Source organism: Rutidosis leptorrhynchoides, chromosome 5 (genome assembly GCF_046630445.1).
Source record: "Rutidosis leptorrhynchoides isolate AG116_Rl617_1_P2 chromosome 5, CSIRO_AGI_Rlap_v1, whole genome shotgun sequence".
In the NCBI taxonomy this organism is placed as follows: Eukaryota; Viridiplantae; Streptophyta; class Magnoliopsida; order Asterales; family Asteraceae; genus Rutidosis; species Rutidosis leptorrhynchoides.
This window is the reverse complement of record NC_092337.1, coordinates 353,683,426-353,755,514: the sequence shown is the minus strand read 5'-3', so window position 1 is coordinate 353,755,514 and position 72,089 is coordinate 353,683,426. Positions and strand designations below refer to the sequence as shown.

The 72,089-nt window shown below is 35.8% G+C and overlaps 4 protein-coding genes across 5 annotated transcripts in view; all 4 read left to right on the top strand.

The window, feature by feature from the left end:
* Nucleotides 1-20,754: 20,754 nt before the first annotated feature.
* LOC139850463 (uncharacterized) lies at nt 20,755-23,031 on the top strand. The gene is made up of 5 exons (XM_071840034.1): nt 20,755-20,824; nt 21,416-21,520; nt 21,809-21,931; nt 22,037-22,139; nt 22,518-23,031. The coding sequence occupies exons 2-5, from the start codon at nt 21,426-21,428 to the stop codon at nt 22,761-22,763; spliced, it is 567 nt and encodes a 188-aa protein (XP_071696135.1). The 5' UTR covers nt 20,755-20,824; nt 21,416-21,425; the 3' UTR covers nt 22,764-23,031.
* Nucleotides 23,032-24,340: 1,309 nt separating this feature from the next.
* Nucleotides 24,341-26,104, top strand: LOC139847572 (uncharacterized). Its single transcript, XM_071837262.1, has one exon. The coding sequence runs from the start codon at nt 24,448-24,450 to the stop codon at nt 25,885-25,887; it is 1,440 nt and encodes a 479-aa protein (XP_071693363.1). The 5' UTR covers nt 24,341-24,447; the 3' UTR covers nt 25,888-26,104.
* A 9,026-nt stretch (nt 26,105-35,130) lies between these two features.
* Nucleotides 35,131-37,759, top strand: LOC139848215 (uncharacterized). Its single transcript, XM_071837945.1, has 7 exons — nt 35,131-35,225; nt 35,821-35,988; nt 36,165-36,227; nt 36,317-36,364; nt 36,474-36,524; nt 37,163-37,226; nt 37,359-37,759. The coding sequence occupies exons 2-7, from the start codon at nt 35,839-35,841 to the stop codon at nt 37,457-37,459; spliced, it is 477 nt and encodes a 158-aa protein (XP_071694046.1). The 5' UTR covers nt 35,131-35,225; nt 35,821-35,838; the 3' UTR covers nt 37,460-37,759.
* Nucleotides 37,760-69,822: 32,063 nt separating this feature from the next.
* Nucleotides 69,823-72,089, top strand: part of LOC139847695 (uncharacterized) — a 9,411-nt gene continuing 7,144 nt past the window's right edge. For both annotated transcript variants that reach the window (XM_071837420.1, XM_071837419.1), the window contains exon 1: nt 69,823-70,202. In XM_071837420.1, coding sequence (XP_071693521.1) covers nt 69,888-70,202 — 315 coding nt within the window. In that variant the 5' untranslated portion in view covers nt 69,823-69,887. The remainder of the gene's footprint in view (nt 70,203-72,089) is intronic.

The following is a 72,089-nucleotide window of genomic DNA, read 5'->3' as shown; positions in this document are numbered from 1 at the left end:
AGTCTTCAAAGGAAGACTGATATGGACGGTAATGTAAACACTTTTAAAGCTCGATTGGTGACAAAATGTTATGATGAAAGTTTTTCACCAGTCGCGAGCCTTAAAACAATTAGGATACTTATTGCCATTTGCCATGGTTACTTTTCATGATAATAAAATATGACTAATGGATGTCAAAACCGCTTTCCTAAATGGCGACCTAAGCGAGGACGTATATATGGTTCAGTGTAACAACCCAAACCAAACCACGAACAACCCGCGATTAAATATCAAAATAAAAAAAAAATTCTGTGTTCAGCTGGTTGCGCGGCGCGCCAAGCATTTGCGCTGTGCGTAGAATGCCCTGGACAGGCTGCTGTCCCAAAAAGTCAAAAACACGAAAATGTTTGACCGTTTCCCGACACAATTAGACAAAATGCTTTTCACCACATATTCAAATATGTAACACTAACACGTTCCATTAATAAAAAGGGTTTTACGACACCGGGCCCACATATGCCCAAATTACCCCTTTAAGTACAAAATACAAGTTTTCAACCACAAGACTTTTAATACAAATAAAGCCGAGCATGGCGATTGGGGATACGCTACCCAATCCTAATCAATCCAAAAGCAAGCCTTCTAAAGCAACTACGCGAGTCACTAGTTCCCACGCTTATCCGAGCCACCTCATCCAAGCAAATCTATAAAAAATGTAAACAACGGGAAGGTATGCTAACGCTTAGTGAGTGATAACATACTACATACATATATATGTATAAAATGGACACGCCACAAAAATATCAAATACCGCATACCGAAGCATCCACGCTAAGCATACCGTACGATCTCTAAGCAACAAGCTAAAGATATCAACAAGTAAGTTCACCAACGACGATGTGAACAACGCCAATAAGCTACACCCGGAGGGTTAGCTACAACACAACAATACATTAATATATATAACAATATATATACGACCAAGGTTAACCCTTTAACCCAATACCGAGAACCAAGTACCACAATGAAGATTGACCGAACTACACGAGCCTTAGTAATCCGAAACCACACGAGATTATTATCTTCACGACATCGAGGTTGGCCGAACTACACGAGCCTTAGTAATCCGAAACCACACGAGATTACTACCTCAATAAGATGACCGAACTACACGCGTCATCATGAATTCGAACTACACGCGATTCACTTCTCCAACACCAAAACCCACGGTCACGGGATTATAAAATCCACCACATCGGGGTTATCCAAAACCACATCACAATATATGTGATAACGTACACACAAGTGTACACCTCGCCAAAAGGAGGTCAACCAAAATGCACAACCGTGCCAATTGGACCTATACACAAGTCCATCAAATCCACCTATATGTGAAGTGAGTTCTATAACCGAGAACCACTTCACCCGACCCGCACCCATCCTACACATACATATGCACATAGGATATTAACACTCACCTTGTCGCCTTGATGAACGCTTCCGAAATAATCCGCAACTCGCCGAAGGAATGTACCTATTCCATTATCATAAATACCACAACACAATTAGGATGGATTTACAAACCAACCCAATTCGACACTTAGTGCAATTTCGACCCAATTGTACTTCCAAGCACAAACCGTGCCCAAACTAACCAATAATCACTAACACAAGTGATAATGGTCCTAATATGCCAATTAAACTCGAACACAAGTGTTAAACACTTATCGTTCTCAAAATCGCCCATAAACCCTAATTTTGACCCATAAAGTCAAAATCTCACCAATTACAAGTTTTGACACCAAAACATATTTAACTCGGTTTTATACTTCAACTTAATCCATTTTAAGTTTATAAACCTCATCGAATCGACATTCGGGTCATAATCATCAACAAACCCTAACTTTGACTCTAGTCAAAATTAGTCAACCACAAGAACCCTAAAGGTCTCCAATACATCAATAATCACTAATACTATTGATTATACACCATTCTCAAGTCTTAAACATGGTTAAATCATTAACCAACCCAAAACCCACCTTTTAACACTTATAAACCCGAATCTTGGTGTTAATCTTCAATTAACAACTAAATGGGTTCCATCTATGAATCATAAAAATCAAAAGCCCCAAATTTGAAATATGAACATGAAAACGAAATTCGGAGTTAGAGCGTACCACTAGTATCACCGCGTAGCTAAGAACGATGAGAACAAACTTGTCTACTACGCCAAAGATCAAAACCCGCTTCTTCCTTTCCAAAAATCCCTTAGAATCAAATGGGTGTTTGAGTTCTTGAGAGAAATATGAAAAGAAAAAGAAAAAGAAATGAATAAGTGAAATGGGTGGAGGAGGTTAAGTCCTCAAATCTGGCTCAAACGCGAAAAGACCGAAATGCCCTTTTAAAAACTCTAAAATAACAAAAGGGGTTCGCCAGCGACATATGGCTCGGCGTGCCATGACCCCGCGCGGCACGCGACTGGGCAGAATCAGAATCTAGGTCTTACAACTCTCCCCCACTTAAAATCGATCACGTCCTCGTGATCTTCACCACTTAACCATTCCGAACCTACTCAACGGTCCTCAATCATAAGTCTCAATCCGAACTTTCCTAGACAATTCTTCCCAACAAATCGCCTCTAACAACTAAAATCGTCACCCGCGATTTATCAAACCCGTAATCCCGAGCACTAAAACCATGCTCAATCCCTCACACCCGGAAATACTCAACCAGTCTCGAACCGAGATATCAACCCCTAGCATACCATACCAAGTACATCGCTAGTAACCACTGCACATCAAAATAAAGTCAACCATCTAAACCGACGAAGACCGAAAAGAAGCGAATCCTTACGGATTACCCTTAACACTAAACATCCCTTGTAGTGCGCAATGCGACCAATACGCAACTACCGTAACATCATAATCCAACGGTTAAAACCGATAGCCCCCAAAATGATTATGGCAATGCTAGATCCCAAGGTGTACAAAATCGACTATTGTCACACCCGTAACAACATGTGAGCGAAACACGGCTATCGCATCACTAAACATACAACATGGCCCTCGCGACCCCACCATTGGCGTATCAAACGACCAATAGATCAAACATCATGGTCCTTACGACCCCACCATCGGTGTATAAAACAACCGATCGATCACACAACATGGTCCTTACGACCCCACCATTGGTGTATAAAACAACCAACAGATCAACATCATGGTCCTTACGACCCCACCATCGGTGTATAAAACAACCGATAGATTACACAACACGAAGGCTGGCCAAAAACTACACGCGCCTTAGTGAATCCGAAACCACACGCGACTCACTACCTTCACCTCAACAACAATCGGGATTGGCCGAACTACACGCGCCTTAGTGAATCCGAACTACACGAGAGTCACTATCCCAGAGGAATGACCGAACTACACGAGACTCACTCCTCAATACCATGACCGAAACCACACGATTCATTTGTGAATCCGAACTACACGAGATTCACTTCCATAATAAGATGACCGAAATCACACGCGTCATCGTGAATCCGAAACCACACGCGATCCACTACCATGATGAAGTCAGTGGACCCCGAAGGTCATGCTTCACCAATCTCAACACCGGATGAAGTCAGCGGACCCCGAAAGTCATGCTTCACCGATATAACACTACGCCTATGATGAAGTCAGCGGACCCCGAAGGTCATGCTCCACCAATCACGTACTCCCATGATGAAGTCAGCGAACCCCGAAGGTCATGCTCCACCAATCAACAATACCATGATGAAGTCAGCGGACCCCGAAGGTCATGCTCCACCAATCAACAATACCATGATGAAGTCAGCGGACCCCGAAGGTCATGCTTCACCAATCAACGCCCTTTTGGCCTCGAACAACGAGTAGCATAACATCGCGCTCTGCTACGCCATAGTGAATCCTAACGGATACCACTAACCATTCCCACAATCGAGCAAGAACCGCCTATATCAAACATAGGTACCCAACAATCGTTCTCTAAAAGAGGATTCGATACGCACATACCTTAATCGAGGGATTTCATCTTGCTCGCCCAACACGTCCATTATCTCTCAACGAGATTTACCACATTACCACTTCGGTGATAATTTAAATCAAAACAATAAGTACAATTTAACCGAAATTGTACCCTACCACAATTTTACCAAAACTAGGTCCCAACACAATTTTCGGATCTTACTAAAACGTCATCCGAAATCTCACACTAGAACTTCCTCGGGCGGGAGTGTAACTCCCCCACTTGGAACTACGTCTCATAACCGTATCTCGTACAACCGTACCATGCTACCAAAGGTAGACTTTACCAACAATTGGGTTCACACGACCCATCACCATATCTTGCTCCCACCTTGAGCATACGAAGGATTTCAACCAATCCTTAAACACTTCGAACGAAAAGTGTACCGCAAATTATACCACTCTACTCTCGCAATCATCCAATTGCTTTAGTTTGTCAAATTTCACCCGATCACTCATGTACCTAAGGGTTTCACTTCGGTACCCTATGTACAATGTAACCGCAACACAATCGAAGTTGAACACCACGCTAGTAGGTATAAAAGAGGCACCTAATGTCGCGTCACGTAGCCTCCTTTACCAACATACATCGAGATCAAACACTCGATCTTTTTCGGGTTCCAATCCACCCGACGAACTTCATGGTTCATCAACTTCCACACTATAGCGAACACGCGCTTAACAATTGAACACCAAAACCCATTTCTATGGCTTGGTAGAAACATTTCCAAATACTAAGGAATGCTTGGTTGCACCAAGTCTTACGCCCTTCGCCCATTAATCAAAACATCACCATAGGGTACTTCCATTAGGAACGTCACCCATAACAATAATATGCACAACACAAGGCATTTTACAAACTCAAATTCAACGGCACTTAATAAATAATCAAAGGACATATTTATTAAAACGAAACATACCTTAACGTCTCCTTGCCCCACCCGTCCCCGCTAACTTGGGACATTCCGACTTACGATGTCCTTCTTCTTGGCAATTGAAGCACGCCGTGCCATCACTCTTTGGTACCGAACATTTCCAAGACTTGTGACCCCTCACGCCACAATTGTAACATCTAGGCGCACTAGAATCCAATATACTCGTCCGCGTACCACCCGTGCTCACACTCGGACCCTTAGTCCTCTTACTTGGAGCACCAAACGAAACAACCCTTCTTTCACTTGAAGGTTCACTCTTCTTGGATCGTGAATACGAATCGAAACCTCTAGCCGAATAATTCCGCAAACGATTTCGCTTGACCCCGGCTAATTTTACTCTTCAAGTCATCATTCAAGGTCCGATAGAAATCTTGCATCAACAAATGATCATTCCCCAAATACTCCGGGCAAAAACGAACCTTCGCCATAAAGGTCGTCTTGAGAGTATTCAAATCCATATAACCCTGTTGCAAAATTCGCAACTCATTACGCATTTCCGACAAATCGGCTGAAGTTCGGAACTCCTCGAAGAATTCCTTCTTAAACTCGTCCCATGATAACGCCATAAACGGTTCACCACCGACAAGATCAATCTTACCATCCAACCAATCCTTTGCCCTACCCCGCAACAAACTAGTAGTGAGTCTTGTCCTCTTCTCAGGAGGGCAGTACGAAAAAACCCTTCGACATCGGAGATCCAAGTTGTGCTTATCAAAGGATCCGGTTTTCCGTCGTACATCGGGGGTTTAGTCCTCATGAAGCTCTTAAGACAACGCTCCATTCCACTACTACCTTGAAGTTCGGAATACTTCCTATCCATTTCTTCTCGAAACGCACTTATTTGCTCCACAACGGCGGCCGCAACTCTAGCGTTAAACTCCACGTCGTTCGTCTCGATCCCATTTCCCGTTGCCATTCTAAGGAATGCAAAGCGATTAGATCATAAACGTATAAAGCACACACACAATACCGCCCCCATCTTGCTAAACACTCATCGTACATCACTTGCTAGACACGATTTGCACCCGTAATAAGGTTTGCAAGTCCTTATTACGCACACACGCCGTATCAACTCGTTAGTACAACGACCGCTTCGCTCGATGATATAGACAAACACAAACAAAATTCTACGCGATTTAAACACACGCGAGAATTACACCACAACACAATAATATATTAATAATATTCGCATTACTAATATAAACGTTAGTTCACTTACAAACAAGGCACTAACTATAACTCATTCCGACCCGTACTCCTACAAGTCCCGCAACAAATAAGCACACACAAAAGTCTAAGTCTAGGCACCTATCTCAAGTCACCTAAATCCCTTAGACCATGCTCTAATACCACTTGTAACAACCCAAACCAAACCACGAACAACCCGCGATTAAATATCAAAATAAAAAAAAAATCCTGTATTCAGCTGGTGGCGCGGCGCGCCAAGCATTTGCGCGGCGCGCAGAATGCCCTGGACAGGCTTCTGTCCCAAAAAGTCAAAAACACGAAAATGTTTGACCGTTTCCCGACACAATTAGACAAAACGCTTTTCACCACATATTCAAATATGTAACACTAACACGTTCCATTAATAAAAAGGGTTTTACGACACTGGGCCCACATATGCCCAAATTACCCCTTTAAGTACAAAATACAAGTTTTCGACCACAAGACTTTTAATACAAATAAAGCCGAGCATGGCGATTGGGGATACGCTACCCAATCCTAATCAATCCAAAAGCAAGCCTTCTAAAGAAACTACGCGAGTCACTAGTTCCCACGCTTACCCGAGCCACCTCATCCAAGCAAATCTATAAAAAAAAAGTAAACAACGAGAGTGAGTGATAACATACTACATACATATATATGTATAAAATGGACACGCCACACAAATATCAAATACTACATACCGAAGCATCCATGTATAAGGCAACTACGCTAAGCATACCGTACGATCTCTAAGCAACAAGCTAAAGATATCAACAAGTAAGTTCACCAACGACGATGTGAACAACGCCAATAAGCTACACCCGGAGGGTTAGCTACAACACAACAATACATTAATATATATAACAATATATATACGACCAAGGTTAACCCTTTAACCCAATACCGAGAACCAAGTACCACAATGAAGATTGGCCGAACTACACGAGCCTTAGTAATCCAAAACCACACGAGATTACTATCTTCACGACATCGAGGTTGGCCGAACTACACGAGCCTTAGTAATCCGAAACCATACGAGATTACTACCTCAATAAGATGACTGAACTACACGCGTCATCATGAATCCAAACTACACGCGATTCACTTCTCCAACACCAAAACCCACGGTCACGGGATTATAAAATCCACCACATCGGGGTTATCCAAAACCACATCACAATATATGTGATAACGTACACACAAGTGTATACCTCGCCAAAAGGAGGTCAACCAAAACGCACAACCGTGCCAATTGGACCTATACACAAGTCCATCAAATCCACCTATATGTGAAGTGAGCTCTATAACCGAGAACCACTTCACCCGACCCGCACCCTTCCTACACATACATATGCACATAGGATATTAACACTCACCTTGTCGCCTTGATGAACGCTTCTGAAATAATCCGCAACTCGCCGAAGGAATGTACCTATTCCATTATCATAAATACCACAACACAATTAGGATGGATTTACAAACTAACCCAATTCGACACTTAGTGCAATTTCGACCCAATTGCACTTCCAAGCACAAACCGTGCCCAAACAAACCAACAATTACTAACACAAGTGATAATGGTCCTAATATGCTAATTAAACCCGAACATAAGTGTTAAACACTTATCGTTCTCAAAATCGCCCATAAACCCTAATTTTGACCCATAAAGTCAAAATCTCACCAATTACAAGTTTTGACACCAAAACATATTTAACTCGGTTTTATACTTCAACTTAATCCATTTTAAGTTTATAAACCTCATCGAATCGACATTCAGGTCATAATCATCAACAAACTCTAACTTTGACTCAAGTCAAAATTAGTCAACCACAAGAACCCTAAAGGTCTCCAATACATCAATAATCACTAATACTAGTGATTATACACCATTCTCAAGTCTTAAACATGGTTAAATCATTAACCAACCCAAAACCCGCCTTTTAACACTTATAAACCCGAATCTTGGTGTTAATCTTCAATTAACAACTAAATGGGTTCCATCTATGAATCACAAAAATCAAAAGCCCCAAATTTGAATGATGAACACGAAAATGAAATTTGGAGTTAGAGCTTACCACTAGTACACCGCGTAGCTAAGAACGAGGAGAACAAACTTGTCTACTACGCCAAAGATCAAAACTCGCTTCTTCCTTTCCAAAAATGTAGCGACCCCGACAAATCGTCAAGTGACGGCGTCGACTACGTAGGTCCCATTACATGGTCATAAGTCTTTAAGACAACGTTTGACCAAAATATGTCGCATTCATTTCAATGTAAAAGGGTGTTTCAAGTTTACAAAAGAAGTTCGACGGCTAGTTACATTACAATGTTAAACGTACAATTGAAACCTATGCGACACAATTTAAAAGTAGCCAAAAAGATGCTCCAAATATGCATGTATACTCGACATCCAAGCAAGTATCAAAAGAGTGCGGAAGCATGTATCACTTAAGCATTCAAAACCTGAGAAAAACATAGAAGAATCTGTCAACGAAAACGTTGGTGAAATCATAGGTTTAGTAAGTAAAATGTATTGAACCACAAGGTTCTTTATGAATTGCTTAACCAAAATCGTTCACATTCCAAAATAGTATTTGTATCACGAGCACCCAATTATCAAGGCTTAACTGAATCTTCCCTCTGAATTTTTGAATTTAGTGTTAGAACTTACACTATACATTGTTGAAATTATATTTCATTCACTAACGGTAGCGAACCGTCTGAATGAGGGTTTGTTAAACCCGTATGGCCACACAACATAATTACACGCTTACACTTACACCCTGCAAGTGGAACTAATGATAATTGGATTGAGGACTTTTGTTCAAACTCGTATGCATCTTTGTATTCGTATTTGTTCACAATGTAAAAGCATGAAAAGTATAAGTATGAAATGTATGTGTTTCTCAGCCCACGATGTAAAGAATAAAAGTGATTGAAAAAAAATGGGACTATGATCTCACCTTTGATTGCAAGAGTAAATAAGTACTTCAACAAGTAATGTGCGCAAAGGACAATGCTAGCCTCGACCTAAACAAATAGGTTGTATCAATAACGATAGTCACGAAGGGTCAAAGTTGCTCAATTAGTCCTATGGCTCAACACGACTCGATTATGAAGCATGTGAAGCAAATAGTCAAGTTTCATGCAAGATACATGTAAAGAAACAAGTTAGAAAGATTGCATAATCAATTGGTTAAGTTTGACAAAAAGTCAAACTTTGGTCGGTCAAAGTCAACGAAAAAGTCAACATGTTCGGGTCGGGTCCCGAACAAATTTTCTATGCTAATTATTCATATATAATTATATTAAAACAAGTTTCATGTGAATCGGAGGTCGGTAGCTAGTCAAACATTTCACGTGAAATGGGACACGGAGGTCAGAATCTGTCCAGGTTGTTCTGCGCGCCGCGCGGGGTGAGGTGCGCGCCGCGCCACCTGTTGTTCAGCTATTTTCCTATTTTTCAAAGATATGCACGAACCAAAACCAATTCTAACACAACACTTGACCCGCAAATACATATAACGCTTATCATACATCGTTGGAAAGGTGTTTTGACGAGGAATGCAACTAAACACATATCATCAATCAAACTTCCACTTATAACAACCAAAAACCGCAATTAATGTTCCTCATTCAATGCATACAAGTCATAAATGCCATTTAATGATTCGGTAACCAAATTACATGAACAATATGCCGTTTCGAAGGTAATTAAGCATACAACACAACCTAACACTTACAATTAGCATTTCGTGTCATTTAAAGCATCAAAAGTCCATTTCTAGTTCATGAAACCCTAACTCAAATTCACCAAATTTCATAATCAAGTTTAGAAGGTTTCTTTAACCAAACCATACATCATAACGAAGCTAGTAACACTAGAAATAAGATTAAAACATGAACTCTTAGCATCAAACAACATATGAACACTCAAAACTCAAGATTAAGCATGTGAACTTTCAATATGAACTAGTTACATCAAAATAGCAAGAACAAACATACAAATCACATAACCATACTAGACTTGAGCCATAGACACTAATTAACAACCTTTTAACTCAAAAATCTCAAGAACACATAAAATTAGTGATTTTAGAAAGTTACCCAAATGCAATGAGATTGGTATGGAATCGAAGAGGAGATCACGAGGAGTTCAAATATGTAATTTGTTTGGCCCGAAGCTTGATCGATTGAATATGGATGAAGATTTGCTTTTTGATGAATTTAAAGAAAATATGAAAGTAGAGAATAAAAAGAGAAAAGAAAAATGAAAAATGGAGGTGGAAGATGGTTGACTAGTCAAGTGCTAGTCACCATTTTGGGGTTTTGGCAAAACAAGTCCCTCAAGTCGTAGTCGGGTGCGTTAAATTACCTAAACGAGATAATTTGAAACGCGTATTAACGGGAGATGTTATAAACATATAACGGAGTTTAAAATAGTTAAACGGAAAAGTAAACGAAAAAAGGCGGGATGTTACATTATCCACACCTCAAAAGAAATTTCGTCCCGAAATTTAGTTGGAAGTAATAATCGACGTCTCTTACTCGAGACCTAGTGTTGTAACTCTACGAAGGAGTGAAGGCACTTTCTTGGACATTCCACGAATCCGGATAGTCGGGGTGTTACGTAGTGTTGAGGTTTGGGTTCACGATCCATGATTTCAACCAGTTTTCCCATGAAGGAGAGTTTGTCATCAATGTTTGGTGCATCTAGAAGGATTGCACATTCCTGTTCCGCAGGACACATTTCTAAGTTGTTACACGAAATGTAAGGTAAACGGAAACTTAATTGAGTCGGCAGCTCTAAACGGTAGGGAGCGGTTCCAATGCGCCCCAAGGTTTCAAAAGGATCAATATTGCGGATATAACCTTCCTCGATTTCCCAAATGGATTACACCTTTCCAAGGTGTAGTTTCTCAATATTACGCGGTCACACACTGGGACTTTGTGAGGTTTTCATCTAAGTTTGGTATAACTCTTATGGCAACTACGGGTCGTCTCGAGCCCTTCTCGGACTTGAATGATCTCAATTGTTGTTTCTTGATGAAGTTCAGATTTCAGTGTTTGCTTGCCACATGCGTTGGTCCAACGAATAGGGGTATGACATTTGTGGTCCTATAGGGTTTCGGAAGTGCGGCGTTAGTACACGAATGGTAACCGTAGTGGGAGAAATCAACTAAAAGCGACCATACAAGTTTGAAACATGTCCTTCCATGATGTAATTCGTTCGTTTGTTCAGTTCGTCGGTTTGTGGAAGATACGCGGTACATATGTCTAAGCGGGTTCCCAAGGTCTCTTGTGAAACTAGAAGCGATACGAGTATTTTGATCCGAGGTAATTGGCAATGGTACACCGTATTGGAAAAGAATTCCGTAAGATATGTTTGAACAAGTTAGTTAGGGTTCGAAAATGTTCGTTAGGACTATTCACCCTCGTGGCGAATACTAATGTAATATGAAGAGTTTCTCTATCCATTGAGAAATGTTACAAGGAGTTTCCTCATACGGGGGTGCGAGCGATGAAGATAGAAGTGAAATGAGAACTTAGAGTAGAGTGAGTTTACATCTCGAGGTTGCCATATCGTGCATCTAGTTGTCAAAATTTGAGGTTTGAAAAAGAAACAAGATAGTACACGTAGTTTTATAGTTCGGGGTTGAATAGTAGTTGACCGATTATCCGAAACACAAGGACGTTAAGTCAAAGAAGAGTGAAGTATCCTTGGATCATGGGTTGTCTTAAATTCCAGTAATATCAGATGGTAACGGTGAAATAACAGAGGTATGTAATGTGGTACGTGATGACGAGAAAATTGATCGGATCCAATATTAAGTATTCAAATTTTTCGTGCTAAATAACGATTTTCAGTTTTCCTTTATTTCGAGTCGAGAAAGTATGCCTTTCAGGCGTTCAAGTAGAATTATTTCCATATTTGAGTTCCATCTGGTGCTATACGAATTAAGCTAGCAAGGTTGGTGTGAATAATCACGTTCAAGATTCGGGCACGTAGAGGTTTAGATTTCTACCTTAATGAGTTATCGAGGGTAAAGAACAAGCATCACGAGGAAAATTCGAAATTGAATCTTTGGTAACAACCGGTGAGATCTAAGATTTTACGAGTATAAGTCTGAGTTGGGAGAGTTCCCTGATTACGTGTGGCTTGATTTCGAGATTGGTTGTAATGCCTCGACCATTAGCATCATGGTCTAGAAAATTGGACTTTGTTCAACAAAAATTCCCACTCGGAGAATTTGGTATAGAGTTGCTCTTTTCTCAACAGTTCGAGCGTAAGACGGTAAAGTTGTTCGTTTTCCTTCTTCACTTGAATAGGTTAAGATATCATCAATAAATACGATAACGGATTTGTCTAGATAAGTTTGCATATGCGGTTTAGGAGGTTCATGAATACGGACGGAGTCCTAGAATGGTACTAAGATAGATTTACAACTAACGTTGCGAGTTCGAAAATGGCTTAGGAGACATCGTCACCGGAACGGATGTCGTTTTAGGACGCACCCGGGATTCATGCAAAAATCATGAGGTCATGGATACAAGGAAGAGGGTATCGGTTTCCAACCGAAAATTACTTAGTTAGCAATCATCTAAACACAATTGTAGGGAAAATAGTTTCTCCTTAACGAATAGGTTTTGAGCTCCTTAGTTCTATAGGTGTCAAGTCGAAATTCTTAACGTATCCCCTCCGATAAAATTTATAGGCACACAATATTTCAATCGGTCACTTAAATTGCCTAAGTAGGGTCTAGGGGAAAAGGTGGAGTGCAAAGGGTACGAGTCAAAGTCTTGGTTATAAAACGTCTAGCTGTAACCGAATTGAATAAGTATGAAATATACGGTTGGTTGTGAAGAAACGTACCCGTGACTAGTCCATCGTCGTCTCGGGCATCCTAGGTGTCGATGTTGGAAGTTCAACGGCGGGTGTTGGGGTTGATTTTCTTATTTGGGCACGCACTCCTAAAATGACCCGGTTGGCCACATTCAAAACAAACACCCGTCTTGGGTGCATTGGGCTCCTTTTGAGCGACGGGAGCGGTATTCCTACAATCGTGGGCTACATGGCCACTTCTTTGACACTTCAAGCAAAATGGTTTGCCACATTCGCCTAAATGATGTTTGTAGCACTCGTTACAATACGGTAGGTGTCCGGTATAACCTTTCTTGCCGTTGGGGATGAAGGGCTTCTTGGCGAGGTTGTTGTAATTGCTTGATTGGGGGGCTTCCCATTTTCTTTTGTTGTCACCCGACTTATCCTCGGCTTTAGGTGCCGGCACTTCAATCTCGTCCACTGTTTCAATCAATTGACGGGCCATATTCAAAGCCTCTTGGTGGTTAGCGGGTTTGGATGACATTACTCCTTGTTTGATGCTCTTGGGGAGACCATCCATGTAAAGTTCAACCCTTAAAGATTCGGGGTTCACAAGATTTGGGCACATTAAAGCAAGTTCGGAGAATCGTTGATTATAGGCCTTAAGGTCGTTCCCGACCGCTTTCAGAGCTCTTAGCTCTTGTTCGAGCCTTCGGGTTTCTTCGCGAGGAAAATATTCGGTGATCATCTTTCCTCTTAAGTCGGCCCAAGAGAGAGCGTGGGCTTCGTGGATACCCACCGATTGTACATACGAATTCCACCATGTGAGAGCGATACCGGCGAAGGTGTGAGTGGAATATCTAACCTTGTCTTGGTCTCGACAACCGCTTATGCTAAAGACGGCTTCCGTTTGCTCAAACCATCGGGTGAGCACAACCGGTCCCCCGGTTCCATCAAAAGTGTGAGGTTTGCACCCCATGAAATTCTTATAGGAGCATCCTTCGTTGGAATTTCCGGCTCCATTGTTGTTGTTGTGATGATTGTTGTTATTGTTGTTGTTGGAGGAGTGACCGGCCATGGCCGCATCCACGGCAGTGGCTATCATACGTTGGAGGGCTTGTTCGGGAGTTTCGGGAGGAGCGCGTCGACGAGCCATTATTCCTTCAAAACACAAGAATATCATTGGTTAGTATTCTCAATAATACTAACCGTGATATGGAATGAGGATAAAGAGAAAAAAAAATTTCCTTGACTCGCCTTAAATTCTTTATGTCATAATGTCGGAACGTCCATGTGAATCACTGTAATATAATCCCGGAAATTATATTACCCTGATTCACATGTGCATTTAACATTACTTTATAAAGTCAAGGTGGCGCGTCAACAAAATTTATCAACGTAAGATTAAGATCGAATACGACTTAGATATGATAGAAAAGTTCGAGTATAATGCACAAATAGTCAAGTAATTCCTACTTCAGTCTATATGCCGGTTGTAGTCTAGATTCACCTATGTACCCTATGACTCGGGGTGGACACAAATGAACTCTAAATCCCTACAACCAAGGCTCTGATACCACTTGTAGCGACCCCGACAAATCGTCAAGTGACGGCGTCGACTACGTAGGTCCCATTACATGGTCATAAGTCTTTAAGACAACGTTTGACCAAAATATGTCGCATTCATTTCAATGTAAAAGGGTGTTTCAAGTTTACAAAAGAAGTTCGACGGCTAGTTACATTACAATGTTAAACGTACAATTGAAACCTATGCGACACAATTTAAAAGTAGCCAAAAAGATGCTCCAAATATGCATGTATACTCGACATCCAAGCAAGTATCAAAAGAGTGCGGAAGCATGTATCACTTAAGCATTCAAAACCTGAGAAAAACATAGAAGAATCTGTCAACGAAAACGTTGGTGAAATCATAGGTTTAGTAAGTAAAATGTATTGAACCACAAGGTTCTTTATGAATTGCTTAACCAAAATCGTTCACATTCCAAAATAGTATTTGTATCACGAGCACCCAATTATCAAGGCTTAACTGAATCTTCCCTCTGAATTTTTGAATTTAGTGTTAGAACTTACACTATACATTGTTGAAATTATATTTCATTCACTAACGGTAGCGAACCGTCTGAATGAGGGTTTGTTAAACCCCTATGGCCACACAACATAATTACACGCTTACACTTACACCCTGCAAGTGGAACTAATGATAATTGGATTGAGGACTTTTGTTCAAACTCGTATGCATCTTTGTATTCGTATTTGTTCACAATGTAAAAGCATGAAAAGTATAAGTATGAAATGTATGTGTTTCTCAGCCCACGATGTAAAGAATAAAAGTGATTGAAAAAAAATGGGACTATGATCTCACCTTTGATTGCAAGAGTAAATAAGTACTTCAACAAGTAATGTGCGCAAAGGACAACGCCAGCCTCGACCTAAACAAATAGGTTGTATCAATAACGATAGTCACGAAGGGTCAAAGTTGCTCAATTAGTCCTATGGCTCAACACGACTCGATTATGAAGCATGTGAAGCAAATAGTCAAGTTTCATGCAAGATACATGTAAAGAAACAAGTTAGAAAGATTGCATAATCAATTGGTTAAGTTTGACAAAAAGTCAAACTTTGGTCGGTGAAAGTCAACGAAAAAGTCAACATGTTCGGGTCGGGTCCCGAACAAATTTTCTATGCTAATTATTCATATATAATTATATTAAAACAAGTTTCATGTGAATCGGAGGTCGGTAGCTAGTCAAACATTTCACGTGAAATGGGACACGGAGGTCAGAATCTGTCCAGGTTGTTCTGCGCGCCGCGCGGGGTGAGGTGCGCGCCGCGCCACCTGTTGTTCAGCTATTTTCCTGTTTTTCAAAGATATGCACGAACCAAAACCAATTCTAACACAACACTTGACCCGCAAATACATATAACGCTTATCATACATCGTTGGAAAGGTGTTTTGACGAGGAATGCAACTAAACACATATCATCAATCAAACTTCCACTTATAACAACCAAAAACCGCAATTAATGTTCCTCATTCAATGCATACAAGTCATAAATGCCATTTAATGATTCGGTAACCAAATTACATGAACAATATGCCGTTTCGAAGGTAATTAAGCATACAACACAACCTAACACTTACAATTAGCATTTCGTGTCATTTAAAGCATCAAAAGTCCATTTCTAGTTCATGAAACCCTAACTCAAATTCACCAAATTTCATAATCAAGTTTAGAAGGTTTCTTTAACCAAACCATACATCATAACGAAGCTAGTAACACTAGAAATAAGATTAAAACATGAACTCTTAGCATCAAACAACATATGAACACTCAAAACTCAAGATTAAGCATGTGAACTTTCAATATGAACTAGTTACATCAAAATAGCAAGAACAAACATACAAATCACATAACCATACTAGACTTGAGCCATAGACACTAATTAACAACCTTTTAACTCAAAAATCTCAAGAACACATAAAATTAGTGATTTTAGAAAGTTACTCAAATGCAATGAGATTGGTATGGAATCGAAGAGGAGATCACGAGGAGTTCAAATATGTAATTTGTTTGGCCCGAAGCTTGATCGATTGAATATGGATGAAGATTTGCTTTTTGATGAATTTAAAGAAAATATGAAAGTAGAGAATAAAAAGAGAAAAGAAAAATGAAAAATGGAGGTGGAAGATGGTTGACTAGTCAAGTGCTAGTCACCATTTTGAGGTTTTGGCAAAACAAGTCCCTCAAGTCGTAGCCGGGTGCGTTAAATTACCTAAACGAGATAATTTGAAACGCGTATTAACGGGAGATGTTATAAACATATAACGGAGTTTAAAATAGTTAAACGGAAAAGTAAACGGAAAAAGGCGGGATGTTACAAAAAATCCCTTAGAATCAAATGGGTGTTTGAGTTCTTGAGAGAAATACGAAAAGAAAAGGAAAAAGAAATGAATAAGTGAAATGGGTGGAGGAGGTTAAGTCCTCAAATCTGGCTCAAATGCGAAAAGACCGAAATGCCCTTTTAAAAAACTCTAAAATAACAAAAGGGGTTTGCCAGCGACATATGGCGCGGCGCGCCATGACCCCGCGCGGCGCGCGACTGGGCAGAATCAGAATCCAGGTCTTACATTCAACCGGAAGGGTTTATGAATCCTAAGAATTCTAATAAAGTTTGCAAGCTTCTAAAATCCATTTATGGGTAAAAACAAGCATCCAAGAGCTAGAATCTTAAGTTTTCAAAGTGTTTAATTTTTCTCAAAACCAAGATAAGCCCTGAGTTTACATTGGAGCTAGTGGGAGCAGAGTAGTCTTCTTGATCTTACATGTTGATGACATATTACTTATTAGAAATAGCATTCCAACTTGAAAGATGTCAAGTGTTGGCTTGGAAAATATATTTTCATAAAGGATCTTGATGAAGCTACTTATATTATTGGAATGAGGATCTATACAATAGATCCAATTGGCTTATTGGTTTGAATCAAAGTACATATATTATCTTGCATAGATTTAGCATGCAAAACTCCAAGCATGGAGCTTTGCCAATGCAAAAGGGCATAACTGTGAGAAAGTCTCAAAAGTCCTATCACAGCAGATGAGATGAGACAAATGAAATGTATCACATATGCTTCGGCTATATGATCCATTATGTAAGCCATGATATGTACTATACTCGATGTTTCATTAGTTTTGAGTTTGACGAGTCATTGTCAACATAATCCAGGTGAAGTATATTGGATTGTTGTTAAGAATACTCTTTAGTATTTGCAGAGTATTAATGATATGTTCTTGGTTTACGGTGGTTTAGAATAAGAGTTAAGTATTAAGATTTATACTGATTCTAGTTTCCAAACTGATCAAGATGATTCTCGATCCAGTTACATTGTTTCTTTGTCATGATGGGCAAGACAGTTGATTGGAAGAGCTCTAGGCAGAGCACTATTGAACAATCTACAATAAAAGCAGAATACATTGTTGACTGAGAAGCTGCTCAGAAAGCTGTCTGGATAAGGAAGTTTGTTGTTATACTCAGAGTAGTACACAACATTTAATCTTCTATAATATGTACTGTGATAGTTCGAGTGTTATTATACTTTTGAAAGAATCACATGTACATTTAAGTATCTGGCACATTCTTCAAAAGTTTGACTACATTTCATTAAGTCATTAAGAGGAATGATATTAGTATTCTTAAAGGTTCATACAAATGATAATGTGGCTGACCCGTTCATAAAGCCCATGATGCACAACAAGCATGATGATCATTCTAGTAATACTGGACTTCGTTATGCTGCTGATCTTTTTCATTTGTAATTTAGTATTTGGATATTTTTGGAACATTAAGCAGTTTTGTATTAATGAATTAATATATAGTTGGTATGATCGTTTTCATTTATATCACTGTGTTCTATATTAGCATGTTTAATCCATGAATAATTGTTGATTATTCAAAATCTCCATAATCGGTCATGTTATGGGAATAACATGAATTAAGATTAATGTGAAATTTTGTTTATATTCATTGATGATGAATAGTTAACTTGTTGAGACCAAAATTCATATGTATTCATTGATGATGAATATTGGAATGACCCAACCATGAGATGTCACTACATGGATCGTAGTCAGTAGTGAATCTTTTAGTGATTATGTCTTTTTGTCCTTAGACTTGAGTTGCACGCCCGTCTTGATGAGTGTAGCATTATACTTTGATATGGTTAAACGCTGTCCTGAATAAGGCTGTTATAAAGGCCATTATTGGGTATAATGTAAAGCTCGTGATAGACACGTGTATGCAATATAGGATTTGTTCCTCTAAAATGTTTGGAGTTAGATACTTTTTGAGCTCCTCGATGAATGAATAAGATATTTGTGTGGCCGCACCCAGATGTAATTAAGATGATACTTAATTAATTTGGTGATCGAATTCAGTTCTAAGATCGAGAAACAAAATTGTTAAACAAATGAGAATGACCGATGATCCATATCTCAAGTTTAACTAAAGTATCTGAAACAAAAGGACGAATGTCATTTAAAACTTATCATAAACAGTTTCGAGAAACTACCCTCACATGAATTTGGGGACAATGACGTGTTGCTAGACGCTTACCATTGTTTGTATAGTTACTTGGTGTTGTGTCATGCACAAGTGGGAGTCTGTAGGATTAATGTGCAAGGTACAACATATAACTATATGGCCAACTTCATTTGAGCCTTCGGGATCACACACATATACACCGAGACGTCAAATAAAATATATATATGATGTATATATATTACTCAAGTAACAAAATAGTAAATCGAAATTAATTCATTTACTATTCATATGAATAGTAAATGAAACGAAATTAATTAATTTACTATTCACATGAAAGCGACATGATAGAAATTATTAATTATAAGTTACATAACATACCCCTAAAGTATTTGAGAAATACGACTTTATCGTTTAATGAATTTATACTCCGTATCTTATTTCTATGTCAATATCTTTTTTTGAAAAAAGTTGTTTGTCTTATAAAGGAAAATATATCTGTGATTCAGATTGATTGATACGTTTTACTTTACTTCATATTATATATATGGTCTTTTGCCTTCAGAGAGAATTGAGAGAATTGAAAAGAGAGAAAGTAAGAAAAGAAATAACATTGTTTCATACGGAATATTATTTTGGGTTCATAATATTAATCAAAGGTTGATTAATTATTACTTGGGTTTGGACTAGCATCCATTGACGTTGTTTGAAGTGTAGTGTGGACTATCCAAAGAGACGGTCATACTTTTGATCGTAAGTTTCTCTCCGTTCATCAGTTTCTTCAAGAAAGGTATATCGTTAACTCATCTTATGATTTAATATTCATGACAATTATTATGGTGTAACTGGATCTTTGGGATCATTAATCATGTGCATGTTTTATTAAATTTAAATATATGAATATTTAATTTTGTAAATGGTTTATAAAATAATAATTGACTATTATTTTAACTATCCGCTGCGTTAATCTGATTTAAAAGTACACACGATTTTCCAACAGATATGTCTTTTATAATTTAGGAAAAAAGAGATAACATATATGAACACATACACTAACTACTATTCATGAATTCTTTTTAGTTCACGATTCTGTTTAATTAAAATCATCCCAACGACACGAGAACCCCCAACTCTTGTTTTAAAATCAAACCAAAACACAACTTAGCATACAATTCATGCAAACTTAACATACAATTGTACTATACTTGCCTCTCGAAGTAAGCTTTCGGCTCATATTCACTCACGAAGTATTTGATGGAGGTATTACGGGTGGGTTTGGTGAGTTGACAAAGTCAACACAGAATTTGCATGTTCACGCACATCTACACATTTTGAGAAAATTGTGTTGGAGATATGATTTTTTTAGTATGGAAATGTGAAAATAATAACACAGGAGGTGATATTTTTAAATTTCTATTTTGATGGATTCACAACAATTATGTGTAATGTTTCATAAATACTCTATAGTAGATACTAGTAAGAGTTATGTGCAACATTATCATTAAGAGTAAGTTAGTAATTTTAAGTGGATCTATCAAAATCCATGTCGGATCCCTAATAACATGCCAAGGAAAAGAAAAAAAAAACGTTGGACAATAAAATTGACCCTTAATTGTGGGTTAATTCATAGTAAAGGGACGATAACTGTAACTTAATCTAATACTACTACGTATCATTTTTGTTGCAAGTTACAAATTCACCGTCTACCGCCGTCTGCCAGACTAAGCGAGGGGTGCAAGTCCGTCAACGTTGCCGGAATTCAACATTAGGTAAATTTCTTATTATTGTTTTTCCTTATTCGTTTGAACCAACATCCCTAGATTATTAACCTACAGTCTCATTAATTTGTATTGATCCACAATAATTAGGATCAGGATCATAAAAATGTGCTGATTTCGCTTTCACTTTCCATTTGTATTTTTAGGGTTTCTTATTTCACTATGCTGTTGTAGTTTTATTTGTTTCTTAGATTATAACAGTTCCAATTGATGTTAACTGTGGTCAGCTGCGACTGCCTAACCAACTTGTTCATAGTTATTATGCTTGATTCATGATTTGATCTGCTTTTATTTTTATTTTTTTCAACATTAAATCATTATACACTAGTTTAAACTGGAAATTTTTCATTTGATATAGTCTGCTTTCATTTAGAGAAATCAGTGAAAAAAAAAAAAAAAAAAAAAGAATGAGGCCATTATAAACCTTGAGCTTTACGTTCCTCGAAATGATTCAGTGCTAAACGATTTCTCTGTCAAACAGTTAGTTATTTAGTTAAACTTTTGCTTTTGAGTACATCGATGTAAATCAATTGTTAAGAAACACTGTTGTCGATACGAAGAATGTTGAAGCTGTTTTTGCAGATATCAAGCGATGTCATTTACAAAAGGTGATTTGCTTACAAAAACAAGAAAGCTGGTAAATGGATTGGCAAAGGTGAAGCCTGTTTGGCTTAAAGCTATGGAAAAGTATGTATTCTGTTTCTATAATCGTTATCCATAAAATTTATGATTAAATTCTGCAGTTATCTCAGTCGTGTAATATTTTATATTAGTATATTCGTTCAAAGGTGGTTCAGTATAGGCTTTCACTTTAGTCATTGTATAACATCTATAGGTAGTGACATACAGGTTATGCTTACAAAGTTAAAGGCTGTACATATATGAGAGAGTTTAAATGTATATATATATATATATATAAAAAAAATAAAAAAAATAAAAAAAAAAAATGGGCAATGATCTGAATTGATATTGTAGGTCTCCACCTGCGGTTTTTCCACGTGCAGAAAAGAAAGTTGAGCGGATTTGTCTTCCTGAGGATGTTTATATCAATAAGTTTTATAAGAAGCATCCTGAATCATTGCATGAAGATCCTATTAAGTACTTTATTAGATTATATATGTTTTATTTTCTGCACTCTTATATTTAAGTTATTTTGTTTTATCTCTCATTTTCTTACTTTAGTCTGTTTTTCTAATTGACAAGAATTTGTGATTTTGAGCCAACCCCATCACGTATTTTTGGTTGCCGAGTGCTTGAGTTGAAGGAACTAGGTGTCAGTGAAGGGGACGCTATTGATGTGGCAGATGTAAGTATCTTGAAACCAGAATCTTCTCGGGTCAACTACTTCAAGTGAATATATTTTGACCTGTTATCCAATCCACTTGATCTGGCAATCTTGATCTGATCATTTTGACCCAAATCTATTTTGACCCGTTATCCTACCCACTTTATCTGACCATTTTGACCCGTTTTCCTATCCGCTTGATCTGACCATCTTGCTCTGACCATTTTGACCCAAATCTATTTTGACCCGTTATCCTATCTACTTTATCTGACAATCTTGATCTCTTACCATCTTGACCCGTTATCCTATCCATCTGATCCGACCATCTTACCGCTTCTTGAATATATCATTAACTTATAATAGGTTGTTCATTTATATCAACTATGCTTATCATTACAGACGGAGTATAAGCTACAGAAAAAAGCAAAAAAGAAGGCGTACAAACGATTGAAAGAAATTGCACGACTGAAAGGAACAAAGCCTCCTCCAAATCCATATCCTAGTGCTTTAAAGCAGATACAAGCTGAAGAGAAAAAATACGTTCATGATCGTTTCTTTAATCCCAGAATCCTAGAAATTGTTGATAAGCTTAAAGAGCAGCAGGCTGCTGAGCTGCAGGATAGAGGCAGAGCCGGTGGGATGTAACATCTATATCCTAGCGTTACGTTATAAATTCAGGGTTTAAAAATATTGACTTTGTTATTTTATGCATTATATTACAACATTAAGTTTTTTCTGTTGATTATTTGCTGTAATAAACACCAAGTTGATCATTATCGACTGAATGTGTTGTGCAGCATCCTTGCATGTTAAGCAGAATTAGTGATTTGTGACTGCAATCGACCAAGATATTTTCGCGTTGTTCATACTTTTGGTAAAGATTGTTCAAAGGGGTGGTAATCCCTTTTTTAAAGGTGATATTGCCCTATATTCAATAAGAAGGTGTTGATCTTGGCCAGTCAAAAGGGGTTTATGCCTTTCTTGAAGAGTAAGCAGAAACCCTCTCTTTTCCTTTTAACCCTTGCTTTGGTACCCCATAGGTCTTATTTTGTTAATCCCTTTTTTACTATATTTTTTTTTTTAATAAAAACACAAATTTAAATTAAGTTAAATTAAATTAAATTAAATTTTAAGAATTTGAAATGAATTCCAAGTGATACAGATTATAAAAATATATTTGATTAAATCCCAGGATCTACTTGAAACAATGTACTTGACTAACATCCGAACTACAACGTTGAAAAAAACACGTTGAATAAACATCAAATGATATCTGCTGTGACAACCAAACTCCTGCGTCTACGTACATCCTGACCCACGCCAGTCACTCGAAATTGAATGCCGAGACACTTGAAAGCAAGAAAACTGCTGCGTTCTGATGAATCCGGATTTGACCCGAAACAACAAGCCTCTATAAACACTTCAAGCATGAAAAGGACAAGACACTAGATTCGAAGATAATAAACCATCTTGCGTGCCAACGAAGCTAAACTCATGAAGTCAACACATTCCAACCAGGTGGTGTTTCAGAAAGATGTAAGACAGGCACCAGAGAATGGAAAACTTGAGTAAAGGGAGGACCACCAAGGCTAGGCACATTAAAAACCTTTTTGAGGCACTAAACCAAAATTTTCTTGAACGGCAGTATATGCAACATCCAGAGAGGACTTAGGACCCATTTGTTTAGAACTTAATCGGCTTAATTGAACTTAATGATATAAAATTGAATAAGTCGTATGGTGTTTGTTTTTAACTTAATGAAAATAGAATGTCTTAATATTTTAAGTCATGAAAATGTGAATTTTCATAATCGTCCCTACTATTTCAAAACTGCTAACATAACTGCCTATAACTGCCGTATGTAAAAGGTTAAATTTGTAATTTTATTTATTCGGTTAGTATTCAGCAGATAAAACAAACAATAGCTATTTATTTATCACTTATTCCTTACAGACATCATAAATTCATTCAGACATCAGGACTTAATAAAAATAAAAAACAAACGGGGCCTTAATCACATTCGTGATTATATGCCACCACCAGAGAAGGAAAACTTGAGTAAAGGGAGGACCACACACGCGTTAGAAGGAACCCAAATCGCAACAAATCTGAGAGAGAATTTAGATACTTATTCCAAAATTAAATATAGTAAATTTTTTATTTGTAACGAACAGAGTACTTATATTCGAACCGAGTGACTACAATACAACAGACAACAAACAAAAATATCAAAACCACATACGTGTCAAATTTGTTGGTACAGAGCTTGCCAACTCCTCTTACATCCGATCATCACATTTTTTTTTCCCTGTCAAACATTCATCTTCTCATGGAACTCACTGCCACAACAACCACCTTTTATCCCCTCCAATTCCCTATCACTCCAAGATCACCAAACCCACCTTCCAATTTCAAAAAATCATATCTTTTTCACTCATCTTCTCTCAATCCCCAATTTACACCATCCTCAAACCCTAGAAATCATCATAAAAATCCAATCTTTATAACTCATTGCTCTACAAAACCTTCAATTTCAGATGATAAAGATAATGTAATCAAACATCAAGATTCAACCTTTTTACCGGGTTCAAATATCAATATTCAAAACCCACAAACATCCAATTTAAATAAAGAAAAACCCGCTTTAAATTCAGTAGTTTCCAGAGGTTTGGTTCTTGAGTTGGGTTCAGAGGGTTCATGGGATTGTTTTGAAGTTGGTTCTCCGGTGGTGAAAAGATTCTTGAGTGATGAAGAAGAGAGGTGGTACATGTGGTATCATGGGCGATCCGGGTTGAATTCGGATCCGGGTTCAATCGGGTTGGCGGTTTCAAGTAATGGGATTCACTGGGAAAGAGGCAAAGGTGGAGTTCAATCAAATAGTGATGTGGGTTTAGTTTTGAAATCAAGTACTGATTGGTGGGCTTTTGATACTAATGGTGTTATGCCTGGTGAAGTTATGGTCATGTCTAGTTCCAAGATTAGAGCAAGCAATGCTGTTTATTGGATGTATTATACTGGTTTTAGTAACGAAAAGATTGAATCTTTAGACAATTCGCTTGAATTTAGCTTACAAAATCCAGAAATCGAAGGTAAAAATGGCGAATTTGGGAAGATTTGCAGGTCATTACCTGGTTTAGCAATGAGTCAAGATGGTAGGCATTGGGCAAGGATAGAAGGAGAACACCATAGTGGATCTTTATTCGATTTAGGAACCGAAGATGAATGGGATTCAATGTTTATTTCATCCCCACAAGTTGTTTTTCATACTAGTGGTGATCTTAGGATGTATTACCACTCTTTTGATAACGAAAAAGGGCATTTTGCGATTGGGATGGCACGATCACGCGATGGTATGCGGTGGTTGAAGCTTGGGAAGATCATGGGTGGTGGTGTAGTTGGTAATTTTGATGAGTATGGGGTGATGAATCCTTGTGTTGTAAGGAATAAAAAAGATGGTGGTTATTTGATGGTTTATGAAGGGGTGAATGTTGATGGGAAGAGGTCAATTGGGCTGGCTCGATCTTCGGATGGGCTAAAAGAGTGGCATAGGGTCGAGAGTGGGCCCATTTTGGAGTGTGCTGAAGAAAGTGGATGTTGGGACGATGAACGGGTCGGTTCACCTTATCTTGTTCATATGGAAGGCGAAAAAGATGAATGGAGATTGTATTATAAAGGGGTAGGTCGAAACGGGCGCTCAGGAATTGGAATGGCAGTTTCCGAAGGAAATGATGTTAAGAATTTTCGTAGGCAGACTGGATTTCATTTGTAATTATTATACTTATTTTGCTTGATTCTTCTCGGTTTGTAAATCTTAGAAACATATGGGTTATATACAGCTTTATATCCTCATGTGTGGGTTTGTGTGTGATCTGTATGACCTGGTTTTGAAGAACTTGTTAAACTTGATGTGTATGTAACAAATGCGTTTCATTGTTAAACATATTAAACATAGAGTAACCATTTAGGCATTTCCTGAATGGTATACAAGGAGACGTGTTGAGTAGGACCATCTTCGATTCCAAGGGTCAAGATTTAATTGGTACTGTCAGCAATTAACTTTACAAAAGGGTTTTCTTAACGTTCAACCGTACTGTCAGATTTGTTGCGATTTGAGTTTTTTCTTAACACGTGTATGAGTGGCATATGATCGCGAATGTGTATGTAAGGTGATGCCGATACTCTCTTTTAAAAAACACATTGTACATAGAGTAATGCTAATTTTACATAAGAAGCTATACATAATGCATTTGACCAATTATTTTAAGAGAGAATTAAAAATGAAAATAAAACATAATTTGTAATTGGTGAAAGTTTCATGTCATTATGTAAACGTGTTTTTTGTAAAGTTAATGTAAGTTTAGCATTTCTGCTAATAAAAGGCAAATGAATAATACGGAGTATATGTCTATATATATATATATATATATATATATATATATATATATATATATATATATATATATATATATATATATATGTCTAGAAATCTTCATAAATAAAATTAAAATGTGTGTTATAATTCAGTAGGCTTATAACTACCTTTATTGTTTTGATTCTTGATGTTATAATTCAGTAGGCTTATAACTACCTTTAGTGATTTGATTCTTGATTAAGAATACTAATAATGAAGTGTAAGAACAAAGATGATAATGGAGAGAAAGAAAGAAACACTTTGTAAGTGTGAGAAATGGTGCAAGTTTAATGCTTGCATTCATGGCTATTTATAGCAAAAATATCACAAGTTTAGGTAATACAATAATATTACTTTTGTGTATCAATAATTGACTATCCATTTATATATATATATATATTTATATATTATAACACTCCCCCTTGGATAACAATTTTGTTTGTTGAAGATCAACTGTAAGTTACTGCCTCGTTAAAAACCTTGCTAAAGAAAACCCAGTGGGAAAAACTTTAGCTAAGGGAAAAAGAGTGCAGCATGGAGTTGACTCCCCCTCAAGTAGACATCGCTTCGGTTGTTACATCTTTTGAACATGTCTCATGCCAATGTTATGAACGTGTGTTCTGAAAATAGCAGTTGGAAGTGCTTTCGTGAAAAGATCAGCAGAGTTTTTGCTGGATTGAAAATACCTAGAAGGTATGTGTTTTGTTCGGTCACTTTTGATATACCCTTCTTTCATCTGTGCTATGCAAGCTGCAATATCTTCATAGATAATTGTTGGACTTTTATCGCGTTCTAGTCCACAAGAATCAGTAATGATTTGTGTCATTGATCTCAACCAAAAACATTCCCGAGTTGCTTCATGTAATGCAATCACTTCGGCATGATTTGATGATGTAGCAACAAGTGTTTGTTTTTGAGAACGCCATGATATTGCAGTACCTCCATTTAGGAATACATATCCAGTTTGAGATTTAGCTTTATGTGGATCAGATAAATAACCTGCATCAGCATAACCAACCAAATCTTGTTTTGATTCGTTAGAATAAAATAATCCTAAATCAGTAGTTCCTCGAAGGTATCGAAATATGTGTTTGATCCCATTCCAGTGTCTTTTGGTAGGAGCAGAGCTAAACCTTGCCAACAAATTAACTGCAAAAGAAATGTCAGGTCTTGTACAATTTGTAAGACACATAAGAGCTCCAATTGCACTAAGATATGGTACTTCTGGTCCAAGAATATCTTCATGATCTTCACATGGACGAAATGGATCAGTTTCAACATTGAGTGATCTAACAACCATATGAGTACTTAATGGTTTTGCCTTGTCCATATTGAAACGTTTCAAAATCTTTTCAGTATATGTTGTTTGATGTACAAGTAAACCATTAGGCATATGCTCAATTTGTAAACCAAGGCAATACTTGATTTTTCCGAGATCTTTCATTTCAAATTCTTTCTTTAGAAGTTGAATGGCTTCATAGATCTCTTTATTTGTACCTATGAAGTTAAGATCATCAACATAAACAGCTATGATCACATATCCGGATGTTGTTTTCTTAATGAAAACACAAGGGCAAGTAAGGTTATTTGTATACCCTTTGCTTATCAAGTAATCACTTAATCGGTTATACCACATACATCCCGATTGTTTTAACCCATATAAAGATCTTTGTAATTTAATCGAATACATTTCTTTGGGTTTTGCATTTGATGCTTCTGGTACCTTAAATCCTTCAGGTATCTTCATATATATATATATCACTATTGTAACATTCCGCCTTTTTCCGTTAAATTTATTTTTAACACCGTCTTTTTTTAAAAAAATAATACCTTTCGTTATTTAAATTCGTAGTTTCCATTGACTAACGTTCATAATAATTCCATCATTTAATTACAACATCTCTCGTTAACTTGCGTTTTAAAAATATTCGATCGGTTAAATCCCGCACCCGCTTTGAAACTCGAGGGACCGGAGTTGCCAAATGGGCAAACTAGTTGACTAGGTCAACTAGTCAACCCATTTTTCCACCATTCATTCATTCCATCATCTCCCTCATCTCTTTTCTCTCCATCTCAAGAACACACACACAAACCCATTCAATCATTCATCATCTAAATTCAATCTAGGAGGCCAACATCAAAACAAATTACGTATTTGGAATCCTCTCTTCATCCTCTACAATTTGATACCAACTTCATCTCGTTTGGGTAACATTTCTAAAACTCTAGATTTCTCAAATTCGTGTTTTTGACTTGATATGTTGTTAGTTAGTGTCTATGGCTCGTGTATAACATGAATATATGATTTGTATGCTCGATTCGTTGTTTTGAGTAACTAGTTTGAACATTTGAAATGGGTGTGCTAAATCTTTGATTTTGGATGAGTTAATGTTGTTAAATTGTTAAAGTTCATGTTTTAATTGTGTTACTAGTATCACTAGCTTCGTTTTGATGCGTAGGTTGATTAAGAAAACTTCAAAAACATGAATATTGATTTTTGTGAATTTTGGTTAGGGTTTGATAGACTTTGAAATGAACTTTTTATGCGTTGAATGCTTGTTAATGTTGTTAGTGAGTGTTTAGATGCAATGTATGCTTAATTACCTTCGAAACGGCATATCGTATGTGTAAATTGGATTCCCGAATCATAAAATACGTTTTACGAACTTGAAACTTTGAAAATAAACCTTTCTTGATCAATTGACGAGTTTTCGGTTATTGTAATTGATGTCTTTGCTTGGTGAAAAGTAGTTAGTTGTATTCCTTGTCAAAATACCTTTCCAACGATATAAGATACTTATTTTGGATGTTTACGGTTTAGGATTTATGGGTATTTGAAGTTGGATTCGTGCTTGAGTGTGAAAACTGCCAGAATTCTCTGCACAGGTAATGGCGCGGCGCCATATACCCGCGCGGCGCGCCAAAGTGGCCTGTCCAATTTTGTCGATTTTTGAATAATGTTTGCTATGCTACACACCCCCGATCAACATGAAACTTGGACAACATGCTCATATATGATTTCTAAGCTCATGAAAATAGTTCGGGACCCGACCCGACCCCATTGACTTTTTCGTTGACTTTGACCAAGTTTGACTTTTAGTCAAACTTAACAAAACACTTATGCAATCGTTCTAATCTTATTTTATACTTGATTCTTGCATGAAACTTGACAACGTGATTCACATACTACATAATCGAGTCGTAACGAGCCATAGGACTAATTGAACACATTTCACCCGACCTTGTGTCGTAACCGATTAATTGATACAACTTATTTGTTTAGGTCAAGGCTAAGCAACTATCATGCACACATTTACTTCGTGAAGTACTTTTATACTCGTGCACTCGAGGTGAGATCATAGTCCCACCTTTTCAACAACTTTTTATACTTTTAAATTGTGGGCTGAGAAACATATACTTTGTTACATTTTGTACTACTTACTTTTATACTTTGAACACAAGTACAAGGAAAACAAACATTCCACAGCGAGTTAGAACAAAAATCCTCAATTCGATTATCATTAGTTACACTTGCAGGGTGTAAGCGAGAACTTATATTGTGTGGCCATACGGGTTTGACAAACCCTCATTACGGACAGTTCGCTACCGTCTACGGATGAAATATATTTTCGAGAAACAGTGTATGTTCTAACACTATTGTGATGGGGTTCTATGGAAGGAAACGTTAAGTCTTGATAATTGGGTGCTCGCAAACAATACTTTTGGAATGCAAACGATTTTGATAATCAACTATGGGAATACTAAATCTTGTGGTTCAAAAACAACGTTTACAAACACCTATGATTTCACCAACGTTTTTCGTTGACAGTTTTCTATATGTTTCTCAGGTTCATACTTGGCTATTTGATATATGCTTCCGCGTTCACTCATACTTGCTTGAGGTCAAGCATACATGCATACACTCTGATTATTTGCTTGGAGTCAAGATACATACATACATACGCTAGTGATAGCACCTTTGGATTCAAACATATTGTTTACATACTTACGCTATTTATAGCAACTGTGTTTTTAAACTAATTATGTCGCAAGTTATCTCATTTATACTTTATGACTTTTGTAAACTTAAACTTGTTGTCGATCCTTTTGGTAAACTGAACTTTGCAAGTCTTGTACCTTTCAAATGAATGCGACATAATTTTGGTCAAATGAGTCTCATATAGGGACTACGACCACGCAACGGGACCTAAGTTAACGGCGCCGTCAATAACGGTTTTGGTCGGGTCGTTACAACTATCAAATGATCCATATAGGTAAGCAGTCACAACATCCATGAGATGCATTTCTAAATTTTTAGAAACTGCCAGGCTGATTAAGTACCTAAAAGTAATTGCATCCATAACAGGGGAATAAGTTTCTTCATAATCAATTCCCGGTCTTTGAGAAAAACCTTGAGCTACAAGTCTAGCTTTATACCTTGTAACTTCATTTTTCTCATTTCTTTTTCGGACAAAAATCCATCTGTATCCTACAGGTTTCACATCTTTAGGAGTGAGAATGATGGATCCGAAAACTTTTCTTTTATTGAGTGATTCTAATTCAGCTCGTATTTCTTCTTTCCATTGAGCCCAATCATGTCTATTTTGACATTCAACCATAGATGTTGGTTCTGGATCATCATCATTATTCATGATGTCATATGCAACATTAAATGAAAATTTCTCATCAAGATTTTTCATTTCATTTCGGTTCCATAATATTTTTTGAATATGCATAATTGATTGCAATTTCTGTATTGACATCATCAATCTCCTCTACAGTAGGAGTACTGATTTGTGGTTCTTCTTGAACACTTTCTTTTACTTCATTATCAGCGGATTTTCTTTTTCGAGGATTTTTATCCTTTGAACCAATTGGTCTTCCACGTTTCTGACGTGGCAAAGATTCATGAGTGACGTTATTACCAGCTTTTGGAATTTCAATTCGAGCTGGAGTATTTACTGCTGGTATATATGATTTTGTCACCGTTTTTGTATCTGTAAATGCATCAGGCAATTGATTTGCAAGTTCTTGTATATGCATTATCTTTTGAACTTCTGTCTCGCATTCTTTTGTGCGAGGATCAAGATACTTTAATTGAGGTTCACACCATGAAACATCATTTTCTTTATTTTTCATTTCTCCCCCTAATCTAGGGAACAATGTTTCATTAAAATGACACTCAGCAAAACGTGCTGTAAAAACGTCACATGTCATAGGTTCAATATACCTTAATATTGAAGGTGTTTCATATCCAACATATATTCCCAACCTCCTTTGAGGACCCACTTTTGTACGTTGTGGTGTCGCAATTGGAACATACACTGCACAACCAAATGTTCTAAGATGGAAAATATTTGGCTCTTGACCAAAAGCAAGTTGTAGGGGGGAATATTTATGACTTGCACTTGGTCTGATGCTAATCGATACAGCAGCATGTAAAATTGCATGACCCCATATAGATACAGGGAGTTTTGTTCTCATTATCAATGGTCCAGCGATTAACTGTAAACGTTTAATCAATGACTCGGCTAAACCATTTTGTGTATGCACATGAGCAACAGAATGTTCAACAACAATTCCTATAGACATGCAATAGTCATTAAATGCTTGAGATGTAAATTCACCAGCATTATCAAGTCTCACCCTTTTAATGGTGTAATCAGGAAAATGAGCTCTCAATTTAATAATTTGGGCAAGAAATTTTGCAAATGCCACATTACGGCTTGATAACAGACAAACATGAGACCATCTGCTAGATGCGTCTATTAGAACCATGAAATATTTAAATGGTCCACATGGTGGATGAATTGGTCCACATATATCACCTTGAATTCTTTCAAGAAACATTGGTGATTCTTTCTCAACCTTAAGTGGTGAGGGTCTAGTTATCAATTTTCCAAGAGAGCAAGATGTACATGGAACCATTGTATCATGATGGATTTTTCTATCCTTTAGTGGATGTCAATGAGTACATTCAATAATCCTTTTCATCATTGTTGATCCTGGATGGCCTAATCTATTATGCCATAAACTGAATACACCAGGATCAATATATTTTTCGTTAACTATCATATGTATTTCTGGTACATTTATATGTGTATAATGTAATCCAGAACTAAGTCTTGGCAGTTTTTCAACCACATGACTCTTGTCAGTGATACTTAAATATTTCTCATTTTCTGTTGTCACTGACTGATAATCATACCCGTTAAGGTATATGTCGGAGAAACTCAATAAATTTCTGCTTGACTTGGGAGAAAATAAGGCATCATTTATTAAAAATTTTGTACCATTTGGTAGTATGAAATTTGCCTTTCCTATCCCTTTTATCAAGTTAGCAGGTCCTGATATTGTATGTATAGTTCCTTCCGTTGGTTTTAGATCAATAAAATATTTCTCGGATTTAAGTATAGTGTGTGTAGTTCCACTGTCTGCTATACAGAGATCTCCACCACTTGATTGATGTTTTATTCCAGCAAAATTCATATTGAACTTCATATATAAGAAATAAATAGTGAGTACATTAATATTACATAATATTTTAAACGCAAATAGATAGTACTGAAACATTTAGCAAACATAATGACAAAGACAGACGATATTAAATCGTTTATTTTTCGAAAGACACACAACTTAAACATTCAAGAAATCTTCATATAAATCAGATGGTTTCTCAGTGACTGTTGGATCGACGTTATCCACAAAGTTTACTTCCTTTTCTTTATCTTTCAGCGAATCCTGATACATCTTAACAAGATGTTTAGATGTTCGGCAAGTATTAGCCCAGTGGCCCATTCTACCACATCTGTAGCAAGATTCTTCAGAATTTTTAGAAGAATTTTCTTCAACATCTTGTTTAGTGGGCTTGTTTTGTGGTTGATATTTATATTTTCGTGGATTATTATTTCTTTGACCACCACGGCCACGACCACGACCACGTCCTCGCCCATTACCATTACCATAAGGATGATTTCTACCATAGTTATGGCTTTTGGCATGATGATGGTGATGGTTATTATAACCACGACCTTGCCCGCGTCCTTGTCCCTGTTTATAATTATTTGCAGTATTTGCTTCAGGGATTGCAAGTGTACCAGTAGGACGGGATTGCTGATTTTTCATTAATAGCTCATCATTTTGCTCTGCAACTAAGAGATATGAATTAAGTTCAGGATATGTTTTGAACTTTAGCATTCTCAAATTTCTTTGCACTGTGATGTTTGCAGCATTCATTGTGGAGAAAGTTTTCTCCATCATGTCTGCATCACTTATTTCATGTCCACAGAATTTAAGTTGTGAACATGTATTATACCGAACTGAGCTATATTCATTTACTTTCTTAAAGTCTTGGAACCTTAATGTTCTCCATTGTTCCATAGCAGCTGGAAGTAAAATTTCTCTTTGATTATTGAATCTGCTTTTGAGACCTTCCCATAAAACATGGGGATCTTCTACAGTCACATAATTATTTTGTAAGCATTCATCAATATGTTGATGAATAAAGCAACATGCCGTTGCTTGTTCTTTTTCAGAACAAGTGTTGTTTTCATTTATGGCTTCAAGAATGCCCATTGATTTAAGATGCATTTTTACTTTTATAACCCATGGCATGTAGTTGTTTCCAGTTGATTCTAAAGGAGTAAATTTAAGCTTTTCCAGATTCGACATTTTCTATTAAAATAAACAACATGATAAATTATAGTCACTTTATATTCATAAGTATATAAACATTAAACATAAATTTAATATAACATAAATGATAAGTAGGTGACAGTGTCGACCATATGTAAGCAATCATTAATAAATGTTATATAACATAAATATAAATATTAGTAAACATAAATGATAATTAGGCGACAGTGTCGGCCATATAAATGTTAGATAATAGAAATATAAATGTTAGTAACATAAATGATAATTAGGCAACAGTGTCGGCCATATAAATGTTAGATAATTGAAATATAAATGTTAGTAACATAAATGATAATTAGACGACAGTGTCGACCATATATTATTCAGGTGGTATAACCGACCATATATCATTTAGGTGGCAGAGCCAACCATAATTAGTATTAAGATTATCGTGCTGATAACGTGTTATAATTCAGTAGGCTTATAACTACCTTTAGTGGTTTGATTCTTGATGTTATAATTCAGTAGGCTTATAACTACCTTTAGTGATTTGATTCTTGATTAAGAATACTAATAATGAAGTGTAAGAACAAAGATGATAATGGAGAGAAAGAAAGAAACACTTTGTAAGTGTGAGAAATGGTGCAAGTTTAATGCTTGCATTCATGGCTATTTATAGCAAAAATATTACAAGTTTAGGTAATACAATAATATTACTTTTGTGTATCAATAATTGACTATCCATTTATATATATATATATATATATATATATATATATATATATATATATATATATTTATATATTATAACAATGTGTTTATTAATACCGAGTAGTAAATGAAATAAATGAAGCCTTTGATAAGTTTTAACTGAAAAAACAAAGTATAGGGACAAAGAGTGTAAATATGTATAAATCAGTGGACTATAAATAAAGGTTTAAAAAAAAATTTAGTCATTGAAATTGGAAGACAACAGCCTCTGAATTACGCAGTATACACACCCAGCCGAGATTCTCTCCATCCTCTGCTCCCACATTATTATCGCCTCATTCTTCACTCCGGTAATTATTTTATGTTCATTAATCAAAGTTTATATATAAGTTTTCGCGATTATTATACGCTTTTTATCATCGTTCGTGTTTAATTGATTATACAAACATATGCTATTTGAATTGGATATGATTTAAAATTTGAACTCAATGTAATTGATTGAGCTTTATAGTTAATTATGATTTATGAAGTATGAAGTTCAGGTAATATATATGATCGAAAGTGTGTGGCAGTTTAATCTGGTATTTTTATCTATCTATTACCATGTTTATTTGATGTAATCCTGATTCCAGTTGGCTAAATTATGTGATACATGTTGTATTTTTATGACTGGAATCTAATTTTTTGGATTACGTAATCACCTTTTTTGCAAATAATTACATATGTTAGAATTCGAATTCGCGAACCCTGCAATAATCGCCTTGAAGAATTGCATATTTAAACACTGCATAGCCCTAGCTTAAAAGCACGAAAGTTATAAAATTAAATCCCTCAAAAGCTAGTTTCATCACAAAAATGATTAACTTGGACATTGTATTGTTCTTATTATTATATTTTAACTTAATTAATAAAGTAGGGGATATTAAACTCTTGTGTTTCCACTAGGTCTTGGGTGCACACAAAATGTCTGAGACAAATAACGATTCCGGCGAACATAATCTTGTGGATAACGATCCAAAAGTTGAAGCTATTAATGATCAGCCTGCTTCTGAAAAAGTCCCGGATCATATCGAAAAACCTGAGGACAATCCCATGCCCTCACCGGCCCAGGAGGTTCATCGTTATTAATTTTGTTTCGTTGTTAAAATTGTTATGTGGATACAATTATTTGCGCATTTTCAATAATTGAATGGTTCTGGACAAAATTTTGAAAGGTAAATTTTAAAATCTAAATGAGAATAATTACTGTTCTTACAGTTTTTTTTTTTTTTTTTCTTATATCACTGCAGGAAGCAGTAATCAAGAAAAAGTATGGAGGATTATTACCTAGGAAAACCCCTTTAATCTCAAAGGTAACTTAACTAATATCCATTCATTTTTCTCTATTTTAATAACTAATTACAAAGATTGTACTTAAAAGCTTTCTCCTAATAATATACAGGACCATGATCGTGCCTTCTTTGATTCTGCAGATTGGGCACTTGGAAAGGTATGTAATACAAATTTGTTGAATCCTGTTCGATTTTTGATGTTTTAATGTTTTGTATTATCTTTTGATGTTTTAATGTTTCATATTTTGTTGAAAACACTTGTACCAGGGATTACAAAAGAGTAAAGGGCCTTTAGAGGCACTACGCCCAAAATTGCAGGTATCTTTATATATTTTACCGTATATAATGTGAAATCACACTCTTTTTAGTTATTTAGGCTTTTGTATAGGGTGGCAGTTATGACTCATCTACTTTCGCTTTGGATCTAAAGTTGCTCAATGTATTTTAAAGCATAAAAAAGCATAAATCACTTGATTGAAAATATAGATTATGAAGCTAAAATATATCGTTATAATCACATTTAAAGTATTACAGTAATTGTTTATAATTTAGTGAAAGGATGAAAGGAAGTGTTAATGGGTCAAACCTGAACCACCCATTTTGCCACCTCTAATTGTTAACGGTAAAATCTTAAACATGGATCCATAAATTTGGTGTATTGTCGCGTTTTTTGTAGCGTTTGTTGCATTTTTTTGTCTATGTTTGTTGGTGTTGTAGTTTAGGTTGCGCCATTTTGTTTGGTTTTGGTATGGTTTAGGGTAGATGAAGTTCGGTTATAGAAGATTGTATGTTCGCTGCTTTCTAGGTATGAGCCTGATCGGGTTCTTTCTTGTATCTTTTGCTGAAGATGTTTTCTTTTTGAAAACGTGTTAGTATTTATCTAAGGTTACGTTATTTTTGCCCAAATTTTTTTATTTTACTTTCTAACTTTTGTTTCATTCAAAACCTTCCATCAGCCAACACCACACCAGCAAGCTCGTTCAAGACGATCAGCTTACGCTCCTGCAGATGAAGGAGAAGGTACTTTTTAGTTTCAATGAGATTTATTCATTAAATCTTTTTTTTTTTAATGTTAGGAAGATAGTTGAAATCCTATCCTGTCTGTAATATTTGTTGATTGTTTTTGTAACGAACTTTCTTGTTGCACTGTAGATGGAGGTAGTCCAAATCTAACTGCTTCAGAGGATCAAGAGTCTGAAAACAAGACCCACGATGAAAAATCTAATTCTGAAGATCAGATCCAACTGAACTGAGACACCAAACAGTTGCTTAGACTGTTCTCAATCACATTTGCTTGAGTTTGCACTTATTGTTTCAGAATCAAGGAACACAAACATGTCTGATGATACTTATTTTGAGAATTTACCATTTTCAGTATTAGTGGCTCATGATATTTACGTGAGCCACTAATATTCAGTATGTTGTGTGTGGCCTGTTTCATATGATGGGCAAAATAAACTTATTATGTGCATGTGGGTGATGGGCTGGGGCAAGTAGTGAATGCAACAGTCGTACCATGTTTATCCCTTTGATGCTATATATACAACATAATGGATCAGTTTTGGTTGAGATCACCGTCTTTGTATTGATTGTCGCCATGATGACTCGCTCTCACTGATATCTTTTCGTTGCCCCCCTTCACAATGGGGGTGGGGGTGGGGGTGGGGGTGGGGGTGGGGTTGAGAAAATGGGTATGCATGATACCCTCTTAACTTGTTCTAGTGCCTGGGTATGGATGACGACTGGTTTATGATGAAATGTCCCGTTCATATTTTGATTATAAACGTTCCATATTAATTGATTTCGTTGCGAGGTTTTGACCTCTATATGAGACGTTTTTAAAAGACTGCATTCGTTTTTAAAACAAATCATAACCTTTATTTTATCGACAAGGTTAAAAGGACACCACCTAGATTATCAGAAATGATAATCTAAAAATATCACACTTACATACTACCAATACATATTGTATTGGTTTACAATATTAATATGTTACAACAAAGTAAATATCGAATGCAGTTTTAAACAATATTATTCAAGCATGCTGACACCAAGTCTTGTCCATATATTAGCATGCAACAGCGGAAGCTCTTAATAATCACCTGAGAATAAATATGCTTTAAACGTCAACAAAAATGTTGGTGAGTTATAGGTTTAACCTATATATTATCAAATTAATATAATAGACCACAAGATTTCATTTATTCAATAATCCTACACTCGCAAGTGTATAAAAATCATTCTATGATGAACACCTGGTAACCGACATTAACATAATGCATATAGAATATTCCCCGCATACTCGCAAGTATGTCATAAATTGGCAATCGCAATCACCATATAAATCGAAGTATTAAAGCATTCCAAATTCCAGAATGGGGTTTGTTAGGCCCATAGATCTATCTTTAGGATTCGCGTCAATTAGGGGTTATTTCCCTAATTCTTAGGCTACCAGACTTGAAGGGACAATATTCGGTTTAATAATCCAACTATAGAATGTAGTTTCGCGTACTTGTGTCTATTTTGTAAAGCATTTAGAAAGCTGCATGTATTCTCATCCCAAAAATATTAGATTTTAAAAGTGGGACTATAACTCACTTTCACATATTTTTACTTCGTCGAGAAGTAAGACTTGGCCACTGGTCGATTCACGAACCTATAACAAATATGTACATATATATCAAAGTATGTTCAAAATATATTTACAACATTTTTAATACGTTTTACTGTTTTAAGTTTATTAAGTCAGCTGTCCTCGTTAGTAACCTACAACTAGTTGTCCACAGTTAGATGTACAGAAATAAATCGATATATATTATCTTGAATCAATCCACGACTCAGTGTATACACGTCTCAGGCTAGATCACAACTCAAAGTATATATATTTTTGGAATCAACCTCAACCCTGTATAGCTAACTCCAACATTACTGCATATAGAGTGTCTATTGTTGTTCCAAATAATATATATACATAGGTCGATATGATATGTCAAAACATTTGCATACATGTCTATGGTATCCCAAGATTACATAATATATTAGAATACATGTATAATACAATATGAGTTAGCTAGGATATGATTAATATAGATTTGTTACCAATTTTCACGTAGTTACAACAAGCAAAAATATTCAATCTTGTTTTACCCATAACTTCTTCGTTTTAAATCCGTTTTGAGTGATTCAAGTTGCTATGGTTTCATATTGAACTTAAGTTTATGAATCCAAACAGAAAAAGTATAAGTTTATAGTCGGAAATACAGGTTACAAGTCGTTTTTGTAAAGGTAGGCATTTCAGTCGAAAGAACGACGTCTAGATGACCATTTTGGAAAACATACTTCCACTTTGAGTTTAACCATGATTTTTGGATATAGTTTTATGTTCATAAGAAAAATCATTTTCCCAGAAGAACAACTTTTAAATCAAAGTTTATCATAGTTTTTAATTAACTAACCCAAAACAGCCTACGGTGTTACTACGACGGCGTATATCCAGTTTTACGGTGTTTTTCGTGTTTTCAGGTTTTAAATCATTAAGTTAGCATATCATATAGATATAGAACATGTGTTTAGTTTATTTTAAAAGTCAAGTTAGAAGGATTAACTTTTGTTTGCGAATAAGTTTAGAATTAACTAAACTATGTTCTAGTGATTACATGTTCAAATCTTCAAATAAGATAGTTATACATATATGAATCGAATGATGTTATGAACATCATTACTACCTCAAGTTTAGTAGGTAAACCTACTGGAAATGATGAAAAAATAACTTGAGCTTCAAAGGATCTTTGATGGCTTGGAAGTTCTTGAAATAGAATCATGACACAAAAACAAGTTCAAGTAAGATTATTACTCGAATTAAGATAGTTATAGTTATAGAAATTTAATCAAAGCTTGAATATGAATATTACCTTGATTTAGAAAGATAACCTACTATAAATAACAAAGGTTTCTTGATCTTAGATGATTGCTTGGAATGGATTAGGAAACTTGAAAGTAAACTTGTAAACTTAGAAGTGTTCTTGATGTGTTCTTGAGTAATTGTTTTTATGATGATTATAGGTAATAACCAAAGCTTGTATTTGATGATTTTTGCTGGAAAAATAGTAACTTAGACGTTCATGGAAGAGTGTGTGTCTTTTGAGAGAGAATTGGGAAGAAAATTGGAAGTGAAATGGAGTAGGTGGTGAGTGGTGAAGGTGAGTGGGATTAAAAGGAGTTCTTGTTTTTGTTTCCTTGCTCATAAGTCATGCTAGATGTTAAATGATAGTTCCCACATGGTTAGGTGACTCACATGGGCTGCTAAGAGCTGATCATTGAAGTGTATATACTAATAGTAAATACATTTAGAAGCTGTGTATTGTACAAGTACAAATACGAGTGCATACAAGTAGAATTGTTGATGAAAATGAATGAGGATGTAATCGTAAGCATTTTTGTTAAGTAGAAGTACTTGGATAATTGTCTTGAAGTCTTTCAAAAGTGTATGAATACATATTAAAGCACTACATGTATATACATTTTAACTGAGTCGTTAAGTCATCGTTAGTCGTTACATGTAAATGTTGTTTTGAAACCTTTAAGTTAACGATCTTGTTAAATGTTGTTAACACATTGTTTATTATATATAATGAGATGTTAAATTATTACATTATCATGATATAATTATTTATTAATATATCTTAATATGATATATATACAGTTAAATGTCATTACAACGATAATCGTTACATATATGTCTCGTTTCGAAATCCTTAAGTAAGTAGTCTTGTTTTTACATATGTAGTTCATTGTTATTATACTTAATGATATGTTTAATTATCATTTAACATGTTTATATATAGTGTATCAATATCTTAAAATGATTCATATGTAATTAGTGAGACGTTGTTATAACGATAATCGTTATATATACCGTTTTCAAGTTTCTTAATTCAATAGTCTCATTTTTATGTATATAACTCATTGTTAAAATACTTAATGAGGTACATACTTATCATAATATCATGATAACTATATATACATATATCCATATGTATGTCATCATATAGTTTTTACAAGTTTTAACCTTCGTGAATCGCAGGTCAACTTGGGTGGTCAATTGTCTATATAAAACCTATTTCAATTAATCAAGTCTTAACAAGTTTGATTGTTTAACGTGTTGGAAACACTTAATCATGTAAATATCAATTTCATTTAATATATATAAACATGAAAAAGTTCGGGTCACTACAGTACCTACCCGTTAAATAAATTTCGTCCCGAAATTTTAAGCAGTTGGAGGTGTTGACGTAACTTTCGGAAATAGGTGCGGGTATTTCTTCTTCATCTGATCTTCTCATTCCCAGGTGAACTCGGGTCCTCTACGAGCATTCCATCGAACCTTAACAATTGGTATCTTATTTTGCTTAAGTCTTTTAACCACACGATCCATTATTTCGACGGGTTCTTCGATGAATTGAAGTTTTTCGTTGATTTGGATTTCGTCTAACGGAATAGTGAGATCTTCTTTAGCAAAACATTTCTTCAAATTCGTGACATGAAAAGTGTTATGTACAGCCGCGAGTTGTTGAGGTAAGTCAAGTCGGTAAGCTACTGGTCCGACACGATCAATAATCTTGAATGGTCCAATATACCTTGGATTTAATTTTCCTCATTTACCAAATCGAACAACGTCTTTCCAAGGTGCAACTTTAAGCATGACCATCTCTCCAATTTCAAATTCTATATCTTTTCTTTTAATATCAGCGTAGCTCTTTTGTCGACTTTGAGCGGTTTTCAACCGTTGTTGAATTTGGATGATCTTCTCGGTAGTTTCTTGTATTATCTCTGGACCCGTAATCTGTCTATCCCTCACTTCACTCCAACAAATCGGAGATCTGCACTTTCTACCATAAAGTGCTTCAAACGGCGCCATCTCAATGCTTGAATGGTAGCTGTTGTTGTAGGAAAATTCTGCTAACGGTATATGTCGATCCCAACTGTTTCCGAAATCAATAACACATGCTCGTAGCATGTCTTCAAGCGTTTGTATCATCCTTTCGCTCTGCCCATCAGTTTGTGGATGATAGGCAGTACTCATGTCTAGACGAGTTCCTAATGCTTGCTGTAATGTCTGTCAGAATCTTGAAATAAATCTGTCATCCCTATCAGAGATAATAGAGATTAGTATTCCATGTCTGGAGACGACTTCCTTCAAATACAGTCGTGCTAACTTCTCCATCTTGTCATCTTCTCTTATTGGCAGGAAGTGTGCTGATTTGGTGAGACGATCAACTATTACCCAAATAGTATCAAAACCACTTGCAGTCCTTGGCAATTTAGTGATGAAATCTATGGTAATGTTTTCCCATTTCCATTCCGGGATTTCGGGTTGTTGAAGTAGACCTGATGGTTTCTGATGCTCAGCTTTGACCTTAGAACACGTCAAACATTCTCCTACGTATTTAGCAACATCGGCTTTCATACCCAACCACCAAAAATGTTTCTTGAGATCCTTGTACATCTTCCCCGTTCCAGGATGTATTGAGTATCTGGTTTTATGAGCTTCTCTAAGTACCATTTCTCTCATATCTCCAAATTTTGGTTCCCAAATCCTTTCAGCCCTATACCGGGTTCCGTCTTCCTGTATATTAAGATGCTTCTCTGATCCTTTGGGTATTTCATCCTTTAAATTTCCTTCTTTTAAAACTCCTTATTGCGCCTCCTTTATTTGAGTAGTAAGGTTATTGTGAATCATTATATTCATAGCTTTTACTCGAATGGGTTCTCTGTCCTTTCTACTCAAGGCGTCGGCTACCACATTTGCCTTCCCCGGGTGGTAACGAATCTCGAAATCGTAATCATTTAATAACTCAATCCACGTACGCTGTCTCATGTTTAGTTATTTTTGATTAAATATGTGTTGGAGACTTTTGTGATCGGTATATATAATACTTTTGACACCATATAAGTAGTGCCTCCAAGTCTTTAATGCAAAAACAACCGCGCCTAATTCCAAATCATGCGTCGTATAATTCTGCTCGTGAATCTTCAATTGTCTAGACGCATAAGCAATTACCTTCGTTCGTTGCATTAATACACAACCGAGACCTTGCTTTGAGGCGTCACAATATATCACAAAATCATCATTCCCTTCAGGTAATGACAATATAGGTGCCGTAGTTAACTTTTTCTTCAATAATTGAAACGCTTTCTCCTGCTCATCCTTCCATTCAAATTTCTTCCCTTTATGTGTTAATGCAGTCAAGGGTTTTGCTATTTTGGAAAAATCTTGGATGAATCTTCTGTAGTAACCAGCCAATCCTAAAAATTGACGTATATGCTTCGGAGTTTTCGGGATTTCCCACTTTTCAACGGTTTCAATCTTTGCCGGATCCACCTGAATACCTTTTTTGTTTACTATGTGACCGAGGAATTGAACTTCTTCCAACCAAAATGCACACTTTAAAAATTTAGCGTACAGTTTTTCTTTCCTCAACAACTCTAGCACTTTTCTCAAATGTTCTTCGTACTCTTGATCATTCTTTGAGTAAATAAGTATGTCATCGATGAAAACAATGACAAACTTGTCAAGGTATGGTCCACACACTCGGTTCATGAGGTCCATGAACACAGCTGGTGCGTTAGTCAACCCAAACGGCATAACCACAAACTCGTAATGACCGTAACGCATTCTGAAAGCAGTCTTCGGAATATCATCCTCCTTCACCCGCATTTGATGATACCCAGAACGTAAATCAATCTTCGAATAAACTGACGAGTCTTGTAGTTGATCAAATAAGTCGTCAATTCTCGGTAGTGGATAACGGTTCTTGATGGTAAGTTTGTTCAACTCTCGGTAGTCGATACACAACCTGAATGTACCATCCTTCTTTTTGACAAACAAAACAGGAGCTCCCCATGGTGATGTACTTGGTCGTACAAAACCACGCTCTAAAAGTTCTTGTAGTTGGTTTTGGAGTTCCTTCATTTCACTGGGTGCTAGTCTGTATGGAGCACGAGCTATTGGTGCAGCTCCTGGTACAAGGTCTATTTGAAATTCAACGGATCGATGTGGGGGTAATCCCGGTAATTCTTTCGAAAATACATCGGGAAATTCTTTTGCGACAGGAACATCACTGATGTTCTTTTCTTCAGGTTTAACTTCCTCGATGTGTGCTAGAATGACGTAACAACCTTTTCTTATTAGTTTTTGCGCCTTCAAATTACTAATAAGATTTAACTTCACGTTGCTCTTTTCTCCGTATACAATTAAGGGTTTTCCTTCTTTTCATACAATGCGAATTGCATTTTTGTAACATACGATCTCTGCTCTCTCCTTTTTCAACCAGTCCATGCCAATTATCACATCAAAACTCCCTAACTCTACTGGTATTAAATCAATCTTAAATGTTTCGCTAACCAGTTTAATTTCTCGATTCTGACATATTTTATCTGCCGAAATTAATTTACCGTTTGCTAATTCGAGTAAAAATTTATTATTCATAGGCATCAATGGACCACTTAATTTAGCACAAAAATCTCTACTCATATAGCTTCTATCCGCACCCGAATCAAATAAAACATAAGCAGGTTTTTCATCAATAAGAAACGTACCCGTAACAAGCTCCGGGTCTTCTTGCGCTTCTGCCGTATTAATATTGAAAACTCTTCCGCGGCCCTGTCCATTAGTATTCCCCTGATTTGGGCATTCGTTTCTGATATGACCCGGCTTCCCACATCCATAACAAATAATGGCGGTATTATTTGTTCCGACATTATTTGTTCCTTTATTCTTGTTAGCCATTGGTCCGTAAACTTCACACTTCGTCGTACCATGACCCTTTCTATTACACTTAGTACACGATGTCGTACAAAGCCCAGTCGGATGGTATCCTTCACACCTCTGGCATGGTTTCTGCCTCTGGTTGTTATTGTTGGGATTGTTGTTGTTGTTGTTGTTGTTGTTGTTGCGGTTGTTGTTATTGTTGGAACGGTTATAGTAGTTGTTGTTGAGATTGTTATTTTTATTGCGGTTAAAGTTGCGGTTGTGGTGGTAATTATTGCGTTTGTAATTGCCATTATTGTTGTTGTTGTATTGGTGACTCTTGTCACTATTTTCTTCCCACTTCCTCTTGACTTGTTTCGTGTTAGCTTCTTCGGTCGCTTGCTCTTTAATTCTCCCCTCAATTTAATTTATGAGTTTATTCGACTTGCCTTTTGTATGGAAGTGGGCTCGTGTGAACTCACATCTTCTTGAATCCTTACTGGTAACCCTTTTACAAATGCGTCGATCTTCTCTTCTTCATCTTCGAACACTCCCGGACACAATACGCACAACTCTGTGAATCGTCGTTCATATGTGGTAATGTCGAAACCTTGTGTTCGTAACTCTCTAAATTCTACCTTGAGCTTATTGACTTCGTTTCAAGGACGGTACTGCTCGTTCATCAATTGCTTGAATGCCAACCACGGTAGTGCGTAAGCAGCATTTTGTCCTACATGTTCAAGATAGGTGTTCCACCACGTTAACGCAGTACCTGTGAAGGTATGCGTAGTGTACTTTACTTTTTCCTCTTCAGTACAATTACTTATGGCAAATACCGATTCGACTTTCTCGGTCCACCGTTTCAATCCAATTGGTCCTTCGGTTCCATCAAATTCCAAAGGTTTGCAGGCAGTGAATTCTTTGTAGGAGCATCTTACACGATTTCTTGTGGAATTAGTTCCACTGCTAGATCCAGAGTTATTGTTATTTTGCATCACAGCCTGTACTGCGGCTATGTTTGCTGCAAGGAAAACACAGAAGTCTTCCTCTCTCATGTTCAAATTCTGACGAGTCGTCGGTGCCATTTCCTTCAAAAATAGCCCAAAAGAATTAAGTTAATCATATAGAATATTAAGAGTAGCCAATAGTATTTAGTAGCATAATATGAACTCATTTATAAAAGCTTTTTCTTCATATTAGCGTTTTATAATTTTAAATCGGGTAGTACCTACCCGTTAAGTTCATACTTAGTAGCTAATATACAATTTAACTACTACAATTCTATATGAAAAACTGATTATAATAATATTTCGCGTTCAAACCTTTATACAATATTTTACAAACTTACAATACCGCTATTATACATATAGGATGAAATATAGCACATAATAACTTTGCTACTCGTCAGATATAAAGGCAATTCTAGTTAACACGCAAGTTGTTCAGCAAAAGAAATAAAGACACGTAATTCAAAAGTCCAGAAACAAGTCATGCATTCTGGTTTTACTAAGACGACTTCCCATCATTGATCTTGTGAAAAGTAACCGTTATGACATTTGGCTAGGCAGCTGTAACATCCCGCGTTTTTCCGTTAAAATTTATTTTTAACACTATCTTTTTTTTAAATAATATCTTTCGTTATTCAAATTCGTAGTTTTCGTCAACTAACGTTCTTAATATTTCTGTTATTTAATTATAACATCTCTCGGTTACATTAGCGTTTTTAAAATATTCGTTCGGTTAATTCAAGCACCCGCTTTGAAACTTGAGGGACCGAAGTTGTCAAGTGGGCAAACTAGTTGACTAGGTCAACTAGTCAACCCACCCTTCTCATCCATTCATTTCCATCCACCTTCCACCTCCTTTCTCCTCCTTTTCTCTCTAGTTGCAAGAACAACCATAACACCCAATTCATTCAATCATCATCTAAATTCGATCTAGGAGGCCAACATCAAAACAAATTACATATTCGTGATCCTCTCTTCATCCTCTACATTTTGGTACCAATTTCATCACATTTGGGTAACATTTCTAAAACACTAGATTTCTCTAAATTCGTTTTATATACTTGAAATGGTGTTAGTTAGTGTCTATGGCTCGTGTCTAGCATGAATATATGTTTTGTTTGCTCGATTTGTTGTTTTTGGAGTAACTAGAATGAACTTGAAATAGGTGTGCTTAATCTTTGATTTTGGAAGATTAAATGTTGTTAAATTGTTAAAGTTCATGTTTTAATTGTGTTACTAGTATCACTAGCTTCGTTATGATGCGTAGGTTGATTAAGAAAACTTCAAATACATGATTTGTGATGTTTGTGAATTTTGATTAGCATTTGATGAACTTGAAATAAACTTTTGATACTTTGGATGCCATGAAATGTTGTTAGTAAGTGTTTAGTTGTAATGCACGTTTCATTACCTTCAAAACGGCATATCATATGTGTGAATTGGATTCCCGAAACTTAAAATGCATTTGATGAACTTGAACTTTGAAAATAAACCTTTATTGATCAATTGACGAGTTTTCGGTTATTGTAATTGATGTTTTTGCTTGGTGAAAAGTAGTTAGTTGTATTCCTTGTCAAAATACCTTTCCAACGATATAAGATACTTGTTTTGGATGTTTACGGTTTAGGATTTATGGGTATTTGAAGTTGGATTCGTGCTTGAGTGTGAAAACTGCCAGAATTCTCTGCACAGGTAATGGCGCGGCGCCCCATATACCCGCGCGGCGCGCCAAAGTGGTCTGTCCAATTTTGTCGATTTTTGAATAATGTTTGCTATGCTACACACTCCCGATCAACATGAAACTTGGACAACATGCTCATATATGATTTTTAAGCTCATGAAAATAGTTCGGGACCCGACCCGACCCCATTGACTTTTTCGTTGACTTTTACCAAGTTTGACTTTTAGTCAAACTTAACAAAACACTTATGCAATCGCTCTAATCTTATTTTATATTTGATTCTTGCATGAAACTTGACAATTTGATTCACATGCTATATAATCGAGTCGTAACGAGCCATAGGACTAATTGAACACATTTCACCTGACCTTGTGTCGTAACCAGTAAATTGATACAACTTACTTGTTTAGGTCAAGGCTAAGCAACTTTCATGCACACGTTTACTTTGTGAAGTACTTTTATACTCGTGCACTCGAGGTGAGATCATAGTCCACTTTTTCAACAACTTTTATATTTTTAAATCGTGGGCTGAGAAACATATACGTTACATACTTATATACATTTCATATGTATATATACCTTTCATACTTTTATACATCGAACACGAATATGAATACAAAGATACGGACGAGTTTGAACGAAAACCCTCAATTCAATTATCATTAATTACATCAGATGGTGTAAGCGAGACTATGTTGTGTGGATTCATACGGGTTTGACTAACCCTCGTTCGGACGGTTCGCTACCGTTAAGCGAATGAAATATATTCTGGTACAGTGTATGTTCTAACACTTTTATGCTGAGGTAAATGATACGGTTAAGCTTTGATAATTGGGTGCTCGGTAAACAACAATACTTATGGAATTCAAACGATTCGGAAAATCGACTTATACTATAACTTGTGGTTCAACTTATTTTACTTACATACTCATTTACTAAACCTATGATTTCACCAACGTTTTCGTTGACAGATTCTCTATGTTTTCTCAGGTCCCTGAATGCTATATGATACATGCTTCCGCACTCTTTTTGATACTTGCGTGGATGTCGAGTATACATGCATATTTGGGGCCCTTGACTTGCTTTTAAATTGTGTCGCATAAGTTTCATTTGTACTTATAACTTTGTAACGTAACTTGTGGTGGAACTATTCTTGTAAACTTTGAACAATCTTTACATTTGAAATGAATGCGACATATCTTTTGGTCAAACGTTGTTTTAAAGACTTATGACCACGTAACGGGACCTAAGTAGACGGCGCCGTAAATGACGATTTTTTCGGGTCGCTACAGATGGTATCAGAGCGTTGGTTGTAGGGATTTAGAGTTCATTGGTGTCGACCCCGAGTCATAGGGTACATTAGTGAATCTAGACTACAACCGGCATATAGACTGAAGTAGGAACTACTTGACTATTTGTGCATTATACTCGAACTCTCCTATCATATCTAACTCTTATTCGATCTTGATATCACGTTGTTAAATTTGATTGACACGCCACCTTGACTTTATGAAGTAATGTTAAATGCACATGTGAATCAGGGTAATATAATTTCCGGGATTATATTACGGTGGTTCACATGGACATTCCGACATTATGACATAAAGAATTTAAGGCGGGTTAAGGAAATTTTCTCTTTATCCTTATTCCATATCACGGTTGGTATTATTGAGAATACTAACCAACGATATTCTTGTGTCTTGAAGGAACAATGGCTCGTCGACGCGCTCCTCCCGAAACTCCCGAACAAGCTCTACAACGAATGATAGCCACCGCCGTGGATGCGGCCATGGCCGGTCACTCTTCCAACAACAATAACAATAACAACAATCACAACTACAACAACAATGGAGCCGGTAATTCAAACGAAGGGTGCTCCTATAAGAACTTCATGGGGTGCAAACCTCACACTTTTGATGGAACCGGGGGACCGGTAGTGCTCACCCGATGGTTTGAGCAAACGGAAGCCGTCTTTAGCATAAGCGGTTGTCGGGACCAAGACAAGGTCAGATTTTCCACTCACACCTTCACCGGTCTCGCTCTCACATGGTGGAATACGTATGTACAATCGGTGGGTATCCACGAAGCCCACGCTCTCTCTTGGGTCGACTTAAGAGGAAAGATGATCACCGAATACTTCCCGCGCGAAGAGACTCGCAAACTTGAACACGAGCTAAGAACTTTAAAAGCAGTCGGGAATGACCTAAAGGCCTATAATCAACGATTTTCTGAGCTAGCCTTGATGTGCCCAAATCTCGTGAGTACCGAGTCTCTAAGGGTTGAGCTTTACATGGATGGTCTTCCTAAGAGCATCAAACAAGGAGTAATGTCATCTAAACCCGCTAATCACCAAGAGGCTTTGAATATGGCCCGCCAATTGATCGAAACGGTGGACGAAATTGAGGTGTCGGCATATAAAGCCGAGGATAAGTCGGGTGGCAACAAAAGAAAATGGGAAGCCCCCGAATTGAGAAACTACGACAACAACCCCGCCAAGAAGCCTTTCACCTCCAACGACAAGAAAGGCTATGCCGGAAGTCTACCATCTTGCAACAAGTGCCACAAACATCATTATGGCGAATGTAGCAAACCATTTTGCAACAAATGCCGCAACCGTCATTATGGTGAATGTGGTAAGTTAACTTGCCACCGGTGCCAAGGAAGTGGTCATACGGCCAACGATTGTAGGAGTGTCGCCCCCGTTGCCCAAAAGGCGCCCAATGCACACCGGACGGGCGTTTGTTTCGAATGTGGCCAACCGGGTCATTTTAAGAATGCGTGCCCGGAGAAGGAGACAAACCCCAATACACGCGGCCGAGCTTTCAACATTAACACCGAGGAAGCCCGAGATGACAACTAGTCACGGGTACGTTTCTTCTTAACAACCCCTATATTTCATGTTTATTCAATTCGGGTACCGTTAGACGTTTTATAACCAAGGCCTTGACTCGTACTCTTTGCACACCACCATATCCCCTAGACACTACCTATGCCATTCAAGTGACCGACGGAAAACTATTACGTTAAACTTTTTGGGTGGAGAATTTGAATTTCGACTTGACACCTATAGAACTAGGGAACTCAAAACCTATTCGTTAAGAAGAAAATGATCCCTTACATGTGTATAGATTATCGTGAACTAAATAATTTCCGGTTAAGAACCAATATTCTCTTTCCCGTACCGATGACCTCTTGATCAATCACAAGAATTCCGTGTGTATTCCAAAATCGACCCCCATTCCGGTTATCTCCAAAACGGTTTTCAAAATTTGTTATGATAGTTATGAATTTCTTATAGTGTCGTACAGTTTAACAAAGGCTTCCTCCGTATTCATGGGCCTGATGGGTCGCATATGTAAACTTATCTAGACAGATCCGTCATCATATTCATAGGTGATGTTTTAACCTATTCAATTCAAGCAAAGAAGAAAACGAACAACATCTTTGTCTTACGCTTGAACTCTTGAGGAAAGAGCAACTCTATACCAAAATCTCCAAGTGTGAACTTTGGTTAAACAAAGTCCAATTTCTAGACCATGTTGTTAGTGGTCAGGGTATTACAATAAATCTCGCAATCGAAGCCACACATAATCGGGAAACCCTCACAACTCTGACTTGTATTCGTAAAATCTTAGATCTCGCTGGTTATTACCGAAGATTCATTTCCGACTTCTTCTCGCGTTGTACGATCTTTAACCTCGTTAACTCACTAAGAGAAATTTAAACCTCTCCATTCCCGAACCTTGACCGTGATTATTCACACCAACTTTGCTAGCTAAATTCGTATAGCACAAGATGGAACCAAAAATGGAAATATTTCTACTTGAACGGCGGAAAGGCATACTCTCTCGACTCGAAATCAAGTAAACTGAAATTCGTCATTTTACACGAAGAATTTGAGTACTTAATTATGGATTCAATCAACCTTCTCGTCATCACGTACCACATTACATAACTCTGTTATTTCACCGTTACCGTCTAGTATTACTACTCAACTCCGAACTATACAACTACGTGTACTATCTCGTTTCCCACCCCGTCTCAACATTTGACCACTAGATTCGCGATGTGGCTACCTCAAGACGTAAACTCATCCTGTTCTAAGTTCTCATTTCACTCCTATCTTTTCTTTCGTACTTCCGTATAAGGAAACCTTTATATCTAAATCCTCAACGAAGAAAGAGACTCTTCATGTATTACTAGTATTCACCACGGGGGGGGGGGGGGGGGGATGGCCCAGACGAACATTTTCAGTAGCCAATAAGAAACATGTCCCAACAGACGCTTTCGAGCCCTAACTAACTTGTTCGAACATATCTTAATAAATTCTATTCCAACACGGTGTATCATTGTCAATTATCCCATATCGAAATACTCGTTTCACTTCTAGTGTTACAAGAAGCCTTAGGAACACGTTTAAACATGAGTACCACGTATCATCCGCAAACTGACGGAACAAGCAAACACACGATTCAAATCTAGGAAAGAAAGGTTACCAACTCGTATTGTCGCTTTTAGTTGATTCCTCTCACTACGGTAGTTACCATTCGTGTATTAACGCCGCACTTCCAAAACCCTATGTGACCGCAAATGTTATACCCCTATTCGTTGGACCAAAGCATGTGGCAAGCAAATCACCGAATCCGAAATCATTCAAGAAATGACCGTTGAGATAGTTCATGTCCGAGAAGGGCTCTAGACGGCCCGTAGTTGCCAAAAAGGACTATACCAATGTTAGGCATAAACCTTCCAATTTCCCAGCCAGCAATTGTGTAATATTGAAAAAAACCGCACCTTGGAAAGGTGTAATCCGTTCGGGAAATCAAGGGAAGCTATACCCGCAATATTGATCCTTCTAAAATCTTGGGGCGTATTGGAACCGCCTCCTACCGTATAGGTCTCCTGACTCAATTAAGGTTTCCGTTTACCTTACATTTCGTGTAACAAACTTAGAGACGTATCCTGCATAACAGGAACGTGCTATCCTTCTAGATAAACTTACTATTGATGACAAACTCCCCTTCGTGGGAAAACCGGTTGAAATTGTGGATCGTAAAATCAAGCCTTAATACAACGTGAAATCCCGAATGTCAAAGTTCATGAGAATGCCCAAGGACGTATCTTCACTTATTCATAGCATTGACAACGTAAGGTCTCGAGTAAGAGACATCGACTATTACTTCCAACTAAATTTCGGGGCGAAATTTCTTTTAAGGTGTAGGTAATGTAACATCCCGCGTTTTTCCGTTAAAATTTATTTTTAACACTATCTTTTTTTTAAATAATATCTTTCGTTATTCAAATTCGTAGTTTTCGTCAACTAACATTCTTAATATTTCTGTTATTTAATTATAACATCTCTCGGTTACTTTAGCGTTTTTAAAATATTCGTTCGGTTAATTCAAGCACCCGCTTTGAAACTTGAGGGACCGAAGTTGTCAAGTGGGCAAACTAGTTGACTAGGTCAACTAGTCAACCCACCCTTCTCATCCATTCATTTCCATCCACCTTCCACCTCCTTTCTCCTCCTTTTCTCTCTAGTTGCAAGAACAACCATAACACCCAATTCATTCAATCATCATCTAAATTCGATCTAGGAGGCCAACATCAAAACAAATTACATATTCGTGATCCTCTCTTCATCCTCTACATTTTGGTACCAATTTCATCACATTTGGGTAACATTTCTAAAACACTAGATTTCTCTAAATTCGTTTTATATACTTGAAATGGTGTTAGTTAGTGTCTATGGCTCGTGTCTAGCATGAATATATGTTTTGTTTGCTCGATTTGTTGTTTTTGGAGTAACTAGAATGAACTTGAAATAGGTGTGCTTAATCTTTGATTTTGGAAGATTAAATGTTGTTAAATTGTTAAAGTTCATGTTTTAATTGTGTTACTAGTATCACTAGCTTCGTTATGATGCGTAGGTTGATTAAGAAAACTTCAAATACATGATTTGTGATGTTTGTGAATTTTGATTAGCATTTGATGAACTTGAAATGAACTTTTGATACTTTGGATGCCATGAAATGTTGTTAGTAAGTGTTTAGTTGTAATGCATGTTTCATTACCTTCAAAACGGCATATCATATGTGTGAATTGGATTCCCGAAACTTAAAATGCATTTGATGAACTTGAACTTTGAAAATAAACCTTTATTGATCAATTGACGAGTTTTCGGTTATTGTAATTGATGTTTTTGCTTGGTGAAAAGTAGTTAGTTGTATTCCTTGTCAAAATACCTTTCCAACGATATAAGATACTTATTTTGGATGTTTACGGTTTAGGATTTATGGGTATTTGAAGTTGGATTCGTGCTTGAGTGTGAAAACTGCCAGAATTCTCTGCACAGGTAATGGCGCGGCGCGCCAAAGTGGTCTGTCCAATTTTGTCGATTTTTGAATAATGTTTGCTATGCTACACACCCCCGATCAACATGAAACTTGGACAACATGCTCATATATGATTTCTAAGCTCATGAAAATAGTTCGGGACCCGACCCGACCCCATTGACTTTTTCGTTGACTTTGACCAAGTTTGACTTTTAGTCAAACTTAACAAAACACTTATGCAATCGCTCTAATCTTATTTTATATTTGATTCTTGCATGAAACTTGACAATTTGATTCACATGCTATATAATCGAGTCGCAACGAGCCATAGGACTAATTGAACACATTTCACCCGACCTTGTGTCGTAACCAGTAAATTGATACAACTTACTTGTTTAGGTCAAGGCTAAGCAACTTTCATGCACACGTTTACTTTGTGAAGTACTTTTATACTCGTGCACTCGAGGTGAGATCATAGTCCCACTTTTTCAACAACTTTTATATTTTTAAATCGTGGGCTGAGAAACATATACGTTACATACTTATATACATTTCATATGTATATATACCTTTCATACTTTTATACATCGAACACGAATACGAATACAAAGATACGGACGAGTTTGAACGAAAACCCTCAATTCAATTATCATTAATTACATCAGATGGTGTAAGCGAGACTATGTTGTGTGGATCCATACGGGTTTGACTAACCCTCGTTCGGACGGTTCGCTACCGTTAAGCGAATGAAATATATTCTGGTACGGTGTATGTTCTAACACTTTTATGCTGAGGTAAATGATACGGTTAAGCTTTGATAATTGGGTGCTCGGTAAACAACAATACTTATGGAATTCAAACGATTCGGAAAATCGACTTATACTATAACTTGTGGTTCAACTTATTTTACTTACATACTCATTTACTAAACCTATGATTTCACCAACGTTTTCGTTGACAGATTCTCTATGTTTTCTCAGGTCCCTGAATGCTATATGATACATGCTTCCGCACTCTTTTTGATACTTGCGTGGATGTCGAGTATACATGCATATTTGGGGCCCTTGACTTGCTTTTAAATTGTGTCGCATAAGTTTCATTTGTACTTATAACTTTGTAACGTAACTTGTGGTGGAACTATTCTTGTAAACTTTGAACAATCTTTACATTTGAAATGAATGCGACATATCTTTTGGTCAAACGTTGTTTTAAAGACTTATGACCACGTAACGGGACCTAAGTAGACGGCGCCGTAAATGACGATTTTGTCGGGTCGCTACAGCAGCATGTTGTAATGTCGTCAAAAGGAAGAGGGTTTCGTAATGTCCAACAGCCCCATAATAATTTAAAACCTAGTTTCTCACCCCAACTACTGAATCCGTCACTTGTGAGAAGGTTTTATTTAAAAGTTGTAACCCGATGTTCTTTTTCTCACTTTGGTAAGAAGCGAACATCACTAACCCGTAAGTATAACATGCTTCTTTATGTTGCATGTTAGAAGCTCTTTCTAACTCACGAAACCCTATGTTGAGATATGTTGAGTCAAAATAGGTTCTTAACCCATAGCGTAAAATTGCATTTGGGTTCCCCGCATTTAACGCTTTAAAGAAAACACGGCGTAACTTACGGTCTCCCCAATGTGATATACCCCACCTATCAAAGGAAAGCCTTTTATAAACTAAGGCATTTTTGGAAAGTCTTTCAAATATTTGACAAGTTAATTTTTCCATAACTAAATGTGCTGATGAATTCTGACTTACTCTAGACAAGATTTCCTCAATCATATCCTCTGGTAGGTCTTCTAAAATATTCGGTTGTCTACCCTTAACGTCCATTTTGTTTTTATACTGTAAAATAGACAAGGATTAGATTCGTAAAAGATAATTAACAAATAATACAAACAATTTTTACATAGAACATAAAAGTACAAGCACACTACAATACATATAATACACAACATAATTACAACCCTCTAATCTGAATCACTGGTTTCTTCTTCGGACTTGGTTCGTTTTCTAATTTTATAGGGATATATGGTGTTCCTCTAATACTAGCTGTTGTTTTCCACAATGGTTTAGAAAAACCTGGTGGTTTAGAGGTTCACGGGTTATTGTTACATTTTAGGAAATACGGATGTTGCCGATACATATAAAGTTCATCGGCGTTGGAATCAGGTTTCTCTATTTTTATACCTTTTCGCCTATTATTTTCTTTTGCTTTATTAAATTGGGTCGAGGTAATTTCTATAACATCATCGGAATCCTCATCGGGATCCGATTCATCAGAAAATTGGTAATCTTCCCAATATTTTGCTTCCTTGGCGGAAACACCATTGACCATTTTTAACTTTGGTCCGTTGGTTGAGGATTTTCTTTTATTTAATCGATTTACTGTAGGTATCAATATTTCTTCCTCCAGAACCTCTTCTTCTTCCGGTTTCTCCTCTTCCGGTTCCTCCTCTTCCGGTTTCTCCTCTTCCGGTTCCTCTTCGGGAATTTGTGAATCTTCCCAATATATATTCGAATCTTCATTGTTATTAGGTGAGTCGATGGGATTTGTACTAGAGGTAGACATCTATCACACAATATCAAACATGTTAATAGATTAATTTATCACATAATATTTACATGTAACAATTTGTAGTTTCCAACAAAAAAAAATATATTAAGCAATCATTTTTAAAGAAAACACGGTCGAAGTCCAGACTCACTAATGCATCCTAACAAACTCAATAAGACACACTAATGCAAATTTTCTGGTTCTCTAAGACCAACGCTCGGATACCAACTGAAATGTCCCGTTCATGTTGATTATAAACGTTCCATATTAATTGATTTCGTTGCGAGGTTTTGACCTCTATATGAGACGTTTTTAAAAGACTACATTCGTTTTTAAAACAAACCATAACCTTTATTTTATCGACAAGGTTAAAAGGACACCACCTAGATTATCAGAAATGATAATCTAAAAATATCACACTTACATACTACCAATACATATTGGTTTACAATATTAATATGTTACAACAAAGTAAATCTCGAATGCAGTTTTAAACAATATTATACAAGCATGCTGACACCATGTCTTGTCCATATATTAGCATGCAACAGCGGAAGCTCTTAATAATCACCTGAGAATAAACATGCTTTAAACGTCAACAAAAATGTTGGTGAGTTATAGGTTTAACCTATATATATTATCAAATTAATATAATAGACCACAAGATTTCATTTATTCAATAATCCTACACTCGCAAGTGTATAAAAATCATTCTATGATAAACACCTGGTAACCGACATTAACATAATGCATATAGAATATTCCCCGCATACTCGCAAGTATGTCATAAATTGGCAATCGCAATCACCATATAAATCGAAGTATTAAAGCATTCCAAATTCCAGAATGGGGTTTGTTAGGCCCATAGATCTATCTTTAGAATTCGCGTCAATTAGGGGTCATTTCCCTAATTCTTAGGCTACCAGACTTGAAGGGGCAATATTCGGTTTAATAATCCAACCATAGAATGTAGTTTCGCGTACTTGTATCTATTTTGTAAAACATTTAGAAAGCTGCATTTATTCTCATCCAAAAAATATTAGATTTTAAAAGTGGGACTATAACTCACTTTCACAGATTTTTACTTCGTCGGGAAGTAAGACTTGACCACTGGTCGATTCACGAACCTATAACAAATATGTACATATATATCAAAGTATGTTCAAAATATATTTACAACATTTTTATTACGTTTTACTGTTTTAATTTTATTAAGTCAGCTGTCCTCGTTAGTAACCTACAACTAGTTGTCCACAGTTAGATGTACAGAAATAAATCGATATATATTATCTTGAATCAATCCACAATGCAGTGTATACACGTCTCAGGCTAGATCACAACTCAAAGTATATATATTTTTGGAATCAACCTCAACCCTGTATAGCTAACTCCAACATTACTGCATATAGAGTGTCTATGGTTGTTCCAAATAATATATATACATGGGTCGATATGATATGTCAAAACATTTGCATACGTGTCTATGGTATCCCAAGATTACATAATATATTAGAATACATGTATAATACAATATGAGTTAGCTAGGATATGATTAATATAGATTTGTTACCAATTTTCACGTAGTTACAACAAGCAAAAATATCCAATCTTGTTTTACCCATAACTTCTTTGTTTTAAATCCGTTTTGAGTGATTCAAGTTTCTATGGTTTCACATTGAACTTAAGTTTATGAATCTAAACAGAAAAATTATAAGTTTATAGTCAGAAATATAGGTTACAAGTCGTTTTTGTAAAGGTAGTCATTTCAGTCGAAAGAACGACGTCTAGATGATCATTTTGGAAAATATGATTTTTGGATATAGTTTTATGTTCATAAGAAAAATAATTTTCCCAGAAGAACAACTTTTAAATCAAATTTTATCATAGTTTTTAATTAACTAACCCAAAACAGCCCGCGGTGTTACTACGGCGGCGTATATCCAGTTTTACGGTGTTTTTCTTGTTTTCAGGTTTTAAATCATTAAGTTAGCATATCATATAGATATAGAACATGTGTTTAGTTGATTTTAAAAGTCAAGTTAAAAGGATTAACTTTTGTTTGCGAATAAGTTTAGAATTAACTAAACTATGTTCTAGTGATTACATGTTCAAATCTTCGAATAAGATAGTTATACATATATGAATCGAATGATGTTATGAACATCATTACTACCTCAAGTTTAGTAGGTAAACCTACTGGAAATGATGAAAAAATAACTTGAGCTTCAAAGGATTTTTGATGCCTTGGAAGTTCTTGAAATAGAATCATGACACAAAAACAAGTTCAAGTAAGATTATTACTCGAATTAAGATAGTTATAGTTATCAAAATTTAATCAAAGCTTGAATATGAATATTACCTTGATTTAGAAAGATAACCTACTGTAAATAACAAAGGTTTCTTGATCTTAGATGATTGCTTGGAATGGATTAGGAAACTTGAAAGTAAACTTGTAAACTTGAAAGTGTTCTTGATGTGTTCTTGAGTAATTGTTTTTATGATGATTATAGGTAATTATCAAAGCTTGTATTTGATGATTTTTGCTGGAAAAATAGTAACTTAGACGTTCATATAAGAGTGTGTGTGTTTTGAGAGAGAATTGAGAAGAAAATTGGAAGTGAAATGGAGTAGGTGGTGAGTGGTGAAGGTGAGTGGGGTTAAAAGGAGTTCTTGTTTTTGTTTCCTTGCTCATAAGTCATGCTAGATGTTAAATGATGGTTCCCACATGGTTAGTGACTCACATGGGCTGCTAAGAGCTGATCATTGGAGTGTATATACTAATAGTAAATACATTTAGAAGCTGTGTATTGTACAAGTACAAATACGAGTGCATACGAGTAGAATTGTTGTTGAAAATGAATGAGGATGTAATCGTAAGCATTTTTGTTAAGTAGAAGTACTTGGATAAGTGTCTTGAAGTCTTTCAAAAGTGTATGAATACATATTAAAACACTACATGTATATACATTTAACTGAGTCGTTAAGTCATCGTTAGTCGTTACATGTAAATGTTGTTTTGAAACCTTTAAGTTAACGATCTTGTTAAATATTGTTAACACATTGTTTATTATATCTAATGAGATGTTAAATTATTACATTATCATGATATAATGATGTATTAATATATCTTAATATGATATATATACAGTTAAATGTCGTTACAACGATAATCGTTACATATATGTCTCGTTTCGAAATCCTTAAGTTAGTAGTCTTGTTTTTACATATGTAGTTCATTGTTATTATACTTAATGATATGTTTACTTATCATTTAACATGTTTATATATAGTGTATCAATATCTTAAAATGATTCATATGTAATTAGTGAGACGTTGTTATAACGATAATCGTTATATATACCATTTTCAAGTTTCTTAATTCAATAGTCTCATTTTTATGTATATAACTCATTGTTAAAATACTTAATGTGATGACCCAGAAATTTCTGACCAAATTTAAACTTAGTCTTTGTATGATTAACATTTCCGACACGATAAGCAAAGTCTGTAAAACTGAATCTCAAAATTTTTGAACTACATTCATATATTCAAATACCTTTCGGTTGTTCTTGACGATTCACGAACAATTATATGTATATAGATACATATATATATATATACTATAACTTGAAAACGCAATAATGTATTAATTGTTTGATACCGTACATTAAACTTATTGGTTTAAATATTTATTTGAATATATATGATAAGTTGGAATATTAATTATGTGAATAACTTGCGACGTATATTTAAAACGTATTTATGAATGTTGAAAATATATATTAACTTGGTCATAAAACGATTTTTTATTATATATATATTAACAAATAGCGAGACAATGATTTATAGAAGTAAATGACCAAAACACTCGAAAGTTTAAGATACACTTTGAATGATATAGTTTATTGATAATTTAAGACTATATTTTGACAAAGGTACGAGTCACAAAACGTAAATTGCGAGTTTTCTAAGTGTACGAAAATGCGTTCGAGAAACCGGAACCGAGACATAAGTCGAGTGACAACGTATGAGTCATCGGAACGAAAATTACAAGTCAACTATGCACATGAATTTAATATAATATATAATTAATTATTTAAATTATATATATTATATAATAATATGTCGACAAACAAGAAAACAAAAATATTTTGAGCTGGATCAGGAGGCCATGCGATCGCATGGAAAATACACTAAAAACACATGCGATCGCATGGGCATCAGAATCCAAAAAGTTTCCTATAAAAGGCCAGTTTCTGCTCGAGTTTTGTTTACACTTATACTACTCCCTCTGTAATATTATTATTATTTATTATTTATATTAATATTATTAATATTATTATTATTATTATTATTATTATTATTATTATTATTATTATTATTAATATTATTAATATTATTATTTATTTTATTATTATTAGTAGTATTATTATTATTACTAATTATATCACTTAAAATATTACGACGAGGTCATGAGCGTGTCACTTTCAAAATGGGTTTTCAAGCGGGATAGAGCTAAGGAAACTACGGGTTATTACTAAAGAGGTTTTGGGTATTGTTCAAGGTTTTTGCTCGTGAGTCAAACTAGTATTTATCATCTTCGTTGCGTCTACGTACTTTCCTACAATATTGAATCACAATATTGATACGTAAGCATTTATATCTTATCTATTATATATTAATAGTGTATCCCTGACTAGTGCTCGAGTATATAGGATTATGCATGCTAGTACGATTAATTTTGTCGTTAAATAGTTTATAATAGATCACGAATTTAATACATATATTACTGATAAAAGGTATATGATATGCATGTTTTTGGAAAGCTGGCGAAAAATCAATAACTTTTCATTTAGAGATCGCGTAATTTCGATGAACGAATTAAAAGATATGGACAACTGAATTATGATTAACATTAATTGAAATTGCTTTTGAATCTGCAATTGATATTTAAACAACTTGTTTATAAGATTGATAATTTGAATTTTCAAATATTACTAATCGAGTAAATGAATTTCTATATAAGGCACGTCTCGATTTGTTGAACAATTGTCAAAATTGACTGTTTTATCATATTTTAAAGCTTTATAAAACTATAGTCTAATTATTTAAGAATTGGGAAACCATGTGAAATGTTAAACTATTTTCGATTACCATGATCATTCAAACTATAGTATAGATTTTAAAAGATCATATTGGGTCAGGTTGACTTTTTGAAATGACTTTTGATAACTTTTGTATGTCAATATCGAGCATTAGGATTGTGATACACTATGACCCAACCTAGCTTATTAGACATGTATTGATCAACGTATGTTCTATAGGTTGAGATCTACGGTTAATTTTGCATTCCGAGTTTTGGTCACTTTTTGGTAAATGACCTTATGTGCTGCTAAGGTGAGTTCCATTTGCTCCCTTTTTAATTGCTTTTGCAATCTATATTTTTGGGCTGAGAATACATGCACTTTATTTTAAACGCAATGGATACAAGTACATACTAAATTCTACACTGAGTTTGAACCTAAAATCCCTTAGCTTTGGTAACTAGTAACTGCCGGTTATAAGAACTGGTGGGCGCGAGTAGTAGTATATGGATCCATAGGGCTTGACATCCCCGTCCGAGCTAGAGCACTAGCCTTTTAACGGACGTATGCTATTTGAGAAGCGTATACGCTGGTTTGCGTGTATTATTAAGATTATTATACAAAGGGTACTTATTATATAGACATTAAAGTTTAGTTACCAGGGTGCTCTGTTACGTAGAATCTTTGATAAACGTTTCTGGAAGAAACAACTGAAATCTTGTGATCCACCTTTACATACGATTTATGTGCAACATTAAAACTATGAACTCACCAACCTTTGTGTTGACACTTTTAACCATGTTTATTCTCAGGTTTCTAGAGATCTTCCGCTGTTCGCTTATACGTTTTACAAGCTATGTGCATGGAGTCATACATGCTTTATTCAAGAAAACTTTGCATTCACAAAATCATCACCGTGTATCTTATTTTGACTGCATTGTCAACGGATGTAGTATTGTAAACTATTATATACGGTAATTGTCTATACGTAGAAATCATCAGACGTTGAAAACCTTGGATTTATATATTCATTTATGGTGTGCCTTTTTAAAAGAATGCAATATTTACAAAACGTATCATATAGAGGTCAAAACCTCACTATGAAATCAATGAATGATGTATTCGTCCAAAGTGGATTTGGAGCGATCGTCACAGTTGGTATCAGAGCGTTGGTCCTAGCGAACCAGGTCTTGCATGAGTGTGTCTAACTGATAGTTGTTAAGATGCATTAGTAAGTCTGGACTTCGACTGTGTCTGCATGTTAAAAGTTTTGCTTATCATTTCTTGTCGGAAATTACATGTTTATCATCTTAAGTCTAAACGCGTCTTATTGCATTGATTGCATAGATAGTGTATAGACAAAATTCATATCTTAGCGTATATGTTACTGTAAACTTTTCCTGACATCTTTCGAAAATTCTTCCGTGATTTATGGAATTTGGTATTATATATACATATGTAAATTATGTATTGAAGAGTACCAATCTAACTTCTATAATCTATTTCATATCAAAAATCATCTCTCTAATTATACAAGATGGATCCCGTATCTAGTTCAAATTCCTTAAACTCCGACAGCTATTCTGATATGGATATTCACCTGAATTCCGAAGACAGTGTAACCGGAATGGATCAACCAATCAGCCATCACCTATTCTGGATGAATTGAGGATGGGTTCGTAGCCTACTTAATTATTGGAGACAAGAAGAAGGCAATCCCTTCCATCCACCACATTGCCCTCTTGGCGAAGAACCTGAAGCACTTACCGGCGAACCTATTCGAGACACCATTTTCTCTCTCATTTCCAGAGTGTCTCGTCACGATTATATATTATCTCAAATTCTAGATCTTATTCGTCCACTTGTCTGAACCGACAATCACCCCGGTGTAATAGAAGAAGTCAACGAGCTTCGCGCTCGGGTAGTGGCTTTGGAGAATGTGGTGCAAAGGTTACAAGCACCAGCAGCAGCACCGACAGCAACAGTACCACCATCAGCAACACCAACAGTACCATCACCACCACCAACAATAACATCCGTATCCCACACCTCAACATCATAATCTGTACCTCGAACATCATCGTCATACGCACCATAGATACCAAGGAATACCAACAACAACAAACGATGAAGTATTGATTCACAACTTCATCGAAGAAATATTTTGCAGAGAATATGTAGTTTCTAAAAGTTTTAGAGATTATATATTCTAGTCCTAGTCGAAAACCAGATGAGATTAATATTATGTTAACTCATTAAATCCATGATTACATCTAAGGAAAATATATATGTAGGTATATTTTCATAAAGATTGTAATTAAGAAAATTCTTTTGTACAAACTGTTAATGGTGAGAATATTTTAACGGGTAGGTAATACCCGAGAGATATATAAATTCACAATTAATATGTTACATTCTTCGATTCTGATTCAACAAATCCTCAACTATACTCACTACTTTCACAATAATATATATACTTTTATAAAAATCAAAGCAACCATCCTCATCCAAATTTAATTACATATTTTGATTTTGACAAATCAAAATCCAAGTCAAGATTTAACAAAAGACATCATTCTTAGATTCCTACATCTTTCGAAGCTATACTTTGACTTCAAAACTGTGCTAGAACATCATAGAACCCAGAAAAGTATTTGTATCATTCAAATTCCTAGAACATCATATGAATATTAACGATTACAATCTATGTTCAAATTCCTCGAAATTCCTGAAGACATTTCAAATAATGAATCATCGAGATGATGATCCAACCACATGTTACCGAAGTCTTGTACCTGAAAAACCCTCGAAATCAAAGTCATAGTTTAACACGTATCCGTGTCAGACCCTTCGGCATTTATTAGCTAAAATAACTTTTCAATCCCTTTTCAAAATAGACAGTTTTGTCACAACTCCAGCAAATCACCTTCAATTGTTCATTCGAATAAGCCTTATTATAACGATTACCCCTTCATCATTGTTACTGGGGAACCTTTCATGTTCCACCACATTAGCAGTAAATTTACCAACAACTTCATTTATCTTTGATGTTTCGAAAAATCATTATACTCATAGAAACCCTATCATGTACTCATCCACATCTTGTAACAATAATTGCCATACCAACTACCGGGAATTAGCAATCAGTATTTTGAATCTCGCAGTAATTCTAAGCCAACAGTTATATATATACATATAATGTCTATCTCCTAGACTTACTTACTTCGAATGTGAAGTTTCTGAAAAAAAATCCCAAACTGTGAAACTAGTCCTCCGAATTTTGGAAAAATGCTGATGAAGCAGCAAAAACTATAAACGACCTTAACAGTCGAAAGTTGGATGATAAAGAGTAGTGTGTTGGAAAAGCACAGAAAAAGAGAAGGTTTGGAACTGGAAAATGGATTGAGCAAACTATGAAGAAGGCTGTGGACAAATCACAAAGACTAAACGTGCCTTCAAAGAATCCAAATGATTCAGTGTCTGCTGAAGTCATTAATGAATACCTTGCTCTTGACTCTAAACCTTTATAAACAAGTCTTCTTCATCATCCTTCAATAATAGAAATTCTAAGATATCATCATATCTTTCATTATAAATATCTTCGATATTCCTGAAGATATTTTCACAACTATTCTTATCTGAAATCATTTATCTCTTTGCGCTATCTGTATTACATCATGAAAGAAACTATTTTAGTTTCAAAAATCTGAAAAATTAAAAAAAAAATGGATGTTTGAAGTAATGTTGGGAATTGAAGCATGAGTTAGTATAATATAATGACACTTGATCAACGTGATTATATTACAGTAAGTCATGCTGAGTTTCTAATGGAACGTGATAAAGGTTCACAGATCATACCGTCATTATGTGCCATGTTACACGACTCTTACATTCTACCCAATCTCCAAACATATTAAGAACATATCTTCATGATAGTTCTATCTTTCCGGATATTCTAGTAATTTGACAAATCAAGATCGTGCCATTACGATTACCTTCTTAGAACATTAACTATGTTCATCCAAAACTCCATACCTACGAATTTTGGACCATTATTCGCTTGACTTGAAGTCGGGAAGGAAAAATAAAAGCAAAAAGCTCCGAAATATAATGGAGAATAAAAAGCCCGATAAAAACCCTGAAATTACAAACCGTGTATATCAATGCGTATAGCAATATAAAGACACGGGAGAATGAAAAACACTATAATCCCAAGGTAATAGTAGAAGAAAATAACCTCCTCTGGTGGCAGATGAAAAAGAAGAATGAAGGATACGAAAGAAGAATGAAGGATACGATAGCCAAGAAAATATCAAGAATCAGAACTGGATTAAGCATTTTCAAAATCTATTAGGAAGTATGAAATAAGAAAGAAGCTTATAGGAGTGGTGAAAATAAATGAAACAGAAGAGGTCAATTTATAGTAAAATATCAGACATAGCAATCGAGGCAGATTACGCATTTAATTAAAGAAGATCTTAATCTCCTTAATTTCCGAATAATCAAATCTTATTTAGATTATGAAGATTTTCTATTCCTTAAATTCCGGAAATCAATCGTTAATACGTCAAAAGTTAAGATGAATCTCTATTCCCTCATTTCACTTTATTACGATAACTTCTCTCATACGCTTCGAATAATCGGATTGTTTTATCCATATTATTCAACGGTGATAAAACTCTATTTATCAACACATATACGTCATGAAAATATTTTTATTGTTAGTCATGACGACCTTACTCAAATTTCGGGAAAAAATTTCTTTAACGGATAGGTACTGTGATGACCCGGAAATTTCTGACCAAATTTAAACTTAATCTTTGTATGATTAACATTTCCGACACGATAAGCAAAGTCTGTAAAACTGAATCTCAAAATTTTTGAACTACTTTCATATATTCAAATACCTTTCGGTTGTTCTTGACGATTCACGAACAATTATATGTATATAGATACATATATATATACTATAACTTGAAAACGTAACAATGTATTAATTGTTTGATACCGTACATTAAACTTATTGGTTTAAATATTTATTTGAATATATATGATAAGTTGGAATATTAATTATGTGAATAACTTGCGACGTATATTTAAAACGTATTTATGAATGTTGAAAATATATATTAACTTGGTCATAAAACGATTTTTTATTATATATATATTAACAAATAGCGAGACAATGATTTATAGAAGTAAATGACCAAAACACTCGAAAGTTTAAGATACACTTTGAATGATATAGTTTATTGATAATTTAAGACTATATTTTGACAAAGGTACGAGTCACAAAACGTAAATTGCGAGTTTTCTAAGCGTACGAAAATGCGTTCGAGAAACCGGAACCGAGACATAAGTCGAGTGACAACGTATGAGTCATCGGAACGAAAATTACAAGTCAACTATGCACATGAATTTAATATAATATATAATTAATTATTTAAATTATATATATTATATAATAATATGTCGACAAACAAGAAAACAAAAATATTTTGAGCTGGATCAGGCGGCCATGCGATCGCATGGAAAATACACTAAAAACACATGCGATCGCATGGGCATCAGAATCCAAAAAGTTGCCTATAAAAGGCCAGTTTCTGCTCGAGTTTTGTTTACACTTATACTACTCCCTCTGTAATATTATTATTATTTATTATTTATATTAATATTATTAATATTATTATTATTATTAATATTATTATTATTATTATTATTATTATTAATATTATTATTTATTTTATTATTATTAGTAGTATTATTATTATTACTAATTATATCACTTAAAATATTACGACGAGGTCATGAGCGTGTCACTTTCAAAATGGGTTTTCAAGCGGGATAGAGCTAAGGAAACTACGGGTTATTACTAAAGAGGTTTTGGGTATTGTTCAAGGTTTTTGCTCGTGAGTCAAACTAGTATTTATCATCTTCGTTGCGTCTACGTACTTTCCTACAATATTGAATCACAATATTGATACGTAAGCATTTATATCTTATCTATTATATATTAATAGTGTATCCCTGACTAGTGCTCGAGTATATAGGATTATGCATGCTAGTACGATTAATTTTGTCGTTAAATAGTTTATAATAGATCACGAATTTAATACATATATTACTGATAAAAGGTATATGATATGCATGTTTTTGGAAAGCTGGCGAAAAATCAATAACTTTTCATTTAGTGATCGCGTAATTTCGATGAACGAATTAAAAGATATGGACAACTGAATTATGATTAACATTAATTGAAATTGCTTTTGAATCTGCAATTGATATTTAAACAACTTGTTTATAAGATTGATAATTTGAATTTTCAAATATTACTAATCGAGTAAATGAATTTCTATATAAGGCACGTCTCGATTTGTTGAACAATTGTCAAAATTGACTGTTTTATCATATTTTAAAGCTTTATAAAACTATAGTCTAATTATTCAAGAATTGGGAAACCATGTGAAATGTTAAACTATTTTCGATTACCATGATCATTCAAACTATAGTATAGATTTTAAAAGATCATATTGGGTCAGGTTGACTTTTTGAAATGACTTTTGATAACTTTTGTATGTCAATATCGAGCATTAGGATTGTGATACACTATGACCCAACCTAGCTTATTAGACATGTATTGATCAACGTATGTTCTATAGGTTGAGATCTACGGTTAATTTTGCATTCCGAGTTTTGGTCACTTTTTGGTAAATGACCTTATGTGCTGCTAAGGTGAGTTCCATTTGCTCCCTTTTTAATTGCTTTTGCAATCTATATTTTTGGGCTGAGAATACATGCACTTTATTTTAAACGCAATGGATACAAGTACATACTAAATTCTACACTGAGTTTGAACCTAAAATCCCTTAGCTTTGGTAACTAGTAACTGCCGGTTATAAGAACTGGTGGGCGCGAGTAGTAGTATATGGATCCATAGGGCTTGACATCCCCGTCCGGGCTAGACCACTAGCCTTTTAACGGACGTATGCTATTTGAGAAGCGTATACGTTGGTTTGCGTGTATTATTAAGATTATTATACAAAGGGTACTTATTATATAGACGTTAAAGTTTAGTTACCAGGGTGCTCTGTTATGTAGAATCTTTGATAAACGTTTCTGGAAGAAACAACTAAAATCTTGTGATCCACCTTTACATACGATTTATGTGCAACATTAAAACTATGAACTCACCAACCTTTGTGTTGACACTTTTAAGCATGTTTATTCTCAGGTTTCTAGAAGTCTTCCGCTGTTCGCTTATACGTTATACAAGCTATGTGCATGGAGTCATACATGCTTTATTCAAGAAAACTTTGCATTCACAAAATCATCACCGTGTATCTTATTTTGACTGCATTGTCAACGGATGTAGTATTGTAAACTATTATATACGGTAATTGTCTATACGTAGAAATCACCAGACGTCGAAAACCTTGGATTTATATATTCATTTATGGTGTGCCTTTTTAAAAGAATGCAATGTTTACAAAACGTATCATATAGAGGTCAAAACCTCACTATGAAATCAATGAATGATGTATTCGTCCAAAGTGGATTTGGAGCGATCGTCACACTTAATGAGGTACATACTTATCATAATATCATGATAACTATATATATATATATCCATATGTATGTCATCATATAGTTTTTACAAGTTTTAACTTTCGTGAATCGCCGGTCAACTTGGGTGGTCAATTGTCTATATAAAACCTATTTCAATTAATCAAGTCTTAACAAGTTTGATTGCTTAACATGTTGGAAACATTTAATCATGTAAATATCAATTTCATTTAATATATATAAACATGGAAAAGTTCGGGTCACTACATATGAGAGCTTAAATAAGCTTGAAAATATAATTTTATGATGTTAATAGGTTTTAAGCTGTAAGCTTTGTATGGTAGGTGATGCCGTGATGGGAAATAAAGCTTATAAAATTCGTATGCTATTAAATAATAAACTTGTCGCAACTAGTTTTTGAAAAATTCAGAGTTTATGAAATATGAAATTACCATGTTAAAGAAACTTAAAATTAATTGGACCTCGTGTTGCAAAATCCAATAGGGTCCATATAATTTTTCTAGAGCCTAGCAAATTTTAATATAACTATGCTGTAAAAAAAATTGGTGTGGTGATTAAGAGTATATATAGGTTTTGTTTACGATCGAAGATTAAGATATTTAAGTGGATGTAGATAAGAAAGATTAAAAATAAACACATTCCAAACACCCCCAAACTTCATTTTTAGTCTTTTACTCGAGCCATGTTTGTAGGTGGTTGTTCTTTGTTAATCCCCAATCATATCACACATACCCTCTTCCATCAACAATTCTTCAATTCCAATTTCAGTCCTCCAAACACTGTTTCCAATTTAATCAAAAACCATGACAAATCATCATCATCATCATCATCATCATCATCATCATCATCATCATCATCATCATCATTTAGTACTGTTAGTAACAGTAACAGCAATATTTGTTTGTGTGGAAGAAGGCCCATTTTATCTGCACTCTCCACAGCCCTCATCCCATTTCACTTATCCAATGCTTCAGATTTCATCTCTAATGATCCCATGGTACCCTCCCTACCTAACTTATTACTATAATTAATCAATATTAATAAGAAATAATAATAATAAATATACATACATTCATTTATGGTGTTGTGGAATACTATTTTGTCTCTTGAAGGTTCAGTGTTATAGTAGTATTTACACTTGAATGTAAAAAACTTTGTATTGGTTAGCATTAACAGTTTTAAAATATAAATTATACAACAACAATACTCAATCGGATAAATATAGGTTAGGGGATTGTTAAAATATTAGTGCAATCTAATTAAATGGATTTTATTGTCACAAGATATATCTTGTAGAGATTTTTGCATATCTCTAACATATCTTGCATTTAATATAGAGATTTTGCATATCTCTAAGATATCTTGCATTTAATATAGAGATTTTGCATATCTCTAAGATATCTTGCATTTAGACCTGGCAAAATGGACCCAAAGTCTTAAAAATGGGTCCATTGGGTTTACTTGAAGCCCAAATGGGTCTAAGCACATAATATAACAATATCTTAAAGACCCAAATGGGTCCAATCACAATATAAAAATTACTTGAAGACCCAAATGGGTCCACTTCAAAAGATTTGTTTTTCGGAGCGCGTTTTTCGGAGCTCGATTTCGGCGTGCGTTTTCGGGCGCGCGGTTGGGCGCGCATTTTTTGGCGCGCTTTTTCGGGGCGCGATTTCGGGGCGCCGTTTCGGCCCGCGTTTTCGGCGCGCGTTTTTCGGGGCGCGGTTTTTGGGGCGCGTTTTCGGCGCGCGTTTTTCGTGGCGCGGTTTTCGGGGCGCGGTTTTCGTGGCGCGCTTTTCGGGGCGCGTTTTCGGCGCGCTTTTTCGGCGCGCTTTTTCGGCGCGCGATTTCGGGGCACGATTTCGGGGCCCGATTTCGGGGCCCGATTTCGGGGCCCGATTTCGGGGCCCGTTTTGGGCAGCCGTTTCGGGGCGTGATTTCGGCGTTGGTTTTCGGCGCGCGTTTTCGTAGCGCGATTTTCGGCGCGCTTTTTCGGCGCGCGATTTCGAGGCCCTTTTTGGGCGGCCGTTTCGGGGCGCGATTTCGGGACGCATTTCGGCGCGCGTTTTTTGTCGCCCGTTTTCGGCGAGCGATTTCGGCGCGCGTTTTCGGCGGGCGTTTTTGGCGCCCGTTTTCGGGGCTCGTGTTCGGAAGAGATACATTAAAAAATGCAAACAAGAAACTTTTTACTAGCTCGATCCAACCGACCCGGGTCTTGACCCAACCCGACCCGGGTCTCGACCCATTTTAATTCTGACCCATTTCGACCCATGGCCCATTTCGACCCGAACCCATTTGATCTTTGACCCAACCCACCCCATCTCGACCCGTTTGCCAGGTATACTTGCATTTAATATAGATATTATAGGATATCTCTTTTATATCTAGCATTTAATGTTTCTTAGGTATAGTTGGTTTGCATTTATTATGCATTTAATATTTCTCTTGTATTTAAAGAGGTAGTATGTAACATTTGAAAATAAGGAAAACCATTTACAATACACTTCAAGTTTGTACATTCTTTGTTCATATTTTGTTTACTAAACTTCTAGTCTAGTAAGTTATTAATTATTTTATGGTATCAAGAGCTTGGTTATAAACTTGATTATAAGTTTAGTCCTAAGTTAAACTTTGTGCAATTACTCAAAGTGTAAACTAGTTTCTTGCTAATCATAAATGGAAGTCTCAAATGTAAACAATGGAGGTATGTTCAATGGTATGGAAAGACTTGTAGGCAACAACTACAAGTATTGGAAGATGTGTATGGAAGCTTATCTTCAAGGTCAAGACCTATGGGAACTTGTGGCCGGAAGCGATGCCATAATTCCCGTAGAAACTCTTGAGCAAGGCGATTCACGAAGAAAATGGAAGATTAAGTGTGGGA

Coding starts and splice junctions, on each gene's coding strand:
- LOC139850463 (XM_071840034.1), top strand. CDS start 21,426: ATGTCATTTACAAAAGGTGATTTGCTTACAAAAACAAGAAAGCTGGTA. Junction 21,521..21,808: donor TGGCTTAAAGCTATGGAAAA/GTATGTATTCTG, acceptor TTGATATTGTAG/GTCTCCACCTGCGGTTTTTC. Junction 21,932..22,036: donor TTGCATGAAGATCCTATTAA/GTACTTTATTAG, acceptor CTAATTGACAAG/AATTTGTGATTTTGAGCCAA.
- LOC139848215 (XM_071837945.1), top strand. CDS start 35,839: ATGTCTGAGACAAATAACGATTCCGGCGAACATAATCTTGTGGATAAC. Junction 35,989..36,164: donor TGCCCTCACCGGCCCAGGAG/GTTCATCGTTAT, acceptor ATATCACTGCAG/GAAGCAGTAATCAAGAAAAA. Junction 36,228..36,316: donor AAACCCCTTTAATCTCAAAG/GTAACTTAACTA, acceptor AATAATATACAG/GACCATGATCGTGCCTTCTT.
- LOC139847572 (XM_071837262.1), top strand. CDS start 24,448: ATGGAACTCACTGCCACAACAACCACCTTTTATCCCCTCCAATTCCCT.